We start from the raw sequence: 52,043 nt of genomic DNA on the forward strand, positions 1-52,043 counted from the left end.
TAGTCCCCTAGCTTTGGTCCCCTAACTTCACACACGTAAAAACCATAAAAACTAATCAGTGGCGTAATTACGGTGGGGGATTTGGGTGTCGTATCCCCCCCATGACCTTTTTTTTAAGACTGGTTTACTACATTTACCTATGTTTTTCTTTATCTAATAATATTATTATAAATAGCCTATAATTTATATTTCATAAAAATAATACAAAAAAAACACAAATCCTTTATGGTAGTTGTACATAATACCATTGATTATAATATTTATAATCAATGATAATACTTCGTAGTTCGTTATAAACGCAGCCACGCATGTGTAAAACTGTTGCAAAACATTTTGTGTATGTTTTGACTTTTTGAGTATTGAGTTTGTTTATGCATTGTGTAGTGGTACAAAAATAAACCACCGAGCGGTAAAATATTATTTTATCGTGGATCGACGACGCTCGATGATTATCACGTTATTTTATCTAGATTAAAGACTATCGTTCTATTGAACTAAAAATAACTCATCGAATTGTACATTTAATCGGAATTTTCGTAATGACTTTCGTAGTTTCGTCGTCATTTGGTAATCGGACAATCGGTAATCGGTTAAAATTTACAGTTACAATCAGCAATCGGCATTCAACTTTTATAATTCATATACTGATATTAGTCTATTACATTCATTATTCGTGTGGTTGTGGTTTTGCTAGTTAATTTTAATTTTTTTATTATTTACTCGCCTCTCAGTTATTTTTAAAATTATCAAAATGGAAGGGAAAAGAAAGAAAGATGAAAATACGAAAAATTCACTATTTAATTATTTTAAAAAACAAAATCGTGATGATGTAAGTACTTAGATCAATTTATAAAATGTTTTTTTTTTTATTAAAATTTTTATTTATTTTGTAAATTGTAAAGGCTCATCTAAATCAAAATGTGATAAATGACCCAGGTCCCAGAGATGGCACTACGGCAAAAACACCAGAAACACAGATTAATGTATTGTCAGGAGAACAGCCTTCATGTTCAACATCAAAAGAAGTAATAATAAATAATATCTAGAACTTAGTATAACTTAGTAGTTGAGATGTTTTAAATATTTTGTTTTAAACTAGTGCTTATAACAAGATAATCATGTATTATTATTATTACAATCTATTTAAATTAATCAAACATGGTTTGTTTAAAAAAAAGCATACAAAAACTAAAAAAATCAATAATTAATTGCCTTAGTAGCTTACTTCCATTTATAAAATGGAATATTGAATATTAAATAATTGATTATATTATACTTTTACTTATTATAAGGCTTAAATAATAAATGTTAATATATTTTAGAACCTGTACTTTAAATTTTGATTTTTGTTATTTTTTCTCAGGTTGAAATTATTGATAATGGATTGGAAACTAATTGTAGATCAAATGATATAGGGCTTTTTGTTAATCGTACACTTACTGACGCTGATAAAAAAAATTGTAAGTCAAATAGTAATAGCACTGTAATAAACTATTTTGCATATCAAATCTATTATCTTATTTATTTCAGTAGCAATTAACAAAATAATATATCATCATTTTTTTATGCTTATGCAGTCCTATATCTTTATTAAATATTATACTTACTACTATCATTTGATTATTTGCTTTATGCTAAATGCTTAATATATTATAGGTGCTTAGAAATTTATGGATACCAAATGTAAATTATGAGTTTCCATTGTTAGAAAAATATAAAATAAGAGGTTTGAAATATCAACATAAATGGTTTGCAGAATTCAATTGGCTTGCTTACTCGGAGATAAAACAAGGAGTTTCTTGCAAGTACTGTTTGCTTTTTGCTAAATATGGTGAAGTTGGTAGCCAGCCTCTGGGGCAACTTGTTTCAAATGCTTTTACTAATTGGAAAAAAGCAAAAGAGGTTTTTAATAGATATTAGATATCATAATGTTGCTTTTTTTATTAGACTCTTAGAGATTAGGACTACAAATAATTTATTTTTTTAAATTAAATTAATGTTATTAAAAAAATTAAAAAATTAATTATTTGTTATCCTACTTGTCAAGTCTAACAAAAAAAAAAAAAAATTATTATATTTTCTGTATTTAATAGTAAAATTATACATTCTTTTTAATTTTAGAATTTTCGAAATCATTCCCAATTAAAGTATCATTTATCATCTAAACTAGATGCTGACCATTTTTTGTCTATACTTGACCATAAATAAGTTTCCATAGTCGATAAAATAGAAACAAATAGGACGGAACAAATTAAATTAAATAGAAGTCGTTTAATTCCAATAATTGAATGTGTAGTGTTATGTGGACGACAAGAAATAGCCCTCCGAGGACATCCAGATTCTGGAAAAATCAATGGTAACTATTGAGACTTGTTACTATGTATTACCTATTATGATAATGTTAAGTGGTTGAGTTATTTATATTTTTCATTATTAATGAATATTAATTTTTATTAATTTTACATGATTTTTATTATTGTAGAATTTGAAAACCAAGGTAACTTCCGGGCAATATTAAAATATAGATCCCATGGTGATACTTTCTTAAATAATATTCTTCAAGAAGGAAGTGGTTATAAATACATTTCACCAAAGATACAAAATGAAATTGTTTGTATCTGTGATCAATTGATTTTAAAAGAAATAGTTGGGAAAGTAAATGCAGCTGAAGGGTTTGCAGTTTTAGCTGACGAAACAACAGATATTGCTACAAAAGAGCAGTTAACATTATGCGTTCGTTTTATAGATGGCAACAATAAAGTAAATGAAAGTTTTCTTAAATTTGTTATTATCCACAGTTTAACGGGTACTCACTTAGCATCTGCTATAATAAATGGTAATGATAAATGATTTATCAAAACAATTAGTTTAAATAATTTATTGATAATAACATACCTACTAGTTTTATGTACTTTCTGCACTCAGGTTTAAAAAGTTGTGGTATTAATTGTGAACATTTAATTGGCCAAGGGTATGATGGTGCCTCTAATATGAGTGGAAAATACAAGGGAGTCCAAGCAATAGTTAGAGCAGAATATCCTAAAGCCATTTATGTTCATTGCGCTGCTCACACTTTAAATTTAGCAGTTTCAAATGCATCAAATATTCAACCAATTAGAAATTGCCTTGGTATTATTGAGAAACTTTACGACTTTTTCAATTCTCCAAAACGCAACAATATGCTTTTAAATTGTATTGAAAATGTAAATGAAACACCAAATGCAAAATCATTAAAGAGACTATGTGCTACACGTTGGATTCAAAGATATGATGCGGTTAGTGATTTTGTGGAGCTATTTCCATATGTTATCGATGCTTTATTCAATATTTCAAATTGACATGACTCTTCAGCAACAGATGCCTCATTACTATCTAAATCAATTGACTCGGAATTTATTATATCACTTCAAGTTGTAAAAGTAAATCAATAATTATAATATTATGGTGATAATTACACGTACAAAATAATTATATTCATATTTGTATATTTAATCAATGCTATAGTTGTTGTTTTCTTATGGCTTACCTTTGTGTAAGCAATTACAAAAAATAAAAATTGATTTGAAAGAAGCTGTCGAACTTTCTAATGATACAGTTAAACATTTAGAATCTATTAGAGCTAATGCAGAAAAAGAGTTCCACAAACTATTTGTACAGGCAGAAGTCAGTATTATTTTCAACAACTAATAAATAATTTTATGAATGTATATTTACAAGTTAATTTATTTAGACTATGGCTTTGTAAATTGATCTTGTGTTGGATGTAAAAAGAATCACCAAAAGACAAAAAAATAGAGGAAACCCATGTACAGATAATGCAAGAAATTTAGATATTGAAGAATACTATCGAATTACAATTTTTATTCCTTATCTAGAATTTTTTATAAACGAGTTGACCGAACGATTCTTATCTCATAAATCTATTTTTAATGGTATTTAATTATTGTAAATCTTGAATTTCTTTGCATGTTAATTTGAACATTTGCAACTTCTAAATTAATTAAATAATTGTTTTAACTATTTTACAGGATTTGAATGCTTATTTTCTAAACATGAGCTTACTACTAAAGAAGAAAATGAATTTACTGAATTAATTAAATTTGATTCTCCTATGGTCTCCAATAATTCTTCGGTTTTGGTTGAATTAAAACTGTGGCAATCTAAGATACAACGATGTGAAAAATACCAAATATCGGACTTGAAGCACTGGATATTTGTAACAAAGACATATATCCCAATATTTATGTTCTCCTAAAAGTGCTATGCACTTTACCGGTATCAACATCTTCACCTGAACGTATGTTTTCTACTCTGAAAATAGTGAAAACATATTTAAGAAACACAATGTCTGAGGTTTGAAATTAATTAATTTAATGTATTCAATACCTATTTATATGATAGAGATTAAATTTAAGTATAATATCTAATTCTTTACTTTTTATTCTGTAGAATCGATTAAATGGCCTCGCTATGTTGGCCATTCATAAAAATATAACAATTGACCCGGAAGAAGTGATTAACGAATTAGCATTAAAGCCACGTAGAGTGGATCTCTTATTGTGAAGTATAAACTGCATTAAACTGTTATGAAGATATCAATAAAGTATAATACCTATTCAGTATTTGTAAATGTGAATATTTTGTAATCATTTATTCCATGTCTCATCGTATATTGCACTGAAAGGTGCTTATTATAAATACTTTTTATTTTTTATTTTTTTTAGGAGGGTGGGGGTATAAGTAAAATTTTAAAAAATTTCATCCCCCCCCCCACAAACATGACCAAATTACGCCACTGAAACTAATGCATGGTTAGCTTTCAATTCAGAAAAATCTATTTCCCCGCCAAAATCTTCCAATCCACAATAAGTGAGAGTCTGAAAGTTTACATTAAGACTTTCTCTCAAAAACATTTCATCGTAAACTAACATACCATGTTTTTGTTCAGATCTAAGTATACTAATTTTTTTTTTTAATATTGGGAAAAATTTCTTGCCAAAACCACATTGAATGTTTTTCATTGATAAATATTTTCTAATAGTTCTTGGACACGGTAGAGGTAATACTTCTTGTTCTCTTAAAAATCGGTAAGTGGAAGATCTGTCAATGTCAAAAAAAAAAAAAAAAATATGTTAGTCATAAACTAATATTATGTTAAAGGGTAAATTATTCACCTAATTTTCAATAAGATGCATAAGAGTATCCAATTCTCAGAATACCTCCTATTTTTAGTATTTAGGACTTTACTGGCATTAATAATTTCTTGAATAATTGTTTTCTGTGATGTATTCAAATTGTTACGTTCAAATAAATCAGCTATAGATTCATTTGTCAATTTTTTTGAACTACATTGTACTTCATTCAATGTTACATTCAATTGTTCTACTCTTATTTTAAACCTTTAATAAAAAAATATGGTGAATGCATAGTTATTGTAAATATTATTTTCTTCCACACTTTTTCACCTTTTATTGGATCGGTTAACTATTTTTTTTTCTTAAAATTTGTTTTAATATACTCCGTCTAGTAGGAGTCAGAGTAGAGCCAACATATGTTTTATTTCTAATAGATAACAATTTTTCTATATACCCTGAAAATAAGGAAATAATAAATTACATCGTTGACATCTTTTTTTAGGATCCATGTCAATAGATAGTGGTCAATTGATAGCGTGACAATAGATAGTGGAAAATAGATCGCGCGACAATTGATAGTATACGACAATTGGTAGTGTACGACAATTGATATTGTCATGACTTTTAATGTTTTTTTAATTCTGATTTTCCAAAAATAAACTGTTATAAAATAATTAAAATAATAATAATAGGTTCTCACAAATAATTTATCACAATAATTAAAATAATAATATTAATAATAGGTTTTTAGAAATAAACTCTTTAACAAAGTGGTCAATAATTCAAAAAATGGTAACAACTAACAATACCTAATTAAAAAATTCGAATTAAATTTTGATTCTTCACAAATAAACTAACAACAAAGTTGTAAAATAATTAAAATAATAATAATAAGTTCTCACAAATAATTTATCACAATAATTAAAATAATAATATTAATAATAGGTTTTTAGAAATAAACTCTTTAACAAAGTGGTCAATAATTCCAAAAATGGTAACAACTAACAATACCTAATAAAAAAATTCGAATTAAATTTTGATTCTTTACAAATAAACTAACAACAAAGTTGTAAAATAATTAAAATAATAATAATAAGTTCTCACAAATAATTTATCACAATAATTAAAATAATAATATTAATAATAGGTTTTTAGAAATAAACTCTTTAACAAAGTGGTCAATAATTCAAAAAATAGTACCAATACCTAATAAAAAAATCAAACTTGCAATTGAAAATTATGCGCAACCCCTCGTAAATAATCATCTATACTTCTATTATTATAATCACTACATATATTTTTAAGTTTTTTTGCTCGATCATTGTATTTTTTTTTTGATGGTGGTTGATTTCCTGCAACTAATTGTTCAACTTTCAATCGATTGACACGTTCTTCTTTTTGTAGTGCAGTAATAAATTTCCATATAGATGGGTGAATTGATGAATTTAACATTGACGAAAAGCAGTTATGCCAGCCCTCCACTGAATTATTTGTTTGAGGCAAATCTGCTTCCACAAGAGAAAAACAGTTCCAAATTTGAATATTAAATTTTGGTTCTCTACGATGTCTGCGTTGTAATCATCCAATCCAATTACTTTCAAAATAGTCAATAAGTGGTGTTAAAAGCTCCTCGTTGGTAGAAAAATAATTAGTCTCAATTAGAGTTTCAAATGATTCAATAACGTCTTCTTGAGGTACGAATGCCAAAGCTGGTAACATGCGAACATGCAGAGCGAATTCTGAGTCCTCTTTATATTTTTTTGATAAACCAATTTCTTGGATGTGTCGCCATACACACTGAGATAAGTGAAAAAAACAACCATTTATAATTACATTAGGAAATTCACATTTTATTGCATTCATTGCTGCTTTTTCATAATCCATCATGACACTATTTGGGTTAACATTTGGATTAATCGATTTAACTGCTCGAAAAAATCGTTTGTAAGTTTCCTCTTTTTTGTCAGGCAGTAAAGCATAAACCGAAGGAATTACGTTTGAATAATGTATTCCATGAATCGTATATAATTGGGAAAATATAGATGGAGCACTAGAAAAAGTTCCATCACAAAACCAATGTTCACTATTTTCCATTAGTTCAAAATTTTTGTTTGTTGCAAATATTAAAATACGTTTAGAATCACTGGACCCACTATCGTACTGAAGAAAAAGTTCCCCATCAGTTGTTAATTTAAATTTTTCCGGAATATTAAAATTAAAGTCGACTGGATTTGACGGAGCTGATAGCTCAGTTTGACGAACACGTTGTATCGTTCTTTTTAATGAGGCAACACTAGGCAGTTGACCAGCTACCGACATTTCTACCTAATATAAAATTATTATAAATTATATTACATTTAATACTTTTGTTATCGATATTATCGATAAGAAATATAAAATAACAATCACTGTACGTCTATAGTAAAATGGGGTTTAGTAAGTTCACACACAAAATATAGTAGGTAATGACTTGCATATGTAAGTTCCTATAAAATAAAAATATACTGATACGTAAGTTCCTACACGAACAAAAATACACTAACGTGTATAATTCCCTATGTAGAACGCCTGTATTATTCGCTGTGGATACAACGCGATTATCATCTATTTTATACTTATCTCTATCTCTATTACCTACGTAATTTCTTATATGTACAGTGAAAATGGAGAAACTCTTAGTTTATAATAATTATAAATTATATAATAAAATACACGGCTAAAGACTAACACTAACTAATTTAAAAGTTAGAATATTCTGAATGAAGTTGACAACTTTTAATTAATTTACTACCTATGTAGTACGTATTAATAAAATAAATGGGTACCTGAGCTATTGTTCCAAGAACTGAGTGTGTCGATTCACATGTACTTCGGGCTTTTTCCTTCATTTCATTGACCTGTATTTTGGCTTCAATTTTAGAAATATCCGGAACGTGATTATGGTCTATGTACTTTATTATTTCATCATTAAATAGATGAACTCTTCCTCTACATTTTTGTTTATACTGTACACATCGCCAAATGCTTTTTTCTGGCTTATTGCATTCACGTTGGTACATGTATCCATCATCGACCAAAATGTTGGTGCCTCTTTCACTTTTAATATATTTTAAACTCATAATTAAGTAAATTAAAATTTAATAAAATTAATTAATTTAATATAACGAAAACGTTGTACACTATAAATTGTCGTACACTATCAATTGTCGTATACTATCAATTGTCGCGCGATCTATTGTCCACTATCTATTGTCGCGCTATCAATTGACCATTATCTATTGACGGTATACCCTTTTTTTAGAATTAGTAAGAACTGAACATTCGTTATGGCGCCATATTGAATCATCTAAATTAGGGTTTTTAATATGAATTCCTAAATAAAATAATATTTAATTTAATATTAGGTAGAAACATATTAATTATTAATTAAACAATTATAAATATATAGGTACCAGGAAAATTGATGACACTTGGGCCTCCTTCACAAATTTGTTTCTGTTCAAACAATTTAATAGTTTCATTAATTTTCATAAAATCTAATGGGTATGTCAATTGTGGTATTTTAGGATCTCTACATTTCTGATTAACATAATAGCTTATTTTTAAAATATTAGATTGAAAAACAATTTGTTTTTGAATGACCACTTTCATTTCACTACCACATTCAAATTTATTTGGTTTATATAATGACACTATACATTCATCACGGTATAACACCCAACCAACTGGTATTAATAATTCCTCAAAACTGGTAAATGTTTCCTAAATAAATATTAAATAACAATAATTAATGAGTTCTTATGAGTATTATAAGGGATACAGTAAGTCTATATAGACTACTTTTAGGTGAAATAATTAAGTCAATCACAAACTTGTACTGAGAGCTGTTAACTAAGACATATTCGTTTAGACACAGGTTCACCAAACAACTGTTTTCTAAATGGCTCAGAAGTTAATATACTTTGTCCAGTTGGGTCTGGTAAATCATTAGTTATAGTATTATAGTTGTCAGTGATATCATTTGGTGTATTAAATATTGATGGAATAGCACCCTTTCTTAACCCAACCAAATGTCTTTTAACCTATATGTAGTTAATAATTATGTTACAGAACACTACAATTTAAACATATTAAAAGATTATCTAAGTCGCTTGATTTTACTTTTTCTAATCCATTAGGTCCATTATAATTAGTTATCAAATATTCATTAGAAAAGTGTTCAGCATAGACATAAACCACTTTACGATTTGAATTGCCATTTACTTTCCGAACAATTTCGTTCCAAGAATAAAAATCTAAGTCGCGAACTTTAAGAGGACGCCACACCATATCTATAACGTATAGAACGCTCAAAAGATGGCGTTGAATTCCATATCGCCGCCGTCGCGGTAGGCCGTAACCACGCTCATCGTGTACGCGACGGGGTCCGCGTGTTGTAATCGCGGGAGAGGTACATTATTATTTCACGGACGGTCATTCAGAACGTTTCGCATCATTACAGGCCGTTACGTAAATTGTTCACACATTTTTGAATGTAGTACACAACGAGCTACGCGCTCGCTCCTAATTCACAAGTCTTAATCCATTTGTTAATTTAAGCTCCTAAACATAGGTAAACATCAAAAATACATATGCATATGCACACTTTATTTTTTTTAACATTAATTTTAAGTTCCATTATCGACGCATTATTACTTAATTTATCAACACTAATAGTGTCTCTACCGACTACCTTATATCTGATAACAGTGATAACACCAATAAATTGCATTCGCTTCGTACGAATAAAAAAAATATGACCGTCTTTAATAATTGTATACTATTAAAAACAAATTTGGTTTTATTAAAAAAAAAAAGAATGTATGGTAATAAATAATAATCATCATATTATGACATTATGTGTAAATTGCTACTTTTTTTTTTTTTTGCTGCGCTTCTTGAATGTACTCTGGTTCTCTAATGTCTGAAAGTTCGAAACGTTTACCATATAGTGGATCAACTATTTCAGGTAATAGGCATTCCAGATAAAATCTGAAGTATAATAAAATTAGGTATTAGATAGATTTTATGTAGGTAGCGATAGCCCAGGTTTGCAGTACGAACTCATAGGTAATGGTAGAGCTTGCGGAAGTAGTTGGACAATAAATACATACATGGATTTAAAATTTTTAAACAGCAGTCTTAGAAATATTAGGCATATGTTAAAGTCAATTGAACTAATTGCGCTTAAAGATATCTCTGTAACTGTGTATCAATTAAAAAAACACGCGAATATATTGGAAAACGAGATCAATTTAATTGTACAAATGGGTAGACATAACAAAAAAGTTAAGCGATCTTTTGAGTTTGGGGGTACGGTGTTCAAATGGATGTATGGAATCAGCGTCGGGTTACCCTACAGGCAAAACAATCAGGTGATTGGAGCGGCAAATTTGTTAGGGCGGCAAATTTGCCGCACTTAAGAAAAAAATGTATTTATAAAATTATATTGTAACTTCTTATGAGTTATGAGTATTAGCAACTAGGTTATTAACTCAGCAAAATACTGAAATGGTTTCGGTGAATGCGATCAACTAGAATTGTTATTATTAGCGAATCCATGTTTTTCCCGGAAACGGTTTATATTAAATATATGATTATACATATTATACATTATGGCGATAGCCGATACGACGTTGTTTTTGTCAATTACATTTTATTTTCGTGATTCTATTACTTACAATTACAAAGAATGTGTTATACATATTCTTTAAGAGGACGCCACACCCGTCTTTTTGCATCAAAAATAATGCATTCGTATTTCAAATGCTACGAAGTAAATAATGGTCGTAGACCCATAAGTAATACACTGTTTAAAAGGTGACAGTTTTTACTATGTTTTGTTGGAATCAGATATTTAAAATATAATTTATTTTCTAAAATACAAGCAAATTCGTTTTTATAAAACGATATTTTGTTATGCTGTTACGCTCGCTTGTTAATGCAAATTCCAGAAATCGGTTTCCAACAAAACATAGAAAAAATTATAGCCTTTCTAACAGTATATTTTTTATGAGTCTACGATCATTGCAGTGAATTCTAGCGGCGGCGGCGCTGCCCCACTCTATGACACAACCAGACCAGTCCGTTCTGTGTAGTGTGTACTAATAAAAATAGCACTGCCGCCTGCCGGAATATAAATTAGCGATAACGTCGTCTACTCGTCTCTACGATCCCGTATTGGGTCGAGCAATAATAATAATAATAATAATATAATATACCTAATTATTTATTATTATAATTTGGTTTTGGACTCCTGTGTCTGAGTATCTGTGGTAACTCTATGTCTATACGCCCGGTGGTTTGCGTTGAATTATGAAAATACGTATACATAATACATACTACATCTACAATAATACAATTAAATTTTCGTTGTATGGGTTATAAAAATTATACAGTATACACATAGAGATCTATGGTATCACCATCAGTTATATCTGTCTTATATACGACAAATTCTAAGAATCGTCTACTACTAATATAATATATAAATTATAATATTTTGAATCAAAATAGTTTTGTTAGACTGCGGGCGCTGCGCCGGGGGGAACACTTAAGGGGATTCCACACTAACACTTTTTAGAGTAAAATAGACCTATACGCGTTCCAACGTACTAACTTGAGTTTTACTCCGATAATAATTTTGAAAACATATTTGAATTTATTATGAAGTATATTTTGAATCCTTCGAATCAGAATAGTAAAAAAAAAAATTTAAAACTATTTATCTCCATTATAATTTTTAAGAATACAAGTTTTTTTTCTAAATTTCAAGTGAGGTTTTTTCTTTTTAAGAATAATAAATTAAAAATGTGGCTCGAAGGATTCAAAGTTGATTGAACAACAAAACAAAATTTGTTTTCAAAATTATTATCGGAGTAAAACTCAAGTCGGTATGTTGGAATTCGTTTAGGTCTATGATTTACAACATTTCGCGACGAAATAAATTTGTTCTTAGGCATAATGTGACATGTGCATGCGAGTGCGAGTGCGCAACGCTTATCTAGCTCGCCGTCGGTCGCACTATCGGAAATCTAAATATAATATAACCCGAATATTACCGATAATGATCGAAGATAATTATTGTCGCCGTCGCGCGTCGCTGACTATAATATTATAATAATATATAATATTATATTACATGGCACACGCGCATTCACGCTCAAACCGTCACGGCGATTATCAGATATTCAGATCTTTATTCTTTAGTGCACATATAATAGTAGCATAATATACTATTATAGTTTTAAAGTTGTAGTTGCACTTAGTTTTTGTAAGTCTAGAAATTTTCCAATTTTTGAAAAATGGGAAAATTTAAAAATAAGTGTTTGTCAAAACGAAAAAAAATGAAAGGCAATGGATTTAATTTCATAAAAAAAATAGTGGAGATATCAAACGACGGCTTAGTTGATTTGTAAGTTAATTTGTATTGAATTATTTATTTTAAGTTATGAGTGAAGCAAGTTATGTGTATCATTGTATACGAAAAACGATTCTGAACGAAGACGATTTGTCAGTCTAGGATATTTTATTTATTTATTTTATATCTAAAACCGTTTGATAGTAAATCACAATTTCACTAGTGAATTTTTAATTTAGACGATCGTAAAAATGTTTAAATTGACTTATGCCCGATTTTTTTATAATTATTATAATCAAAACTTATGGACAACCTTGTATTAAATTTTCAATTCTTAGCTATGAATCCAAGAAAATTTATACATTTTGAACTACAGAATAATTTGCAAATATTCGCGATTTTGACGAATTTTCTCAATATTTGAACTTCAAACGCTTATAAAAAAATTGTGATAAGTACAACTTATGAGAAACCTTGTATTTAATTTTCAAAAAGGTTTGGCCAAAAATATTGAGAATTTTTCCCTTTTGACCCCCCGAAGGTTTTAGCCTCAAACGATTTTTGATATTTATTTTTATTCAAAAAGTATTAGCTGTAAAAATGTGATACTTCCACCAGCTGTTTAAAGTGACATTTTAATCACAGGATTTTTTTTTCAAAATATTTTGTTAATTGTTCAGCTTTATATGTCGGTTATTTTGTAGTTGAAAATTCATAATTTTTTTTGTATTCATATGAAAATGTAATACAAGGTTGTCCATAAGTTAATTTCGTCCTCCGACACAAAAACACACATCATTGTAAAATCAATATATTCATCACTCCGTTCAGAATCTAAAAACAAATTTTGAAATTAGGTTAAAATTAACCTAGTAGCAGATCGTAAAGTGTTTGATTTTTTTTAAAAAAATACAAAAACAGATAACATTTATCTAAATCAAACGCCAATTTATTCATAAATTTCAAGAATATATTTTAGATTATTCATAAGCTTTATATATTTTTATCGTTATAACTAGAATCTCAAATTCAGCTTCGAATAATTCCATCCCAACTGCTGTAAAAGAAAACATCCATGGAAAATATTCAAATACGTTTACTCCAGACGATATGACATTGGCTGTACCGTTGAACAATGTACATGATGTTTCAAATTTAACTGTTGATGGAAATAATATATTCGGCACTTCTTCACCCAAAGAAAAAAGATTAATAGATTCTTCATCTTTTCTTAACTCAGATGCACATTTATCGCCAATTTATGAAAAAAGTAGTACATCATCACTCCAAAATAATAGTATGGAAATATAAATTTGTGGAAGAAGAGTAGTAAATATATCACACTTATTTCAAGAAATCAAAAGTATTGATAACCACAAACCACTTGACTGTGGATTTAAAAATATGATATTAATTGGTGAAAGAAAGCTTGGCCTAAAATCATTTTTTAGCTTCAAATGTTGTATGTGTAATATTAAAAAAACTATATCGTCCGAAAATGAAGATCTTATGGCTATAAATACTTCGGCAGTAATAGGTACATTGAATATTGGATGTGGTTTCAGTCAATTACATTGTACATTTTATAACAAAATATAAATAATAAATATATCTATATATTATAATCTCATGATTGAAAAAGTAGAGTGTAGGAATTACATAGTTAAAAACGTCTAATATAATATATATTTCATAACTACGTATTTTAAAAAGTTGGTAATACGTTTATAAATATAAATCAAGCTGTATTATATTAAATTTGTTGTGTGCTACATATTGGTACACATATTAAAGTAAAGAGGAGCATTAGTCAATAAGTAGGCTGTGAGCGTAAATTAAACCTTTGGCAAATTTTTGTATTTTATATTATTATTTTTTCACATTCATTTCATTTTATTATAATAAATTACTTTTGAGAGTTTATATAGTATTATAATTTATAATAAATAATACATAAATATTAATTATTGATAATTAATATGACCAATACGTAGGTAATAGCGGAATAAGTAATAACGACCGGTAATAGACCGGCACATTCAGTTTTAAATAGTCATTAGAGCGCTGGACAATAAAAATAATATTAGACGCGACACGCTGCACGTCGGGTATACGGCGGTGGAACGATAGATGGGCCGCGGTACAGGGAAGTCACTTACACCATTGATTTTAGAATATACCTACAGATAAGCGATGATATAGGAATATTTGGCGACTGCAATTTTGTTGACGACAGAGGTCGTTGTAGTATTTACCGTAACCTTTTAATTATTTTTTCTATTTTTATTGATACCTAAAATATATTGCAATGTGCGCCTTGGTGGCATTTAATCTTATCTACGTCTTGTACAACCGGTTATTACTTTGTTTCCTTTGAAACACAGTCACATACTCACATATGACGTATATATGTTATTATTATTTTATTTTTAAAAGGAAGGTTATTAACCTTAGTCTTTATTAATAAATAAAGACTAAACTGTTTATTGTTTATACATAATAATTCATTTTTAATTTTTAAATAGTATGTAACCATCGTAAATAATTGATTTATAAATTTATAATCAATTTAACAAATAATTATTAAAATCAAGAAATCACAATATTAAAGTTCAGTAAAATAATTATACGTCAATTAACATAGAGGTACACGTACATTTATAACTATATATGACTCAGAATTTTTAATTTTGCTAATTTAATTTGATGAGATGTAGTTGAATATATTTTTGTAGTCCTAAAAATTTTACATATTAATAATTTTTCTAAAATAAAAACGTAATGATCCGCGCACTTATTATTCTTTTCATCAATCCAGTTTGATATTAATTCATCCTTTTTTAAAACCGTTAATATGTTCGATCTTAATTTTTTCTTGTGTTGAAATTTCTTGAATGTTGTTTCAAACATAGACAAAGTACGATCTATTATATGATTTAATTGATTTGACGGCGCCATGAGTCCTGTATATTTTTCGATATCAGAATAATTTTTATGAATTAAGAGTATTTGATTCTTGTCATTCAAATTTTTTTCTATTATTAGATTTATCTTACATTCGATGCAATTAAATTTTTTAAGACATTTATAAGCTAGGTACCCTGAAAAATATGTCACAGAACAATCTTCTAATGTAATAGTTTTATTTACTTTTTCCTTGTTACATTTTTCTGATGTTATTTTTATGGGCGAGGAAGACGAAGACGAGGATGCTGTGTCCGAACACGATTCTGACTCTTCATGAATGGATTTGTCAAGTGTAATAACATCTTGTACTACGGCAGGATCGTCTATGTTTTGAGAACTTTCACAAATAGTACCTTTTGAAGTTATTAAGGAAAACACACATGTACTTCTAAATGAAGTTCTGATTGTTCTCGCCGTAGGATTTTTATTATACCCGCCTTTTTGTCGGAAAATTGAAAAAAGGTTTTCTAGTGTATCCTGATTTAATCTATTTGTAAATAGGAACTGTATATTATTGTTTTTCGATTCATCATCAAAAAAACTCAAAACTCCGTTGATAGTTTGAGTGAATCCGCTAAAGCATGGTGGGCGAGTTACTTTGCCTTTAATATTAATTTTGAAAAGATCATTGAAATAATTTGTTGCATTTACTAGGAATGGTTTAACTATGCCTGAATTGGTCAATGCACAATTATATGGATTGTTACTGAATAAGTTTCTGCTGTTTAGACAGTCAAATAGATGATTCATAAAATCTATAAAATCTGCTGTATCAGATGCAGTTTTACTTTTTAATTCTGCTACAGATATACATGTTCGCAAAGCAGATGCCATTGAGTTGCTAAAAATTTGAGTAGCCAATTTCACACTCATTTTTTGAAATGAGTTTGGGTGTATATGAGCCTCAGTTATTTTAAGTAGAGCGTTACTTTTTTTATTTTTTTTGTCTATATTATAAGTTGCTATGATATCGTTAAAAGATATTATTTTTTCATTTTTTTTAAAAGTGTTTCCTATCAAATTATTTCTTACGCTTTTAAGGAGATGGGGCGTATCAAATAAAGAAATAATTTTATTTTCATTTACATAAAAATAAGGCTTATTTTCCGTGACATTTAACGACTTCAGGGCACTTTGGTTATTCGAACCTTGATCACAAATTAAAACTTTAGGTGAAATACCAATATCAAAAAGTTCTTGCAATACATCTATAATTAAGTTTTTGAGAACTGTATGTTTAACAGCAGAATGAGCAAGGAAATAAGAAACAGGAATTTTCCAAGGTGAATATATACCTCTTGCCATGAAGACTAAACAGCTATTTGCAGTATTACTTGTCCTTCCGTATCTACCCAAATCTTCGTAACCTTCTATAAAGTCGAAATCTTTTGAATATTCTAAAAATTCCTTTATTGATATTTCATCGAAAGAAATACTACAAGCTTTTTCTTTGTACTCCTTATACTCAAATTTTTTTTTTAAATGACCGATAAACATTTTATTGAAACCTGGTAAAAATTTAGATTGACCAATCCAACCTCGGACTGTCGACGGACCTGGTAAGTTAAGGTTCTGTAATCTTAAAAAATTATATGTTGCCGGAGATTTATAAAACATTGTTAATGCTAAATTTTTTCTTCAGTGGTCCATTGGCGACGTTTATTTCTAAACTGCATAGTAACAATAGCTCTTGAATTATTGGACGGAGAATTATGTGTGGAAATTAAATTATTTAATTGGTTACGGTTTTTTAAATTATTTATTCTATTTTTTAATTTGGAAATGTGTTTTATTTTATTTTGCATTTGATGTTGTGCAAATATTTTTTGTTTTAATTTTTTTTTCCTGGGAGTATCAATGTCAATATTATAATTTTGTTTTCGTTTTGGTGTAATAGGACTAGGCATATCAATTATATCGGATATATCGGTTGTAATATCTTTTGAAGGACTAGGAAATTTTAGCTCAACACACTCTGTATTTCTGATTTTTGTATAATCTTTTGATTTTTCAAATCTAATGGGAGTTGTAGGCGAAAAATCGGAAACAACCAGTCCAGCACTCAAACTACTTCCTACAATAATGTTAAATAATTTACGAAAATTAATAATTTTTTTTTAAATGTCTATAATTAACGTTATTAAGAAAAAAATATTGAAAACGAAAACAAAAAAACAACTGTAAATAGTACTCACCACTCGATGTCGGTTGGTCAATAATTTCATTATATTTGTAAGGAATAGCTGATTTTATTAATTTTTTTGTAACCAGATTCATAAATGAATCAGGTGAAAAATGCTCCTGGCATAAATACCGATTATAACACTTTTCTTTATCAATCGAAAGTAATTTTATGTTTCCTAAATTCAAAATTAATAATTATATTATATTAAAATATATTCATAAAACTTGTATGAATAATATTATACGTGTATTGTATACCTGAATTAATTTTCCACGTTTCTAATCTATTATCTTTTGGAAAACGATAAAATTTTAAATTCGGAAATTTACTGGATGATTTACCACAGTTAAAATATTGACACGTACTGCCAGGCATTTTAAAAACTTAAAATTAAAATTCAATTGAATATTATAAGAATTTTATTTTTTAATGTCAATAATTACAACAGAAAAAACTCAAAAAACAGTAATTCAACTCAACTTTAGAACGTATATACCGTAACAGGTCACATGCGAATAATTTTGTTTTAGCACGACGATTACGATAATACGTATAATAATATAATTTTATGATCGCCCGTCTCGTCTTCCCGAGCTGCCTGGACGATACAATAATAACGATACAACGATAATATTATAATAATATATAGATAATCGGGCTCATCATTCATGCGATAACATTGCACGACTTAACTACTTGAGTTTATAATAGGGCCTGGAGTTCATGCGATAACATTGCACGACTTAAGCCGGGATCCCACGGCGCGTGGCGAGGCGCGGGTTTGTCTATATACCGCGCCAAATTCAGGCGAGCCTGTCTAGGCGCAATCCATACGATCCCACGGCGCGGGAGATGTCGCGTGGCGTGGCGTGGCATGGCGCGGGAAAGGAATTTTCGATCTCATTTTTTTTTTTGGCTTAAACAACCATTTTACGTCTGTAGCTCACGAAGTGTAGACGTCTATTTATTGTGTGTTTTTAATAATAATTTAATTTAACTTTTTAAATTAATACTTTAACATGGAAACGAAACAATCAAAACTTGCAATTTGTGCTGCAGCATATTATGTTATGGCAAGTGGTGAAATTTTAATAAATAATAACAAAAAAGATAAGGTGACAAGAAAGAGAAGACGATATTGGGTGAATGAATATTATAAAAGTCGAAATAAGTAAGTACCTATATAATCTTAATAATAATCTCAATTTCAATATTATATAATATCAGTAGGTATTTATTTTTTAATTTTATAAATTATTATTTTAATTTTCAGGTACAATGCGACAAATATGCTTTATGATTTGACTTTAAACTCTACAAAAAAATTCGAAAATTTTTGCCGAATGTCACCTGAAGATTTCGAATATTTGTTAAATAAAATTGGACCATCAATAACAAAAACTGACACCAATATGAGAAAATCTATCCCTATCCAAGAAAAATTAGCAGTTACATTAAGATATTTAGCTTCTGGAGACAGTTTTATTAGTTTATCTTATATGTTTAAATTCTCTCCACAATCAGTGTCAAGATGTGTTCAAGAAGTATGCAGTGCATTAATACAAGAATTAAAAGATGAAATTAAGGTAATTAATAACTATTATTATTTAAAAAATACATTGATACAAACAATAAGTATTATGAAAACAGCAAACTTATAAATGACATATTTCGTAAATAAAATAATTTCCTTCTAATTAGATAATAAAAAAAAATATTTCCAACTTTAGTTATATATTATAATGTACTAGGTATACACAATAAAAAACAAAATATATAAAGTAAAAAAATTAATTAATTCTTTCTTGTAAATAAAAAAATTAACACATAATATTTAACTTGAGATATAATAAATAAAAATAAATAAATAATAAAACATGAAAATAAATATTTTTTCCTCTATACTAACCAATAAAATCAAATTTAAATACTGGTAAAAAAAAAATAACACAATAATTAACAAGATATTCTAAAAAAATATAGGTAGTAACATACTTATACTCTTTATGTATTTTAAATGTCAAATGTTTCATAAGTTCTGTCATTATGTTCAAATGACGGTCCAGGTACTGGGTTTTCTATGTTGGTGGGAAACTGCGAATAACTTGAGGAAGATGACTGAGATTGTGGTGACGGTGCCGTGTATTCTGTTAGAGAGCTTGGTGATGGATTATATAATCCTGTAAATGGGTGAATTTGGTATGTATGTCCAATGTCACGATGTGTTTGAGGTAGATAATTGTGTTGTGCTCTATTGTATTTAAGATTAAATAAATAGTTATCTATTTCGTGCATAGCTATCTCGCGGGTTTTATCGTCAAAATTTCTTAATTTTTTTGCAAGCAGCTCAGCATAAAGCGAACATACGTCAGGACTTTGTTCCACCGAAGCTTTTTTTAAAATATTATATGCTTCATCCATTCGACTTTCAATTTCTATAAAGTGGTCATTCGCTTTGCGTTTTTTCTTCATGGTGGATGCTGCAGGCGATTTAAAAATTTTTTCGGTAGTTGATGTCGATGTAGTTTCTTTATCTTCTTCCTCGGTATCGTGTTGGTCTTCATCTATTCCAATAACATCAACAGTCGATTGATCTAATAATTCCTAAAAAACCAAAAGTAAAATTTCATTTTAAAAATAATTTTTGGAATTAAAACAATTTTTGAACATTAATGAATTATAATAAAACTTCTATTTAACGAATTATATTTCAGAACTATGATCTTGATTTTTAATAATGCGTAAATTTAAATTTAATGTTTCTATATAACAAATAAACTATTCGATAACAAACCCGTTATTGTAAACAAAGTCAGAAAATTTTACAAAAAAAGTACAATTTATAAAAATAATAAACATAAGAAACTCACTAATTATTTCTCAATAATAAATTAAATAGACAAGTATGATAAATGTTAAATGAGATAATAAGATTTATAATATAATATGAATTTAATGTTTATTTTTTAATAATTTATATTTTTTTTTTATATACAATTAATGTAATTATGTTTTATAATATGTTATTTTTACCTATGTCCTTTTTGCATTATATATAGGTAAAAAGTAAAATGTTCCAACAGTTTTCAAAAAAATTGGGAAAAACAAAAAAAAGTAACGGAAAAACGGGAATTTTTACGTAAAACCTATATTTTTACAAAATCTATTTATTTTTTTATGTTTTTGCAACTCATAAATTCTTTCATTGTAAAATGTAAATACTTGAAAATTTCCCCAAATGTTTATGTTAGTGTTATCTATATACAGTTAAATTTTCAAAATATTTTGACTCTTTTTGAGTTATTTTATTTTTTTGGTTTATAGACCACTGAAATTTTCGATTTTTATGAGAATTTTTTTTTAAAATAACGATAAAAATTTTTTGGCTGGCCAGAAAATCTTGAAAATTTAATACAAGGTTTCTTATAATTTGTTCTTAAAGTGATAAAAAAAAAATACGAAATCGTTAGTCACAATTTTTTTGTGCTTAAAGTTCGAATTTATATGAAATATGTCAAAATTGCGAAAATTTGCAAGTAATTTTGTGGTTGAAAATGTATTATACATTTTTTGTCAGTGGCGGATCTAAGATTTTTTTATGGTGGGTGCTACTTTGTTAATAATAAAAAATAATTTGGATACGATTTGGGGGGGAAAAAAATTAATACTTTAGTATTTAAACATAATTAAGCAATATAAAAATTTTAAACAATTTAACATATATTATTTTTTTTTTAATTGGCGAATTATTAGTAATTTTTAATAAAAATACGCGGAAGAGATACATTTACGCAAAATAAAACTAAATTAAATAAATAATATTTGTTACACAATACTATTCTATAGTTATTATTTATTATTTATTATATTTATTCTAAATCATTATTATTATTTTTAGTTGCCCCAAACAACAGACGAATGGCTGAAGGTTGCTCATGAGTTTAATGAAAGGTGGAATTTTCCTCACTGTTTGGGTGCAGTCGATGGAAAACATATTGTTATTCAATGTCCAATAAATAGTGGCACGGAATTTTACAATTATAAAGGAACATTTAGCATTGTCCTTATGGCATTAGTTGACGCAAACTATATGTTCACCTATGTCGATATTGGTTGCCAAGGTCGCTTAAATGACAGTGGGGTTTTTAAAAACACGTCTTTGTGGCATAAATTAGAGGCAAATGAAATAATGTTGCCATTAGATGAGCCACTCCCCTCAAAAACAGAATTAATGCCTTATGTATTCATAGGAGATGGTGCATTTTCATTGGGAAGAAATATGATGAAGCCATACTCAGGAGTTCACGAAAAAGGCAGTATGAAACGGATATTTAATTACCGATTATCAAGAGCTCGACGGATCGTCGAAAATGCGTTCGGAATTATATCGTCTGTTTTTCGTGTTTTCCGAAAACCTATTTTACTGAACGAACAGAAAGTTACCGATATAACAATGACGTGTGTATTATTACACAACTTTTTGAGGAAAAGCAAAACTTCTAAATCAAGTTATTCACCCCCGGGAACATTTGATTCAGAAAAAGAAAATTAATTTTGTCCGGGATCCTGGAGAAATGATCAAGATGATATGTCCTCTTTTGTACCACTAAGGATATTGCCTCGTAGATCAGGACTTGAGGCAATGAGGATAAGAGATTTGTTTGCAGAATATTTTGTTTCGAATGGTGCGGTCACTTGGCAGAATGATAAATAAATATAATAATAAAAAAAGAAAATGTCACTTTACATTATATTTGAATATTTCACTACTTTTTAATATTTTTTATTTAAACTAATATATTTATATAATTAAAATATATTATGTACATTATTATTACTTTTACAGTTTTAAGTTAAGTAATCAATAAATATTTGTCATTAATATATTATTTTTTAAGAACTTACTATTGGAATTGGTGTTAATTATATATTAATATGACTTTATTTACCTATACAATGATATTTTGAAATTAAATGTCTTCAATAAAAGTTAATCGAATATTTTTTTATTCTAATAATTGTGAAATAATCATTCGAATAAAATATTATCTAAATACAATGTAATTCGAATGATGCACAACTCTGCCTAATACAAGTATCAAAAAACAAAATATTATACTGATTTTGTGAGCTAATTTATGTTTTGTTAAAATTTCCATAATATAAGACGACAGTATATCTGAAGTTTCTCCTTTCAAATTTGTGAATTCTAACACTTTAATTTGTACCCCGGTTTTAGGATTGAAATACCGAATAAGAATGGGGACAATTTTTAAACTTTTGAATTTGATGAAATTTGATTTGAAATTTCAAAAGATTTGAAGTGTCAATCATAACTGTCGCAAAATTAACAGCTTTCAGTTCGTCTATTATTTGATCCATTGCAAAAGGAGCCAACACATTCAGAATAATTGATTCACACTTAGTACGTGCACAAGAAAACTTTTTTTCATGTAACTTTTTTATTAAAGTAGTAGTACATTCCATTGATCTAAAAGAATGTTTATGTACTATAGTGTGAAATGCAAACATTCCCTCTTCTGCTACAATTTTTAAACCTTCACTAGTTAAGCCAGCTGGTCCTTGTTTTATAAAATATGATGTTACCTTGTCACTTTTTGAAGCACTAGATAAGGCCGTCGTATGTTTTATCTTTTCCATATGCTGTTTGATATCTGAGCGTCCTCCATGTTCAATTGAAAATACTGCCTTGCACACCGTACAAAACACTTTTCCAATTTCATCACATTTTTTTAGGAAAGTAAATTCAGACTGTAAAGATACAGTGAACGTGCATCTCCTCTTTGGCATTTAAAAAAAAAAAAAATAATGCACCAACTCACAAAATTGAAATAAAAATACGATAGGTAGGTAGTAGCTATAATAAACACAATCGCTTTACTGTCCGTACGTTACTATTCGACATATTTTGTTGTTCAACTTTTAGATTAAACAAATTAATATAATAATATCTAAATATATCATCGATTATAAATAGTATTATATTTTATTTTAGTTCGTAATGCATATGTTATTATACGAAGTGTATCAACGTCCGTTTCGCCAGCCCCTCCCATATAGAAATCCACGATTTTTTTTGCACTAAAAATTAGCATGGAATTAGCATGAATTGGCAAGTTCATTATTTTAATTTGCATGATAATATTAAATGATAAATTATCAATAAGCTTTGGGGGGCTGACGAAACGTTTCACCAGCCCCCCCAAGATCAAAAAAATAAAAATTTCCAAAATTTTCTTTTACCAATAATTAGCACGCAATTTGCATGAATTTGCACGCCAACTCCCGAAGTTCGCACGCCAATAGTTAACGAGCAAACGGCCTTAATTTTTTTTGACCGTTTCACCAGCCCCCCCCCCCAAGATCGAAAAATAAAAATTTCCCAAAATTTTCTTTTACCAATAATTAGCACGCAATTAGCATGAATTTGCACGCCAACTCCCGAAGTTCGCACGCCAATAGTTAACGAGCAAACGGCCTTAATTTTTTTTGACCGTTTCACCAGCCCACCCCAAGATCGAAAAATAAAAATTTCCCAATATTTACCTTATATACCTTATATATACCTTACCTACCTTGAGCAAAGGGTTGCCTTTCTCAGTTTCTCATATTTTAGTTTTGAGGTATCTTATATATTATATATAAGTCTAACAAACAATTCTATACATCAAAATATATAATTTGTAAATCTATGACTATAATATAATATATAACGTATATTAAAACAGCTGAGCACTCCTTAAACAAATTGTGCATGAAGTAAACAAGTATTTCTTGATTACTCGGTCTTCGTGCTTACTACTATATTATTATTCTAGACAATTCTATTTTTATAATAATCCATATTATTGATTCATCATTCATCATTGTATTGAATTATTTTGGTATTTAGTATTTACTACAATCATCATTATAGTAGATCTTATTAATGTTTTTTCCCGATTGTTACTAAAAATAAAATATAGCATTATATTTCAATAACTCTTATGTGTTGTGCACTTGTGTAGGTATATGTTTTTATTTTATTTACTATTCCGTTTGGAACCTTCTACCGTGTTGGTGTTAAATATTTTCTGCGTTGTGGTTTCGGTTATTTTGTTTTTACTATTTTTTAGTAGAATTTATATATTATTTTATATTTATCAATTACCCAACTGAATATGGCTGGTCGAAAAGCTGTAATCCCACCTCAGAAAATTGTGGATGCAATTCTTCAGTTTAAAGATCGGGTAGTAACTGAAGTCAGTGGTGATAAAAGTAAGAATTGCTTTGTAAATACTTTGAATAATCTCATATTAAACGACTACTGTATTTGAATAAATTCAATTAATTTAATACATAATGCATACAATTATTGTATAATCTTAAGTGTGTAGTAAGGAAAAACTTACTACCTACATAGTTTTACCTTTTTTTTATTTTATATTTTTATTTTTATGATGCGTACCTATACACAGAAATTAATATTTATAAAATCATTAATTTATTATTTTAGAATATTAATTATTCTAATAGTAATTTTTTTGGTAGGGTTTTTTAGCATTAATTAAAAGAGATGATTATCCCACAATTTTTTTGATTGTTTATTATGTTTAGTTTAGTAGATAAATTTAATGATTTTAATACAATGTGTGTATTTTGTTTTTTCTTTATGTATTTAAATATGATTAATTGTTGAAAAATACTCCAATTTAAATATTTGAAAATTTGAATACCTATTTATAAGGTTTACACTTTAGAGAGATAAAATTCCCGCGTATTTTTCAACACATTTAGAAAACAAAAAAACGAAAATAAAGAAAAATTAGAAAATTTTACGCAGTACCAATTATTTTAAATAAAAAAATTAAAAAAAAAAACACACATCATTGTAAAATCAATACATTCTTTCACTTCGTTCAGAATCTAAAAAAGTTGAACCTAAATCCAAAATAACTTTTTTAGATAGTTTGAAGTTATAAATCACAAAAATTTTCAATTTATTTTGAGTTAGGAATTCATAAAAAATGTCCTGTTTAAATTTAAGATTTTAAAATTGAATACAAGATTCTTCATTAGGTACTTGTAAATCAACAAATTCTCATAGAATGATTTTTTTATTTTGTTGCAATTCTTGAAAAACTATTAATCACAGAGACTTGGTAATAATTATCGCCAATTGTTTATATTATCATTTTTTATACGTGATAAAATTTTCAAAATGTCTGCCTTACTACAATGCCGGTAAAAGACTAAATATTGATCAGATGTTCACGATGTGATTCCGGTCCTTAGGCCGGTCCCGTGTTCTGTAATAGACTCGATGAAGTTAGTTAATTTTGTTTGCATATTTAATATTTTTTCATGCATATCTTACAATTTTTTTGTGCATATTTACATGCATATTTTTCCCTTTTCAGCTCCTACAACTTCCAAGCCCTACTTATAATTATTTTTAAAATAAACAATTGTTAAATAATAAAATGTATTTCCATATATTTATATTACACTTCAAGCTATACTGCAGCATACCGTAAGTTGTTTATTATTATTAGTGGAACGTGTAAAGGTAAGATTTGAACATAAAGTAAATTATAATTTGGCAATTTTTTTATGAACTTTAATAATTTATCATTACTTTCAGAAATTGTTGTAGCAACAGATACTGTATGGAGTGATTTGAGTATTTATTTAGATGGTCGAATGAGTAGAAGTGCCGTTCACACTTTTGTGTATAAGGGACGCCACGGCATTAAAGAAAAGCTCGGTTTTCGTTCTAGTCCCAAGATTGATCCACCAGAAGTTATCTCTAATTATTCAACAGAATGTGGTTCGTATTACCTACTTTTTATACGTATTAATTAAATGTATTATATACTATATATAATATATATGTAAAAAATTATTTATCAAAACATACCGTCTAAGTAAAGTATATTGATATTGTAAAGGTACATTTACTTATTAAATTATAATTATGTACTCGTAAGTCAACCACTGTTAAATTATTAGACCGAATAAATCATTATTCAATCTACAGTTTTAATACATTATGTATTAGAATTTACTGTAATTATAAATATATATTATAAATATATTATAAATATATTATACTAATAATTACTAGTGGTATGGTTTTTGCACTCCAATATTCTAAAATCCAAAATTTAATGAAGTTGTTATTTAACTTAGATACTTCAAGTGATTGTAGCAGTATTGATGAATGTTTGCCAAAAAAAAAAATTGTTTTTACATTTTCTCCGGATGAATGGAAACAAATTGAGCCCCATCAAGTATTTTATAAATTGAATGATAAATCGCGGACCCTACAAAACTCAAGATCATACAACGCTTTGCCTAAAAACATGTGGACACCCATACTTGCAGAGCATTTTTGGATCCACACACAATTGCAATGCTGTTTATCTTTTCGTAGGGCCAAAGTTTATCCTACTGGTTCAACTTATATTGTCGTAATTGGGAGATGCACAATTTGTAATTCGCAGTTTAAAGGAGTAGTTGAAGAGAAGTTATCTTACGAACAATCGGGCTACTCATCAAGTGTCAATCTCTTAATGATATGCATGGATTATTGTTATCTTTATTTGTTGTACTATCCAATGAGACAGATGGAAATGATGCAAACAGTGGAGAAACAACTGAATGTGAAAAACACAAACGACATCTTATAAGAGCAACTTCTTCAGGATTTATAGACTTCGAAGAACAATTTAATTACATTATAGCTGCAGCTGAAACAGAAGATGAAGCTCGTAAATTAATTGAAGAAGAATTTGATCTTCAATTTTCTGGATTAGATGATGACAATAATCCTTTTCAATCATGGGCCGCAGAAATATATGACAAGAGTAAAAGTACTATAAAAGAAGGAACTGGGATTAATCCAATGTATTTGCCCTCTCTAGTATCATTCATTATTAAATGTATTAAGTTGTTGCCTCTTTGGTCTGGATTAATGATACCAGTTTTTGGTTACGGAAGTGAAACAGCAAGTTCTGCAGCGGTCGAATCCAGCTTTAACAAAATTAAGAATACTACCTTCAAACATATATCGTTACCTACTGATTTAGAAATATTTCTAGAGAACCACATCACCTCTCTTCGTGGATCTTCATTGTTACGTTCTTGTCAACAAACTAATCTTAATACTTCATTAGATCAAATAGATGAAATTATTATTGCGGATGAATCGCACCAAATAGGTGGCATTTACGAAGCAGATGAACCGTACCAAATACATGGCATTCACGGAGCAGATGAATTAGAGCACACAGATGATAATCTACACCATATCGATCAATTAAATCATGAAGTTGACATAGACTACACAAATGACTTAAATCGTATGTGTTCGTCTAATGTACATAGCAATACGGAAGGAGCAAATACTTTAACGGAAGAAGACATGTCTGTAGAAAGTTGGAAAAGACGACCAAAAACGTTACAAAAATCCCGCTCTTACCTTTATCCGAATTCAACCCTACAACATTTACGGATGAATAATTCGAAAAACCTCAGGTCACTACCAATTATAAAAAATGGCTCACGTGCAGGTGAGCTTAAAAGCTGTACAATTCAAAATATAGGTAGAGTTATACTAAGTAATACTTGTGCCTTTGATACCATAGCATCAATATTAATGGTAAGCTACAGTGACAGTATTGAATACTGCAGTAAAGTGAATTTGAGTACCAATGTATTTCTCACATTTGTCGCTGGGTTAGTTAAAGATGGAATAACAGCAAGGACATACACCACAAGAGCAGAAATAATGGTAATTTATAAAAATAATTTCAACTAATAAATGTTAGAACGTAATATAAATAATATTAATTTATGCATTATAAAATCATACATTGTACTTATTAATAAAATTATTGTTTATATTATCTTAGATGAAACATTTACAACCAAATCTGGAAATAATGTCGTATGGTATAACATTAGCTACGTGTGATACAACAGCTGGACATATACTGCAATCCCTCTAATGCGATTTGCCTACTGCATTTGATACAGTTTTGTGTAGTATTGAAGGTTGTGAAAGAAGTGAATTAACTCAAACACCAATTACAACATTAATGTACAACTCAAATAATAACAAATTAGATGGTTTACAACAGTTTATAGATAGAAGACTAAGTACTGAAGTCTCAAAGTGTGGATATGTAAAAGATCATAATAATCCGTGCAATGGGCAGAAAACTACTACAGTTATAGAATCAAATATGCATTTGTTTATAGAAATATTGAACTGGCAAGGTAAGATTTGATATATAAAAAGAAAAGCTGGGGCGTTAACGAGTTAAAATTTGATCTATTTATACTGAGTAATATAACAAGTTACTTTTTTAAAAAATAATTTTAACCATAATGAGTCAGTGTTTTTTCAATTATTTGTGCTATTTTTTTAGTGAATTAATTATAATACCACCTAAAGTATTTTTTCTGGTATAAAAGCTACAAATATAAATAATTAATTAATTAAAATTATGGTACTTAGTATAATCTTATCATTTATAAGTTAACAATGTTATCTAAAAAACATCTTAAAAATACCAAAATGTATAGCTAGTATACATGTATTCAATGGTCAATGCACAATTCTTCGATTTTAATAAGGGTCATACAGGTCAAAATAACGTAAATAAAATAATACAATTCATTAATATAAAATATATAATAGCAAATATAGAATATGTATTTAATATAACATGTAGTCGTAGTGTATAATATAACTAATATCTTTTAAATAGTAAAATAATTAGAAGTATCTACATAACAGTATTTGTTATTTAAAATTAAATATTATTATTAACTTTGATGATATAATAATAAAATATAACTATCTATATATCAATCTAGTTACATAGATACCCACCAATTGCTCTTTTAATCATATAATGACTATTAATTAATTATTTCATGTTTTTTTTTTACTGATACTATTAAAGTAAGAATAAAGACTAAGCCTACATTTTCTTATTATTTGATGTTTTATATTTGTATAATGCAAGTGTAACTATAAATTTACTAATATTAAATAATACAGTAATATGCTAAAAATATATATATATATATATATATATATATAAAAAAAAGTTGTTGTTACCTTTAATTTATGATTCATTTGCCTAACACTCTTAAATAAATGATATTATTATATAAAAATATTACATACATATTGTTGAAAAGGTATACTTAATAATGAACCATACTTTTAACTTTTTTATATTTAACTTAAATTTTTTATAAGTAAAAACAAGAAAAGAAATTTTTAACAAATTAAGCTGCTCCATCTTTCCAAAAAGGATAAACAAATAAAATACACGATATTATGCAAAATCATTAAAATTATTATTCATGATGAATTAAAAAAAAAATTTGATTTTAGGAGAAAATGTTAATGAATATAGTACAGAAGCTCTTCCTCAACTGGAAATTCAACTAAAAAACATTCCTGAAGTCCTAAAATATTCGGGAAAAAGTTTTGAGCTTCGGGGTGTCTGTAGTTATCGTCAAGGACTAAGTCGACTTAGATCGTCAATAGGTCACTATTTTGCCTATTGTAAACGTGGTCCCCATAACTGGGAAATATATGACGATCTAAAAAAGAAACCCAAGACGGTCAAAGAAACGACCATAGTCACATGTGAAATTTTAATTTATACCATATAAATTTTAAAATAAAAGTGAAATTTTTTTTTGAAAAGTTAAATACATACAAAAATAGAATACTTATTTCATGTTTTTTTTTATTTTATCTGTTATAACTTTGTTTTAGGAGTGCTCAGCTGTTTTAATATACGTTATATATTATAATTATAGTCATAGATTTACAAATTATATATTTTGATGTATAGAATTGTTTGTTAGACTTATATATAATATATAAGATACCTCAAAACTAAAATATGAGAAACTGAGAAAGGCAACCCTTTGCTCAAGGTAGGTAAGGTATATATAAGGTATATAAGGTAAATATTGGGAAATTTTTATTTTTCGATCTTGGGGTGGGCTGGTTGAAACGGTCAAAAAAAATTAAGGCCGTTTGCTCGTTAACTATTGGCGTGCGAACTTCGGGAGTTGGCGTGCAAATTCATGCTAATTGCGTGCTAATTATTGGTAAAAGAAAATTTTGGGAAATTTTTATTTTTCGATCTTGGGGGGGGGGGGGCTGGTGAAACTTTCAAAAAAAATTAAGGCCGTTTGCTCGTTAACTATTGGCGTGCGAACTTCGGGAGTTGGCGTGCAAATTCATGCAAATTGCGTGCTAATTATTGGTAAAAGAAAATTTTGGGAAATTTTTATTTTTCGATCTTGGGGGGGGGGGCTGGTGAAACGGTCAAAAAAAATTAAGGCCGTTTGCTCGTTAACTATTGGCGTGCGAACTTCGGGAGTTGGCGTGCAAATTCATGCTAATTGCGTGCTAATTATTGGTAAAAGAAAATTTTGGGAAATTTTTATTTTTCGATCTTGGGGGGGGGGGGCTGGTGAAACGGTAAAAAAAAATTAAGGCCGTTTGCTCGTTAACTATTGGCGTGCGAACTTCGGGAGTTGGCGTGCAAATTCATGCAAATTGCGTGCTAATTATTGGTAAAAGAAAATTTTGGAAATTTTTATTTTTTTGATCTTGGGGGGGCTGGTGAAACGTTTCGTCAGCCCCCCAAAGCTTATTGATAATTTATCATTTAATATTATCATGCAAATTAAAATAATGAACTTGCCAATTCATGCTAATTCCATGCTAATTTTTAGTGCAAAAAAAATCGTGGATTTCTATATGGGAGGGGCTGGCGAAACGGACCTCGTGTATCATGCTTATTTTATTATTATTGTTTATTTGTATTGTTCCTCGGCATCGGCACTCGACGTTCGTTCCAAGGAAATTTTAGTCTGTTATTTATAACTTTGGTTTCAAGTTTTAAATATAAACTGTTTTATACTTGGTTCATCAATTTATTTTATTCTTTTACAAAAAAACATAAATTATAATTTAATTATTTGGAAATAACGGGATTAAAACGGGACAATCTTCTAAAAACGGGATAAAAAGCGTCCCGTTCGAAGTTTTTTGGGACAACGGGACACGATGATCAAAAAGGGGACAATCCCGTTTTAAACGGGACGTATGGTCACCCTATGGTAGGTACTATTTAGTGAATACTGTCACTTCACACAGCCAATGTAGAAATGATTGAAAATTAGAAACAATAAAATGTAAAATAATTTTTCAATTATTATTGCTTATTATTGTGTTTACTAGCTACTGTACCAATTAATATTTTAAGTAGGGAATATGGAGTAGACTAGACGGCTAGGTGATATTTATTATATTATGACTATCGCTTATATAATATTTATAATAAAATATGTTATTACGATTTACGAATGATGACAGTAAACCCAAAATTAATTAATATCAACAGTCATCGAGCGACGTTCAGTTAATTACTGTTTATTACAATAGAATTTATAATCAATTACCTAGCTAATAGCTATTGCATAGGTAGTAGGTAGTAGGTTTTGTTCGTCATAAATTAATAACCATGCACGTTTTTCTAAGAAAATAAAATACTTTAATTGATTGCGCATACTGTCTTCAATGTATATTTATAATCCAGAGTATTACTAGGTACTAGGTAGTACTCAGTACTCATTAGTCACAGAAGTCGCTCAGTATTTTAATTAAAATAATAATAATAATAGTAAAATAAAAATATTATTACTATACAGTATTTACTATTTACCTATTAACGACAATAAATAACATAGGGGCCGTCATTCTGAGAAAAATAAAAATAACAATAATAATAACAAATCATGCTATTTCTATTTCCTATAAAATAGTACTTCCGATGTTTAATTTTAGATACGAGAATAGGACCATAACTGAACTGATGTAATTTCCAAAATTAAAGGACCGACGAAAACTGGACCGTGTGTTCTTTTAAATAAAAAGATCGCGCAAATACTGGACCATGTATTCTTTTAAATAAATAGACCAAAAAAAACTGGACCATTCATTATTTATAAATAAAAAGACCGACTAAAACCGAACCACGGTCTAGTCTGGTCCGGTCCGGTCCGGTCCAGACCGACAGAGACAGAGCTCTAGTATATACACACATACACGCTCACACTTAAGTATTACAGTATATATATACATACGCCCAACGTACCTAAAGAAGTTTTCACTTCTACCGGCAGTCCCCCGACTGGTTGTTTTTTTTTCGTGATCAACTATTAGTTTAGACTTGCATGATATAGGGCATTTTATTTCTAAAACTTTTATATTTGATTATTTTCTGTTATAATAACATCTGGGCTGGCACAAAGCCACGGCTTTTGAGCATGAATTACAATACCACATTTTAAAATTGTAGCACCAAAAAGTTTAGAATATCACTCCATAGCTTCCTCTTCATACTTTTTCCCGTAAGCAACATTGATTTTACCTTGATATACTAATACTTTTTCAATTTAGATATAATCTGTTTAACAGAAACATGGCATGATATAAACTATTGTAATTTTTTGATACCTGGTTATCAATCATATTATTCAAAAATTAAAAGAAACCAAAATGATGGTATCATTATTTATGTGAAATATGGTTTAAATGTAAATTTTTTGGAATATGAATATATAGATGCTAATATTATAAAAATTACTTTAAAAACTGATAAGTTATCCCTAAGTTTGCTGTGTATATATAGGTCACCTTCGGGTAACAAACACGAATTTTTGACTATTTTAAATAATTTAATTATCACATTGAATTCTTCAAATGAAAAAATTATTATTATTGGGGACGTTAACTTAAACATAATCGGTGTGGATAATATAAATAACGAATATCTAGATATTATGTCAGAAAATGGATTTAAGTCATTTATCAATGTGTACACTAGAACTCCAGTAGGAATGAAACATTCTTGTTTAGATCATATATTTTTTAAAAATGAAAAAAATCTTAACCTCAAAATAGAAGCTGGAGTAATACAGACAAATATAACTGATCATTTTTCCACAATTATGACTATTGAAATAAAAAATAAAAAAAGGAAGTTACTATAAAAATGTTAAAATAATAAATTATAAAATATTAAACGAAAAGTTTAAAAATGAAATGTGGACTGAGGTGTTTAATTCAAGTGATGTAAACAACAGTGCAAACATTTTCATAAATAAAGTATCTCAAATAATAGATTCTTCAACAACAATAAAGTTGGAAAACTCAAAAAATAAAAAGATAAAAGAATGGATGACACAAGGTCTACTATGCTCTGTACGCTATAAGCAAAAATTATCCTTAAAAGTGACTAAACACCCAAATAATGCTAAATTTGTCTCTTATTATCACAAATATAAAAATAAATTTACGACAATATTAAGAGTAGCAAAAAATACATATTTTAAAAATAAATTTAATAAATAATCTTACAGCCCTAAACTTACTTGGAAAGTAATAAATGAAATTACAGGAAAGCATATTTCTAATAAGGAGGATATTAGTCATGTTAAAGTGAATAATAAAGTTATAAATACTTGTGACGACCCGTACATGGTTTCCAACACATTTAACAGTTATTTTACTAATTTAGGGAAAACACTATCAAATGATATTGTTAAGTCTACTTTGATATACAATGAGACTACTTCTGGAGTCTCTTTCAACAATTGTTTCACCGAAATTGTTAATAAATCAGATGTTCATAATATTCTAATAAATCTTAAAGACGAAACTGCAGCTGGATGTGATGGAGTATCGATTAAAATATTAAAACATGTAGCTAATGATATAATAGGTTCTTTAACATATATATATATAATCTAAGTATCAAAAATAGTATATTTCCAGAAGAATTCAAGTTAGCAGTAATTAAACCTATATTAAAAAAGGCGACAAATCGTGTTTAAATAACTACAGACCAATTTCTATGCTGAGTAATTTTTCTAAAATATTTGAGAAAATCATCAAAAATCGGCTTATACAATACTTAGAAAAATTTAAACTTTTATCTAAAAATCAATTTGGATTTAGACCAGGTCTAGGGACAGAAAATGCTCTATATAGCGCAATACGTTTTATAAATTATGCTCTGGACAAAAATAAAAAAGCTCTGGCGATTTTCGTAGATTTGGCCAAAGCATTTGATACGGTGGATCATTTAGAACTTTTAAAAATGTTGCCAAATTTTGGTATCGTATCATCAAGCTTAGACTGGTTTCGGAGTTACTTGCAAAATAGAAGGCAAATGATTAGAATAAATGGTATTACCGGAGATAAAATGTATATAAACTGCGGGTGTTCCTCAAGGTAGTGTTTTGGGCCCAATTCTATTTATCCTATATATTAAGAGCATTTGTAGTCTAGATATTGAGGGACTTATCGTCACATATGCCGATGACACGTGTCTCCTCTTCTCAGGAGACTCCTGGAATGAGGTGCGTACAAAAGCAACAAAAGAATTTTAAAAAGTAGTAGAGTTCATAAATTATGGAAAGCTATCAATAAATTATAATAAAACAATGTTTGTGAATTTCACGATAAATAACAATGAAGAACATTTCGACAATTTAAAGATACACTTTTGTGACAGCCAAAATTTGTGCAATGATAAGCTTTGTAAAACCATATATAGAGTCTCAAGTATACGTTATTTGGGTTTAACAATTGATAAACACATGAGGTGGAATCTGCATGTAAATAATTTATTAATGCGTCTTCGTATTTTGAGTCATAGTTTTTATAAATTACGCGAGATTTTACCAATGCATGTAATTCGTACAATATATTTAGCCCTATACCAAGCAATAATACAATATGGACTATTAATTTGGGAAGGTCTCTCAGCTAATGCACCGAAACCATTGTTAATACATCAAAGACAAATAGTTCGTATATGTTTACATAAATCCACTCTCGAAGGTTCAACTTTTACTAATTTCAAATTATTTAATGTATTACCAGTAGATCTACTATTCAAAAAAATTGCCATCTTATGGGTAGTAAACAACTCAAATAACTGGGTAAATCTAAATAAAAGAGAAACAGTAGCTTATGATGCAAAAGTTAGTTATTTTAAAAAATCATTTGGTCAAAAATTCGTGGACTACCTTGGTCCAACCTATTTTAATTCTATGCCTATAATTATAAAAAAAAACATTGTCTGTAAAATTTTTAATGCCAAAACATTAGTTGTAAAATGGTTGTTTATGTCTTTAAATCAATAATTATTTATATCTGTAAATGAAAACTCTGTTATCTGTTTTCTTTTTTTTTCTCTTAAAAACCTAATCTATAAGAAATAATTTAATGTATTGTATTGTTCATAATAAGTATGTAATCACCTAAAATCAAATTGTAAATTTACATATTATATATTATATAAAATAGTTAACTCTATACCTTCGACACAAGCTATGCTTACGGAAGGTATATTATTTTTTTATTCAATTGTAAATTGTAATTGTAAGTAAGATGGCAAAAAAAAAAATTAATAAAGATATTGCAAGGTTATTTTGATATTCAACTGATAAATTCTTACAAGTTTTAATTTTATGGGCTTTCACACTAGCTGATATTCGATAATTTCTAACTTCATGCCATAAACTGTTCTCAGATTGATCTTTAGTTTTATTGAATAATTCCTTAAGTTCAAATTCAATAACTATAATTCTTTTTGAATAATATTCATTTTCCATACAATTTAAGGGGGAAAAACATCCAAAATGTAGAATAAATTCATTTTGCTTTATTAATATATCAGATATATATATTTCATTAATGTCAATTTCTACTTGATCTATGATGTATTCTAAACACATTTTGCTCTCTATGTAGGCCTCACACCTTTGCTCTTCTTCAATCATTTTACTTAATATACATGGTATAGATAATATGTTATATTTATTCACTAGAATATCATGACTCACTGCATCACTATCAACATTGTTTATAAACTTTCTTTTTTTTGGAAATAAATTTCCAATTGTCTTTCCTTTTTTATATTTAATTTCACCTAATTTCAAAGGCTTACCCCATTCCTGTTCAAATGTGGTGTTTGATAATCCTTCTTCATTATTAATATAATAAATAGTAGCAGCTATATGTTTGCATTTTTTTCCAGCTCCAGCACACAACACTGGACACTCACAAGTTTAACCAATTACATTTCTCGAGGCATCGATCTTAGATAAAAAAAAATAGTACCTAAATGTAAATTAAACTATCCAACATAATTGAATTTATAATACAAGTTACCTCCAATGTCACTTTATAAGGTGGTAATGTAACAGACATTTGTCTAATTGCATAACTAGTTATAAATGAATACCCATTTGGTTGTTGGTTTTCGATTACTGAATAAACATGTTTGCTTTCAACTAATTTTAATCCTTTATTATTTTTGAATATATAATTATAATTAATACTTTGAAATCAACATTTTAGAATGATATCAGGTTGTATCATATTTATATAGAAGAAATGAATTTATTAGCTAACAATCTACATCTTACAAGCTTATTTTTACTATTTAAAAAATGTTTTATTACCTATTTTGTATTTTTGTAATTAACAATAATTATCGTGATATTACAGTAGATATTAATAATACTTATATCAATTATTGATAAATATGATAAAAAATTATAGATATTAAATAATAATTTAATTTACTTTGTAAAAACCACAAACTGTAAAAACTAACAAGTAAAAATAGTAAGTATGTACATAAAATCTCAACATTCCAATAATAAAAGAACTTCAGGAGTTTTAAACCAGAGCGCGCTGTTTTTCACCACATGCACGGTGCCTATACAATATACATTTTATTGTATTAGGTATTTAGTATTTAATTGTTTAACTATTCTTATTATTAAAGTATAATATTAAAATCTTAAAATCTTGTTCAGTTATATTTACATTTTGTGGTAAGACATGCTATTTGGTTTTGTTTTGACAATGATGACAATTTAGAAAAATCCAAATAACGTTCACCAATTCATATCCATATATAATGTGCAAAAATGGCACATAAAACAGTGAACTAACTGTAATAATTGAATCTTATTTCATGGAACTACATACAAGGTAAAAAAACAATTAATAAATGTATAATATAGTTTTTTATACTTACATTTTATTCCAAGATTTTTTTTTTACAGGGTGTAGTGCAATTAAATATTATTTAAAATAACCAACTAATTAAACTTTATTAAAGTTTATTATTTAATAACACATCAGTATTATATATAGTTTTAATAAAATATTATTGAAAAATATTTCTTCAAGTTTAGGCCAGTTGTTGTTTGAGCAATAAAATGATGTATATTATATGATTGTTAAAAATTATTGAATAAACATTTTACATTTCAATTGCTTGGTTTTAAATGTACTTAATTGTTAATCTGTCTCGAATTGACTGGTAAAGATTCTTCATGTAATTTATTAATTGATAGATTTGAAATAATTATAATATGTGTAGTAAACCGGTGTTTTTCACATAAAAACGAGGATCCAAAGTCCAAACTTACAACAACATCACGCCACCGGAATAGGCCATTAATATAGGCATTTCATTGATTAGCACCAGAGCTAATACCAAAATCACCTTCCCATTGACGTCATTCGTCCTCTCCTTATCATAGCATGTTCCATATAAATAGGGGCCCTGATCACCCAGAGCTCCAGAGACTGTTCAGCCGTCGAGCTATAGTCATTCCCAGTTTTTGTACTTGTATGAGTCGCGGACTTTGTAACAGCCGCATCGCCGCTTATACGAGTACTTCCCAGTACTAGACTATTTCAAATACTTTCTCTCCGGTAGATTTACATACAGTAAATCTGTCGAAACACTTTTATATTAGTTATAAGTTAACGTTTAATAAACAGTTATTACTTTACAAGGTGTTAACTTTATTTATATATATTACATTCAACCTCTACCTTCTACGCTGAAGCAGAACGACACGTGCCACCGTCGTAAAAGAAGTACATGCAGTAACTGAGTGGTGACAGCACGAGGACGAGGTTACTACATATGTATAGGTACCTTTTTTTTTTTTTTTATTGTGGTGCAGCAACCGCATATGCTATACAATACTATTATCTGTTTGTAGAGATTACGTAGACTAACTTTACGCATATCAATATACATATTTAATTATATTATAATACTGGTTACTGATTTAATAATACTTTTTAAAGTTTAAACTTTTAAATCATTTAATAATAATTATTAATATTAGTTAAGTAAATAATAAATAATGCTATGTGCGGTCACTGTCTCACTGATCATAACATCATGATTCATGAGAACAATATGTATATCATATTTATAGATTATTAGTCATAACAAATTATCTTTTTGAAAAAATGATTTCAATTTCAAATTGCCGATAACTGATTGATTATTAGATAGAAAAATATTTGAATTTTAACAAGCTTTAATTGTTTAAAAAAATAAAAATATCTGTATCATAGCGCAAAAGTATTTAATTTATTAAACAAAATGAAACTTCAAAATGTTAAATAAAACAAAAGTTATTGCATTAGTCAGATCTCAATGAGTTTATATTAATTATATTTGTAAAATTATAATTCATGTTATGATTAAGGGCCAGTTGTACCAGAATGGTTAAAACTCGAGATTATCTAAACTTTGTTTAAAAATTTAACCGAGTTTAAAATTGTTTATGTTGTTCAATAGTTATTTAAACCGCGGATTGTTAAACTAGGTTTATCAGTGTGGTCAGTAGATTTGCAGCGAATGTTATCGAGATCCTAAAACTCTTCGGAGTAAGTATGAAAACATAAAAAAATGTGGCAAAAAAATGTTTTCTGATGATAGAACATACTTACGTGGTACTGGTGGAGGACCTGCAAAAGATACCTCTTCTTCAGAAATACAATCAGAGCTTCAAGAAATTCTTGGGAATCAGATGACTAGTTTCGAATTAGAGTTTGATGATGATAGAAATCTTACTATAGCGAGGGTTGGAAATGTTATGAATGCAAGTGATAGTGATAATAATGTTGTGCTTTTGGCCTCAAATTCAGGAACGAAACCAATCGATATAATTTTGGATTTGTAAGAATATAGTCCAGACATGTTAAGAACTCGTCACTCTTCTGTACTTAAACCGGTCTCTCAACAAAATATGTTTGATGTGTCTTCTAGAGAAACCGAAAATATGAACGCAGAAGGAGAATCAATGATGGAAGGTATTTTTATTAAAATAGTTTACTTTAAACTAATATATTTAAACTATTTTTAAGTTAATAAAGAAGTTGTACTAATTATGTCGATTTGATTGAACTATTATACATTTTATTGAATTACTAGTTTCGGGTGTGCCTCGCTCTGAGTGAAACTCGCTGTAAGTGAATACCCTAGGACGGATGAAAGAGCTTGAAAGTGGAAAGTTTTCAAAAAAGGAAGACCTACCTCTGATTGTTAGTACTGCAAGTCGTCTATCGGGATGAATGATGATAAGGCGGTTGTTTTCGGGAATTGATAAGACGTTTGTGGCGTCGATAATAATATTATTTATTAAATTATTATTATATATGCCTCGATTCCCGGCTTGTGGAAGCCGCCTTCGAGATCCTAGGGTTGTAGAAGCCACCTCCGGCGCCTTCGAGGGAGTCAAGTGAAAATCGTTTCAAGGGAAATTCGGTTGGAAATGGTAGTCGGGTGTCTAGAAATCAGTCACATATATTGTTTGTCTCGAGGTTTGCCCGGTTCTTTTTTGAATGGATAAAAAATAAATAAGTACAAAAAATGGTAATGGAGTGTCTAGCTATCAGTCCTCATTCGATGCAAATCGATACCTGTGATGGGCAATACGCCTACGACGGATTGTTATACCTCCTGACGTCGAAAGTCTGATGTTATATAGTAGGGGAAAAAGTTTAAGTCGAACGAAGGTTTGGGAAAATCGATTTATACACAACAAAATCGCTGAGGTAGGCAATCCTACTGCGTCGAATTGCAAACATGTAGGCGCAAATTATGAAATCTGAATTTTTTATTTGTTAAAAAATGAATATACTTTAAGTGTTACCAAACCCCTCAGGTAGGCGGACAATGTGAGTATTATGACTCATAATTTATGAGTTATTATAAGTGAAATAATCCACAATACATTTATTACATCAGGTTGTAATTAAATATTAGTGAGCATACCCGATCTATATGACTTTAATAAATACATTATAGCTCAGTCTCTTAAAATATTTTCTAAGTATTCCATACATACACATATTGTGTTTCATCACGTAGGTACCAATCTTATAAAATATTATATAATATATACTATATAGAAATATAATTAATTTTTTAAAAAATAAATAATATAATATGACATACTCAGTGGTAGTGAATAAATACTATTACAAAAAACATAATAACAAAGCTGATACCAAAACATATGTATTTAACACTTGCAATGTGTTTAATTCAAAAAGAAAATTAGTACATAAATATTGAAATACTGCTTTTTATTAGTCGAGTAATAAAAAAATATACCGTTGTTGCCAGCAAAATCATATAAAAATAAAAAAAACATTGGAAAAAAAAATGCAAAATATGATTGGCAGTGTAAATCACAGCGCCGCCGGGAATGTCGCCGGAGCGGGATTTGATCTCGGTACACCTGCCTAATCCCTATCCTATCCTAACGCCTAATCCTATCGACTACAGTCTACAATTTGAGTTGAAAACCGATGTCAAATCTCGAGCAGTTAAACCGTTTCCGAACCGTCACCGAATTCGCATTATACGTCGTTTTACTCATTTAATTCATATTTCATTACACACACACAGACATTCTCGTTAAATTTCTTTTGAATATATCTGTAATCGATATCCGTTTTATGCGTATTTAATTTATATTTATTATTATTATTGAATTAATATGTATTAAACAACTTTTGTCTCACGCCCAATCGGTCGTCGCGATCACACGACAGAATTTTGGTACGTATAATAAAAGCGTATACTACGCGAAAACGGAAAAACTCGGAAAAAGCTATAAAATCCGTAGAAAAGTGTGTAATATTATAATAATAATAGTATAATAATCGTAATAATCGTACAGTTCTCCAACGCATTTTTGATAAGCGGCGATAACAACCGGAGCGCATTCTTTTTTCCATTTTAGGAACTACGGTTAGTACAGCAAGCGCTCCCCGTCATAGTGAACGCAACTATTATTAGCGTTTTATAATATAAGACTAGCACCCGTGTGCCTCGCTGTGAGTGTGCCTCGCTTTGAGTGAAACTCACAGTAAGTGAATACCCTAGGACGGATGGAAGAGCTTGAAAGCGGAAAGTTTTCAAAAAAAGGAAGATTTGGCGGTAATAAGTCCGTGGTGTTGGTACCACTGATTGGTAATACTGAGAGTCTTCTATCGGGATGATGATAAGTTGTCGATTGTTTGGCGGTCTTCTTTCGAGTGTGAAAAGTTTTTGAAAGTCGAGATTGAGACGAATTGTTTGACCTCCTGGCGTCGAAAGTAAGAAAAAATGTTAGAGTCGAATGTCGTCGTTTGAGCGTTGAATAATCAGTAATCACTCGTGAAAATAAATTTATGTGCAACTATGCCTACCAGGTAGGCAATCCGACTGCGTCGGATCGCGGACCCCGTCGACGCAATAAGTGAAATCAAAAGGTTGTATGAACTCAACTTTCAAAAAGCTTTAAGGGAAACCAAACCAGCCAGGTAGGCGATCCGCCTACGTCGGATCGCAGACAATGTCGGCGCAATCAGTGAAATAAGAACTTTTCTCTAACCCCCGTTTCGATTCCCTCGGAAGTCGATAGTAGAGTGTCGATTTGTTCGTAAGAAAGTCAAAGTACTTTTAGTGATCAGCAATCAACGGTGAAAATCAGTTTATGTATAATAAAGCCTATGTAGGCAATCTGATCGCGACCATTACAGCATAATATACCTAATGGGTATTTAAAAATGAAATATTAAATACTAACATCAGCCAATACACTCGTTAATATTATATATTATTATTAAATATAATACACGCGATTAAATTTGCAATGTATCGTGTTAAAAAAATTAAATATTACACACAATCCCACGTATTTTATTAGGTAGATATTATATAAAACATTAGAAATATAATTTATTTAATTATTTAATGTTTATTACATAATCGGTGTAACAATAATTTGTGTACAGATGAGGAGAGTATGAGTTTTACACATATAATACACTTATAACATATCATGTTTGTAACGTTTAAGTCCACCAGAACATTGTCGATGTACAATTATTATGATAAAAAAAAAAAATATAAGTAATATCATTTATGTTTAAAATTATTTTACTATTATTGTAATGTATTCGATTCTTTTTTTTTTAATAATTTTAATTATATTTGATACCTACTCACATTTTTTTTCATAGTACATACACAAACACACACATACACACGCACAAATATATTTATACGATTTCCTACTTATATATTGTGGACGTATATTAAATTATATGTATATAGTTAAACCTATTAATATCGTTAAACGTAACGTGTTTTTAAATATTTTATTATTATGTATGTATAACAGACTTAACTATAACGTACAAAAAACGAAATATGTGTGATATATAATAAAGTCGTAGGAAATTTACCGACGAATAAACCTTCCGTTATATCGGTACACCGCTATCGACAGATCACTGGACTCTCGACGACGGCAATGAGTACACGCGTAAAATAAAATCGTACGTAAAACCGATATAATGAGGTTATTTATTATTAAGTCGTAATAATTCAACGATCTACGACGGAAAAAAAAAAATGTCGAAATTTTAAAATATAAAATCGCGTGATAAAAAAAATCGAAAAAAAGTGCAAAAAATGTGGGCGGCCGTGTCAATCAAAGCGCCGCCGGAAATACCGCCGGAGCGGGATTCGTTCTCGTTACACCTGCCTAATCTTGTATCCTATCCTAACGCCTAAACCTATCGACTACAGTTCGAGTTGAAAACCGACGTCGAATCCTCAAGCACTTGAGCCGTTTCCGAGCAGCGACGAATCGGGCGTTTAGCACCGTTTTACCTACGAAATCCGTACGATTCGACTCTAAACGTGTTTTTTTATTTATTCGCTCACGACGTCCGTCGAGATATCGTAATTTTTTTAATCACATTTAGCGTAATATATATAAAACATGATTTATTATTCAAAAAAATAACTCAAAGGCCGTGAAATCGTATTCGGGAGATCGGTCAACGCGATCGCGACCCGGAGAAAACAAACGCGTAAAAAGAGAGCACACCGAAGACGCGAAAAACACGTCGAGACCGCACGAACGGCTACTCAAAAGTCGAAATTTTCGGAAAAAAAAAAATGATAGGTATTAAAATATCGCGGGAGCACGATACCGGACGGCGGTGATAAGAGCGGGCTTCGGGAGTCGCGTGAAGCCGTCGTCGATAACGGCGGAAGGGCGATAAGATCGGAATTTTGTGATTGGCTCTCCGCTAAAGTACCGGCAGCGCTCAGGAGGACAAAAGAAGAACCGCTTCACGTTTTATTATATTAGATTTATTAGGTGACTGCAGAGCTATAACTTTGAAAGATAAAGAAAACATTATGGGTGCAGTAGTAGATGATTGTAACTATTCTGGTAACCTCTCTATTCAAAAAGAAGTTAAAGGTAAAAAAATAATTTTAGTCTGTTTTAAGTTAGTGATCTATATAGGTTGTGTAGATACCTACTATGATTACATTGGAAATATTTTAATTTACATAGGTTACTAATTTAAATGTATTTTTTTTAAATTAAATTAAATTCTAAACTTATCAGTACCTACCTAATTATTTATTGATTTTTTTTTTCATTTTATTATAGTAATGTACATAGGTACCTACATAAAAATAATCTATTCATTTTGTAAAATTCAAAACAACCTAAAAACTAAAATTATTGTGTATACTCTATTACTGTCATATTGTACAATATGTAGATTACACATTTTTTCAGAATTAACAGTATAAAAATTATCTGCTGAGGCCTGAGATTTTCAAATTTAAATAAAAGACCTTTGACGATTCTATAGTATAATACTTCTCATCAGTTCCGCGATAACCGTCATAGTGTGCACACGTGCGGTACTCGCGCACCTGCGTTATCGCATTTTTTTGTCGTCACGAGTGTTATTTTTTCGTTATGTCGCATATTAAATAAAACCCAATCATGTCTCATAATAACACGCCCAAACGTCAGTTATCTTCGGCTTCGTCGCCTACGAAGCATGACAAAACAAACTGAAAAGTATTTATTACGCCCAACAGATATGCTTCCCTCTCTGTGGAACATCTTCCTGAAGTATTCAGCCCTCCCCCTGTCGCGGAATCGTCATTACATCAAGGTTTGGATACGAGTACTTCAGCGACTATTCACACGAAATCAAACAGGTCTCCACCAATTTATATAAAAAACCTAACTAATCTTTCCAAGCTAAGTAATGCGCTCTCACCTATATTGGGTCCTGAAGGATTTAGTTTCAAGTCCTCAAAAGACTTTACAATAATCAAAACAGCTGACTACACTAATCATCTCAAGGCGGCGACATATCTCGCTAAAACAAATCTGTCTTTTCATTCCTTTCCACCAAACTGCGACCGTCCAATCCAAGCGGTTATTCGTCACCTGCACCACTCGATCTCCGTCGATGATATCGAGACAGCTCTAACGGAACAGGGTTTTTCCGTCTTAAGCGTTCGCCCAATTCTTAATCGTTCTACAAAAAGTCCACTGTCCCTGTTTACAGTGAGTCTCGAACCAATTAAATCCAGTCATAACATTTTTAAAATAACCAAGTTACTTAACTCCATAATCGCAGTCGAAAAGCCAAGGAAATCCCGCTTTCCTCCCCAATGCATGAAATGCCAGATGTACGGTCACACCAAATCGTATTGCAGATACTCCCCTCGCTGTGTTAAATGCAGTGAGACTCATCTCACTGTGGATTGCACAAAGTCCCGTGAACTGCCAGCAAAATGTGCCTTATGCTCCGGAGACCATACGGCAAGCTATAAGGGCTGCCATGTCACCAAAAAACTGAAAAGACCCGTTTCCAGAACAATAAACAACGACGATTCAATAAGAAAAGTATCTCTGGGTGCCCCGACAGTCAAGGTTCCGATCACTCAACCTCTGCCCAATAACAAATCATATGCTGAATCAACGAAAAACGAAGAAAATCTTCCATTCACCAATATTTCCAATATCCTATCTAATTTCATTTCTAATCTTAATTCCATTATCAGCCCTCTTATCTCTCTTCTCACAACTACTCTCAATTATTTCTTTGCTAAATCAACTTAACTCCGTATTTATGTTATATAAATATATTATTTAATGTAGGTAACCACTAAACAGCTATCGATCTATTTTCGTTTGTAATAATATTCTTATATAAACGTCTCACCACTTCATATTTAATTCACTATCTAATATTTTAATTTAATTGCCTTTTGTTATCATGTATCATGTATCATGTTATCTTAAATTGTAACCTTTGCATCCTATATAATAAATTAATTGTTGAACTGTAATAGTTATTGCTAATGGTTCTAAAAAAAAAAAAAAAAAAAAAAAATACTTCTCATAATCTAACTATTTTTTTAATAATTGAAAATTAATTTTTATAATTTTAATTTAACATTTTGTATTTAGTTGATGAGTTCTTTCTAGTAAGTTATCAACCAACTTAATTGAAAATTTAGAAAGTAAAAGTTTTAATAAATTTGTAAAGGTTGATTAAAAATTTACAACTTTTATTAAGTTCCTAAATTTTGTTGGAAATTTGTAATAAATTAAAATGATGTATAGATTTTTTCAAAATATTATATCATTGTAATTATTTTAATATCACATTATAGGCCGTGCTCGAAACTGTCCATTAAAGGATAAACTTACTACATGGGCCACTTTTAAAACCAACTTACTAGGGCTTCAGGAAGAACTAATGAGAAAAGAGCATAACCTTAAGTTAGAATTAATGAATGCCAGACATAGAAACTCTTGTGAAATAGAAAAAAGAGAATCAGATCATAAAATAGAACTTCTGAGTCAAAAGCATGCTAAAGAAATGGAACTTTTAGATTTAAAATTATAGGCTTCAAAATGAATTAAAATAAATTCATAAATCATCAAATAAAAAATGTTACTAAATAATTATTTGTTAAATTTGTATAAAACCAATTTTATATTTTATTATTATTTGTTTAAAAACTATATCTCTACATTAAATTAAATATTTTTATAATGTTTATCTTGACTATAATATTGACTAATTTTATTCATCGTTTAATTCTTTGTTGTTAGTACTATTATTTATTACTATACATTGTTTATGATAATGTATGATACAAAGGTGTTTTATAATACAAAATACATAGTTTATAATAAGAGATATATTTAAAAAATGTACTAATGTTTAAAGTTGAAAAATAAAATAAAAATAACTATGTAATTTTCTGTTAGGTATAAACATAGTATTAAATTTAATTATTTAATTATGTTATATTTGTATTGAAAATATTCTATATTACCTATGTTATTATTAAAAAATTGTTTATCCATATTAAATTAAATCATTATATAATTTTTTTTCTGATTATAATAAAGACAATTTAAATGTTACTTTGTTTCAAAGTATCTTATAATAGTGTTTCTTGTTATTTCATTATCCCCATTGGGTCGACGATTTTGCAATTGACAACTTTGTCAACAGAAGTGGTCTGATTGGATATCCACTATCCCCTATGAGTAGACTGTCGCTCATTTCCCCTCTTTCAAATTTACCTCGTATTGAAGAGTTGTTGAAAATTGTTGAGTCATGAGAGCTACCAGGCCATCTTGCTACGATGTTAATAAATTTAAGATTCACATTGCATATTGCCTGAACGTTAAATGAAAAGTATTGTTTTCGGTTTCGATATATTTCTGCATCCTCCCCTCCAGGTGATCTAATTTTAATAAGAGTGCAGTCAATAATACCAGTGCATCTTGGGAATTTACATTTTGCATAGAAATCTTGTCTAGTTAATGTAATTTCTTCTTCTGTCTCGGGGAACCTAATAAACTGTGAATTAAGTCTAGCTATAGCTCTTGATACTCGTGTTATAGTTCTTGAAGCTGTTGATTTATGTACACCCACAAAATCACCACAAACAATTAGAAACGAACCTGACGCAAAATACCTCAAAGTCATAAGTAACATATGTTTTGATGTAACGGCAAAGTTTCTGTAAAACCATAAAAACAATTCAATAGGTTCCAGACGTTCCAATTGAGTTCACGTTTATAAAGAAATATTAAGAAAAAACGTATTTTAATTTAGATACCTGTTTGTTGGATGCTCAATTGTTTGTTTAATTAGATCATGTACATACAATTCAGCTGATTTCGATAGACGTAACCTTTCAACAAACTCAAAATCGCGTAGACATTGAAAATAATCTGGACGCTGCCTAAATATTCTTGGTATTCGATGTTCATTCGCAATCAAATTTACAAGCTCGACAAAATCCAAATTCTCAGATATTTCGTTATTCATTGTTAAAATAATTTTTATAATTTAAATTAACAATATATTTTAGTAAAAATTTATTTTAACACAAATTATCAGCATGTGTTATGGCTAAAAATATACGGATCTATGTCAAAAATATTGCTAAAACTAGTTTAAACCATAAAATTGGTGGTTTAATTAAACTAGGTTTAAGTATTAAACTTCTCTTGTAAAACATATGATTAGGACTTAAACTGAGTTTAAGAAAAATCTAGTTTAAACTTAGTTTAAACCATTCTGGTACAACTGGCCCTAAATTGATAAAAGATAATGAACAGTTAATCAAAACTTGATTATTTTCTATAATATAATAATGATACTAAATAAAATTGATGTATAAAAGGTTCAAAGTATTAATATTGGTTATTTTTATATTAATATAGCTGTTACGATATGTTTTCCCAGTTATTCAGAGATTGGGTTCAGAATTGATATTGGATTACCTATCCAATTAGTACCTATAACAATAAACTATTGTACAAACAATTTATGGCTTCCTATTGTTAACTTTAGATAAAAGATATCATTATTTTAACTACTGGTTTTTGATAAAATCTTATTGCATCTCCAAAAAATTTGTTAGAATATTAGAATAAAGTATAAAATGATTGAGAAACTTTAATTTCCTAACAGATTGAAGAAAAAAACAAATAAAACGCAACGTGTGTAAATAAATAAGTTTTATACATTTCTAATCAATCGTTAAATTATAGGTTGTAATATAAAATAAAAAATGTACACTAGCTTAACGTATACCTATTTACCATGGTAACAAAAATTATGAGGATAATAAAAATTAATTTAAGAATAACTTAAATCTAAAAATTCCCAAAAAAAATATGTTTTTTGAAAGTTTTTACTCTGAATTAGTGTCTTATTTCACAGAAATATTGATATTTAAAAAGTTTTGAAAAATCAGCCACTTGACTTAAATAAATGTTTTTACCATCAAAATTTTTCTAAAAATCTGATTTACAAATTGGCTATTATGAATATTGCAGACATTTTTTTTTATCAATTTGCAAGTTTTTTATTTTCAGTATTAAAAAATAAAAATAAAAAATGTATACTAAAAACGTAGGGCAAATGTCTATGAATTATATTTAAAAGAAATTTTTTAAAAATATTGAATACAACAAAAGTTATTTCATTTGTCAGATCTCCGTGGGACACCCTCTATAAATAAAATTGAAGTTTACTAACTTGTGTAGCTGAAACAGCGTGAACAACACAAGCTAGTTTGTAAAGATCAGGTTTATCATATTTTTGTTCTTCCAAATAACTTAATATATTGGTTTTGTAGTGGAGTCGTTTAACTTTATTAAAATTGTGTAAAGCAATTGATATATCGTTGGAAGAACTAGGTTCGCTGTTCAAAGACGAATAAGATGATTGAGATGACAAGAATAGTTCCAAATCATCATCTTCTTCAATACCAGAATGATTGACATTATTTATATCTAAATCAACTAAAAAAGAAAATTTAACCATTAATCAATAAATCCTAATCAAAATTAGGAGTAAGGTTATCTAGAGAAGTATTAATAAGCTTGTCGGTTCAAATTATTTTTATGTTTTACCTAAAGATGTATTATCGACAGTATTATCCTCTTGGCCAATATCATCTTCATTTAAATTAAGCAAAACCTCCCAAGTCTTTATTAAATGATTAATAGCATTATTTTTTTCATCTTCAGTAAGCAAGCATTGATAACTAGGATCGAGAAAAATAGCTGAAAGTTAAAAGTTATTGTTTTTATTAAAATCGAGACAATCAATCAGTTAAAATTACTAGTTTAAAATTAAAATAAAACATTTGTCATTTTGTGATTTAAATAACCAATAGAGTAATTTATACATTTTATTTAGAAGGGGTAAAAGTAGTATTGCCTAATTAAAATAACTTAACTTAATTACCAGTGTTGCCTTTACTTAAATAAGTAATTTTTATACATTGAAAAATTGTTCTTTATAATTTGATCCAATTTGTTTTGATGACTTTATAATTTCACTTATTATCTCAATAATGTAATTGACTGTGGTTTTAGATAAAAAACTTATGTGCCCACCTCCTTGTTTGGAACCAGAATCATGACTTTTTGTACTATTTTTAATTGCTTTATCTAAATGAGCTTTGAGTACTGGATCATACTTGCCCACTAGTAAAATCATTTCCAAGAAATTACCATGGTCTAAAGCTGGATTATCAAGAGTATATATGGCTTCATTAGTTTTACCTCGATAACTCAGTCCACGTTTACCGATTAATTTAATAATATCAATTATACGAAATAAAACTTGCCTTCTATTTTCTATTTCTTTCTTCCTTATTGAACTATGACCATAAGTTAATAGTGAATCAATTGATGAAAATTGTTTTTTCACAACATGAGCATCTACATTTAACCTATGTGTTTTTGAATTTTCATGTTCATTTATTCGAGTATACACATGCTTCCAGTCAATAAATCCTTTAGAGAACGGTCCTGATCCGTCACCATAACAAAGGCAAATACAACAAAATAGATATTTATCCATGGATCTAAATGACACCCATTTACGATTTCCTCCATCAAACCGAAAATAAGTTTTTTTATATGCAAATGGTACACCAATTTTTGGTTGATTGGGATGAAATAACCAGTACTTTGCAAAATTGGCTGTGGAAGGTCTTATAAACAAATTCAAATCAGAAGACTCTAAAAAAAAAGAAATTAAAATCTTAGTGGTCATAAATCATAATTGAAATACATGTCAAATTAGAAAAATTAAATTCTGAATTAAATGGTGACAAATATATTATTTTACATTTTTATGATTTCTATTTTCATGCCTTCATGGTACTAAATATAGATACAAATTTGTAGTGATATAAATTTAAATTATATTCTTGTTTTAGTAATTTTGTTTATAATCCTCATAATTAATTATTTTGTACCTAGTGTCTTAGCTGTCATTTATATTATGTACTCAGTCTTGTATTATTAAATTAATATTTTAAAAATAGTATTCTTACCACAGTCATTGGGTAGTTGGATCTCGTTATTGTTATTGCAGCTACTCAAATCATTTGCATATCCACTGTGTTGTTCTTCTAGGGATAAACTTTCTACTTCACACTGTTTATTTGTACCAAGAACATCTAATAGTTGGAAAATTAAATTATTATAAGTTTTTATAAATGGGTACTAAAAACCTACTATTGAAAAATATTTGTATTCTTACCACAGTCATTGGGTAGTTGGGTCTCGTTATTGTTATTGCAGCTACTCAAATCATTTACATATCCACTGTGTTGTTCTTCTAGGGATAAACTTTCTACTTCAAACTGTTTATTTGTACCAAGAACATCTAATAGTTGGAAAATTAATACTACATAAGTACTTACACCTATAATTCCATGATTCCATCTTCTAATATTATATTCAAGATTATTTCAAAAATGACTGATAAATATTGATTATTTAATTATATCTTTCATTGTATTAAGTAAAATAGGTAACAATATTGTAAATAAATTTGATATCGGTATTATATGTACCAGCCTACTATTAGGTTTATGTTAAATATATTTTGATCCTACAAAAATATTGTATAACAAATAACAATGTAATTTGTATAACTACAAAATGAAACAAAAAGTGTACACATTTCTGAAGAATCAGTTCCTATAGGCTTAATGCTCCTAGTTTAAAATTCAATTATGTGACCAATTAC

General features: G+C 28.8%; 5 protein-coding genes across 5 annotated transcripts; 2 read left to right on the forward strand and 3 right to left on the reverse strand.

Moving 5' to 3' along the window:
- Positions 1-4,787: 4,787 nt before the first annotated feature.
- LOC132926107 (uncharacterized) lies at positions 4,788-9,464 on the reverse strand. Its single transcript, XM_060990447.1, is given in 10 exon segments — positions 4,788-5,100; positions 5,175-5,399; positions 5,466-5,492; positions 5,494-5,588; positions 5,591-5,637; positions 8,437-8,508; positions 8,588-8,897; positions 8,956-9,026; positions 9,097-9,217; positions 9,297-9,464. Coding segments are annotated over 10 exon segments (1,449 nt in total).
- LOC132923906 (uncharacterized) lies at positions 6,459-8,254 on the reverse strand (the record flags this gene model as incomplete). Its single annotated transcript, XM_060987901.1, is given in 2 exon segments — positions 6,459-7,460; positions 7,961-8,254. Coding segments are annotated over 2 exon segments (1,296 nt in total), but the record flags the coding sequence as incomplete, so codon positions are not given.
- A 9,241-nt stretch (positions 9,465-18,705) lies between the features above and the next one.
- Positions 18,706-19,351, forward strand: LOC132926108 (uncharacterized). The gene is made up of 3 exons (XM_060990448.1): positions 18,706-18,857; positions 18,960-19,272; positions 19,337-19,351. The coding sequence occupies exons 1-3, from the start codon at positions 18,706-18,708 to the stop codon at positions 19,349-19,351; spliced, it is 480 nt and encodes a 159-aa protein (XP_060846431.1).
- Positions 19,352-21,752: 2,401 nt separating this feature from the next.
- LOC132926109 (uncharacterized) lies at positions 21,753-22,238 on the forward strand. Its single transcript, XM_060990449.1, has one exon. The coding sequence runs from the start codon at positions 21,753-21,755 to the stop codon at positions 22,236-22,238; it is 486 nt and encodes a 161-aa protein (XP_060846432.1).
- Positions 22,239-47,438: 25,200 nt separating this feature from the next.
- LOC132926110 (putative nuclease HARBI1) lies at positions 47,439-48,311 on the reverse strand. Its single transcript, XM_060990450.1, has 2 exons — positions 48,100-48,311; positions 47,439-48,000 (listed from the first exon to the last, which is right to left on the reverse strand). The coding sequence occupies exons 1-2, from the start codon at positions 48,309-48,311 to the stop codon at positions 47,439-47,441; spliced, it is 774 nt and encodes a 257-aa protein (XP_060846433.1).
- Between the last annotated feature and the right edge of the window lie 3,732 nt (positions 48,312-52,043).

The sequence above is a fragment of the Rhopalosiphum padi genome, chromosome 3 (genome assembly GCF_020882245.1).
Source record: "Rhopalosiphum padi isolate XX-2018 chromosome 3, ASM2088224v1, whole genome shotgun sequence".
Lineage (NCBI taxonomy): Eukaryota > Metazoa > Arthropoda > Insecta > Hemiptera > Aphididae > Rhopalosiphum > Rhopalosiphum padi.

Coding starts and splice junctions, on each gene's coding strand:
- LOC132926109 (XM_060990449.1), top strand. CDS start 21,753: ATGGCATTAGTTGACGCAAACTATATGTTCACCTATGTCGATATTGGT.
- LOC132926110 (XM_060990450.1), bottom strand. CDS start 48,311: ATGAATAACGAAATATCTGAGAATTTGGATTTTGTCGAGCTTGTAAAT. Junction 48,001..48,099: donor ATTGAGCATCCAACAAACAG/GTATCTAAATTA, acceptor ATGGTTTTACAG/AAACTTTGCCGTTACATCAA.
- LOC132926108 (XM_060990448.1), top strand. CDS start 18,706: ATGGAAACGAAACAATCAAAACTTGCAATTTGTGCTGCAGCATATTAT. Junction 18,858..18,959: donor TATTATAAAAGTCGAAATAA/GTAAGTACCTAT, acceptor TTTAATTTTCAG/GTACAATGCGACAAATATGC.